Source organism: Coptis chinensis, chromosome 5 (genome assembly GCF_015680905.1).
Source record: "Coptis chinensis isolate HL-2020 chromosome 5, ASM1568090v1, whole genome shotgun sequence".
NCBI lineage: Eukaryota > Viridiplantae > Streptophyta > Magnoliopsida > Ranunculales > Ranunculaceae > Coptis > Coptis chinensis.
Window position 1 is genome coordinate 1,195,703 of NC_141460.1, and position 72,089 is coordinate 1,267,791.

At 36.8% G+C, this 72,089-nt stretch overlaps 1 protein-coding gene and 1 pseudogene across 1 annotated transcript; both read left to right on the plus strand.

The window, feature by feature from the left end:
- The first annotated feature begins 8,777 nt into the window (after positions 1-8,777).
- LOC147496196 (uncharacterized) lies at positions 8,778-9,731 on the plus strand. The gene has a single exon (XM_086561175.1). The coding sequence runs from the start codon at positions 8,778-8,780 to the stop codon at positions 9,729-9,731; it is 954 nt and encodes a 317-aa protein (XP_086417301.1).
- Positions 9,732-26,981: 17,250 nt separating this feature from the next.
- LOC147496197 (stromal 70 kDa heat shock-related protein, chloroplastic-like) lies at positions 26,982-50,829 on the plus strand (annotated as a pseudogene).
- The last annotated feature ends 21,260 nt before the right edge of the window (positions 50,830-72,089 follow it).

A 72,089-nucleotide genomic window follows, 5' to 3' on the forward strand; every position in this document is an offset into this window, starting at 1 on the left:
AAATTTTTGAATTTTTAGTGGTTTTCGGTTGTTTCAATTAGTGGAGGTGGTGGTAGGGGTAGGTAGGAGAAGATTTGGGGTGGGTTTGAACTTTGGGCGTGGGTGAATTTAGGTTTTCTCTTTATTTTTAGTTTTATGCTAGGGTTTAAAGCTTTGTTTTTGTTAATGGCGGTTTGAAGGTGAAGATCGCGAACTGATGGTTTGAAGGTAAGGCGCAGGTGCGCTTTGAGTGCACGCGAGTTTAGGCCCAAGCCCAATATGATTTTCCGATTTTTGTCGAGTTTTAGCGCAACTTCAAACTAAATTTGTCGCTTCGTTACCGGTCCGATTTTTGCGAATGAGATATGTAAATGATCAGGAGAGAATTTCCAATCCAATGATCCATAAAACACTCTATTCTGACCATGAGTGACATATAAGAAAATGGAAAATGCCTCGAAGTGCGTGTATGACGTAAGTTATGCGAACTAATGAAATCTAAATTCATAAATTATGTCAACCCAAATCGAAATACAATTAAACGGCCTAAGCAATATAAATGGAAAGTTAAACATTCTAGGATGGAAACACGAACACCCCACCCCTAAACAAATTTTTTATAACAGTTTTAGAAAATTTGTTTTACAGTGGGTCTTTTAACGTCAGATTCCCGAGACTTCCTAGATTATTATGTTTATGATTTAATATATTTTTTTCTCTTTTTATACATACGGATTAATATAAGGAAAACCAATAAGCAATAAAGACATAATTCACACCATAGAGAAACATGACTCAAAAACTAAGAAAACATGTGCGAGCGGAAACCGTGAATTATGTTAAACGTGGACTTAGGATCCAGTAGTTATAGCCACACACTCCATAGGGAGGGCTCGGTTACCTGAATGGTGCACTTACCAATATATGGAAGTGAAAGGAAGTACCCCAAACAATAAAATGAGTCGTTTATAGTCAGATTCTCGAGACTTTATCGAGAACATATGTATGAACATGCAGTTTATCATATATCAACAACCGAAATAGTTGTGGATCGTTCCATAAATAAATATCACAGAAAATATATCCAAACATAATGAAGCACCAAGATTTCCTACGACGCAACTTAGTGAAATGAAAGCGAAGTCGAATAGACCTATAACGTACTCGAGCATGCACCTTCTTCTTCATCTTTGAACGAGAGGTTGTCCTAGTGAATGAGTGTGAAAATTTGAATGGTTGTGGAAGATATGGTGGATATGAATAAGTTTTAGAAGGAAAGAGTGGAAAAAATGAGAATGTGGGTTTAGCACAAGACTCATTCGTGGTGTAGGTAGGAACTATCTCAATTCTGAAAATGAAAGTGTCAAGTGCCTTTCCATTGGGCATTATTTCCGTTTTAGGAGAATTTAGAAATTCATGAAGCACAGGAGAAACAAGAGGGTCTAGTGCAAACTCTCGGTTCCTTTGAAAAGGTGGAGAGTGGGGAATTTTGGTGATAGAAGGTGAATGATATGATGTGGGTGAATGGTTCTCGGCTAGAGCTCTCAAGTCCATATCATCAGAACTCTTGATATATGCAAGACATTCCTCAATAGGTGGGTCAAAAGGATCACTGGGGTAGAGATTAAAAAATTCATCTTCCGTCATAGCGTCAAGGGATGAATGGTTGTTGACAAGGGGGGACTCGCGAAGTGGTAAAGAAGAAGTGCAGAAGAGTTGAAGGAAATCTTCCTCTATTTCCTCTACTACCAGGGAGTCATTGTTAAAGTCGGAATTTCCGAAGGAAAGAATTTTGTGCATTGGGTTTTTGAAATAATCTTGAGCTAAGCTCTCGATCATGCTAATCTCTCCATCGACATTCGTATCTGGAAACTGCTCCGTCGGTTTAAAAACATTTACGTCACAGAAAGATGGCCAAAAGACATGGACATCGAGCCATCGCGGCAGTTTATGAGCACGTTGGCAGTAGCCAAGAAGGGACGCCCTAAAATGTTAGGTACAGAGTTGTTAGTGACTTCTGTGTCGAGGATAACGAAGTCGGCTGGGTAGTAAAAATTTTGGACTTTAACCAGCACATTTTCAACCACACCCTTAGGATACTTAATAGACCGATCAGCTAATTGCAACGTCATTTTAGTGGGTTGCATCTCTTGTAGACTTATTTGTTTGTATAGATAATATGGGAGTAAGTTAACACTCGCTCCCAGGTCTAATAATGCGGTCGTCGTGTTGGAATCTCCTAAGTTGCATTGTACAGTAGGACGACCAGGGTCCTTGTACTTAACAATTTCGTTATGTTCAGATAGAGTTGGGAATTGTTCAGTTAAGAAGACATCTTTTGGTATATTGGTTTTACGCCTAGTAGTACACAACTCCTTAAGAAACTTAGCATGGTGTGGTAGCTTTTTAATAGCTTCGAGAAAAGGAAGGTTTATCGCCAGATTTTTAAAAATATCCCTAATCTCTTCATAATTTGTATCCTTGGTCAACATAGCTAATCTCTGGGGAAACGGTGGTTTCTCTCTATATTTTGCATATGGATCAACAGGGTGGTTCACCTTGGCTTTCTATTTCTTTGGTTGTGGTTTAACTGGTACCTCTACCGGGGTAGGATCTTCAGTTACTACTTCGGTATTTAGTAAAATATCTTGTGTGGGGACTACTGGTGGGGTAACTACAGGCATAGTTACTTTGTTATCAACCACTCTACCTGAACGGAGAGTGGTGATGGCATTTAGCTCACCAACGTTTTCATTTTTATTACTAGTATTACCGTTTACCTCAAAGGTTGTGTTTGTTGTTTTAGGATTAGGTATCGCTTGACCTGGAATCACACTTTTGGGTTGGGTTTTATCTTGGGTTAATTGTTGGCTTAAATTAGTAATGGATTGTAAAAGCTGTTCGTTAGATTGAGCCATGGTTTGGAAAAGTTGTTGGCTTACTTGGATGAAGGTATCAAGACGATCCGGTTGTGTGGGTGTAGTGGTCACGGGTGGTGTGACTGGAACTATCGCACGTTCATTATTAACAGGTGGGTTGTGATAGTTATTATTTACCGGAACGATGCCTCTATTAACATTATAATTATTATTGTTATAATTATTATAATGACCTTGTCCTTGTCCTTGTCTCTGTCTCTGGGGAGCTTGGTTGTAATTAGGCGTTGGCCTAACATTTTGATTATTATACCTTGGAGGTGTGACTTGTTGATTATTTCTCCAACCGAACTTGGGATTTTGCCTCCAAGGGGTGTTAGGTTCGCTATTAATGGAACAAGCATGTTCATGGGCTAGAGGACAGTAGGAGTCGGGATGCTCAGGACTCAAACAGAAATTACATGGATTGGAATTAACATTCATGATGGGGGTAGGCTTTTGTTGAACAGAAATAGCCTCTACCTTTTTAGTGAGAGATTCGATTAAAGTTTTTAACTCAGGATCGGGTTTCATCTCAAACATACCGGCGGCTTTAACTGTGGAAGACGAACTAGCGGAGTGGGGGATATCATCACTACCCCCCCCCCCCCAGTTGTTGTTACGCTTAGTTTGGTCTTCTAAAAATTTATAAGCCTCCGAGGCTCCTTTACTTAGGAAACTACCCACATTCATTATGTCTAGGACTTCTTTATGGTGATGTAGAAGTCCTTTGAAAAAGGCATGAACTAACGTGTCTTTCACAAGATTGTGGTGTGGACACTCTATAAGCAGATCGGTGAAACGATTCCAAGCCTCAGAAAATGATTCATGAGGATCCTGTCGAAAGAAATGAATCTTGGAAAGCATTTCATCTGTCTTCAGGGGTAGGTAAAAATGTTCCATAAATAGTTGAACAAGTTTAGCCCACGAGTCCATTGCAATTAGGCGCCAAGCAGCTTAACCAAGACGCTGCCTTATCGGCTAAAGTGAAGGAAAATACCCTCAGTTTAATTTGTTCAGCACCCACCGTAGGATGGTGGAATGTTGTAAGGACTTGTTCAATCTTACGCATGTGCTGATAAGGTTTTTCATGGTCTAGACCATGAAAAACGGGCAACAAATTAAATATATTTGGGGGGATTCGGAAATCCCCCACTGGATCTGCTAGAACGATGCAAGATTTAGGGCTATCGCTCAAAGCTTTGTAAAAGTCAGAGAGAAGAGTCTCTCTTTCTTCAGCCATTATGTCAGGTCGAGTATGTGGTATACTAGCTAGAGGTGTAGTTATTGGTATACTAGATAGACGTGTTTGTTGATGTTGACGGTTAATTACGTTCGGTGTTTTTCTTCGACCAGACCTTAATCTCATACAAAGCTAAGTCTAAACACGACAACACTCCAAACAATCTTGATATATTAGTAGGTTTAAATACAGAAATATGCAACGTACTTAGGTCCTATTAACACTTGTATCAACATAGAATTTTTTTTCTCAAACGATATAATGTACTATGCCCGATTTCACAAAAATAGCAATCTGTTAGGTTCCGTCGGGTTAAGTGATGATGTGTCATTGTTTTTCATTTTCGTTTTATTTGTATTTTCCACTTGGCATGCCACATCAGCATTTTCTACCAACTCAGCACTGCCAACTCAACATTTTCGTTTTTTTTTTAAAGTGACTGAAAAATAAATTAATAATTTTTTTTGAATTAATAAATATATAAAAAGAATAAATTAATAATTATATAATAATAATAAAATCATTATATAAAAATAAAGAAATATATAAATAAAATAAATATTTTATTTATTATATATATTTGAAAATTATCAAAAACTATAAATAATAATAAAAAAAAAATATTATAATATAAAAAATATATAAATAAAGAAATATATATAAATAATATATTATTTTATTTATTATATATATTTGAAAATTATAAAAAAACTATAAATTATAAAAATATATTATAATATAAAAAATATATATAACCAAAGAAATATATAAATAATATATTTTTTATTATATATATACAAATATTTTTTTATATTATAATATTTTTTTATTATTTAAATTTTTTTGTAATTTTCAAATATATATAATAAATAAAATTATATATTTTTATATATTTTTTATTATTATTTATAGTTTTTGATAATTTTCAAATATATATAATAAATAAAATAATATATTATTTATATATTTCTTTATTATTTATATAATTATTTTATTATTATTATATAATTATTAATTTATTCTTTTTTATATATTTATTAATTCAAAAAAAATTATTAATTTATTTTTCAGTCACTTTAAAAAAAAACGAAAATGTTGAGTTGGCAATGCTGAGGTGGAAATGCTGAGTTGGTAGAAAATGCTGATGTGGCATGCCAAGTGAAAAATACAAATAAAACGAAAATGAAAAAACAATGATACATCATCACTTAACTGACGGAACCTAACATATTGCTATTTTTGTGAAATCGGGCATAGTACATTGTATCGTTTGTGAAAAAAAATTCTATGTTGATACAAGTGTTAATAGGACCTAAGTACATTGCATATTTCTGCATTTATACCTATATTAGTATAAACCTCTAACTGGAGATGCGAGGTGTGGAAGAAAAGAGTACCTGAATGCCTCCTTGCTTCGCTTACAAATAGTGTCTTGTTTACGCATGCTCAGTGTGTATAACAAATTAGAACACTGAAAATTTGAAGAAATGGAAAGTTTGAAACAACCCTGAGGAAATCAGGCAATTTCAGAGAGGGCCTTAAGTGTGCTTTCGGTTTGGTAGCAGCCGGGACAAACTTCGAGTTCCGGGCCTTTAGGCACGCGAGTGGCTTCGTTTTGGGCGCAGTGCTCTCGGGACTTGTCGGATGTCCAAGTTTTTGAAGGCGAGTGCCCGTGTATTTTCGTGAGGAAAATTTAAGTGCTGAAACGGACAACCACAGTATAAATCAAACAAGGGTGGGTGGGTTTAATGGGACTTAGAAAAGACTAATCATACTACGAAACAATGCTAAATGGGAACTAAGATGACAGATGGCAGCGGCGCCATTTGATATTTACTCTAAAACGCTAGTTTTATCAAAGAATAAAGCTCGCGAGAACTCTAAACGCTAGTAAAACTAAAATAATAACTGTTTGCTATTAAGCTTTATCAAAGATTCTACTCTCAATCCTATTGAGATATAGTGGAGTAGATGATTCGTTCCACTCCTAGTTCTTTAACATGAGATGTTTCATAACCTAATCAGTCTTATCGAAAGTCTATGAGAGTGAGAGATTTACGACTTATACTACGATGCAAATACGCATAACAAGATACTAACCATAATTGATTCAAACTACGGAAATACTAAGTTGATTCTATAATAAGGAATTAGGGAGGATTGATTCCACCTTAATTCAACTTAATTTACTAACGATGAATCGTCGTAACCCGAATTGAACTGCTTCGCAGAACAATTGGTTCATCCTAATCCCTAATTATACATGGCATTTCTACCAGTTCATAACTAGCATGTGAACGATCAAACCCATTCTCATGGTGAACTAATCGTTTCTAGAGTGGAAAGGAATTTACGACTACTCTACGCTAATCGAGAATCAAGCTTTCATCAAGGTTTCTCAACCCCCTCTAATGGAGGTTTAGCCGAGAATCATTACGCTATCCTTTCCGTATGAAATTGAATACGACATAATAGAAAGATTCTAACTTTATGCAATTTAACTAAACAATAATCCAACCCAAAATCAATAACTACGAAATGAATAACAAATAATAAATGAAATTAGATCTAACAAATTTAACTGACAAAATCGAATTTGATCAATAATAAACTATTTTATTTATCTAATCAAGAAATAACAATATTCAATACTCTAATTAAAACAAGAAGAACAACTAAGAGTAAATTTAACTTCGATATTGATGCTAAGGGTAAAACTTCGAAATGGCTACTCTTATTAAAACTAGATCTAGAAGCTATTCTAATGGCTACTTTTTATCCTAAGCTACTCTATATCTTCAGAGTTAAGTCTTCTTTATTGATATGGAGGAAATCAGATCCAAAATCGTGCATGGGCTTGGAGCCATGTTTTGGGCCGAAAAATCGGGCCCAAAACCCAATTTCTTCAGTCCAAAAAGGGCTCTTCAGCTGGATTCGGCTTCAAAAGACATTTAGTCCACTTATGCTCCTCTGATTGAGCCAAAGCTTGGACCATTGGAAATCTCTTTCTGAGCCGGTCATTTTGACATAAGGTAGGCCCAATTCCAAGGTCTGAGTCCAAAGATACGGTCTTCGGAAGTTCTACTGACTTTGTGCACTGTTTCTGCCCGCGTGGTCTTTGACTTTCAGCTTTTGACCGGGCTTTACAAAGGCTTTTTCTCCTTGAATCTCGACTTTTAATCATAGAACTTCTTAGCAACCAACCCTTGCTCCTTTATCTCGCCAAAGTGGCACGCGTTACTTATAATTGACTTTTATCGCTCAGAATACATAAAACATGTAATCAACATTAACTCTTATTTATTACTTGCATAATTGGTCTAAAAATATGATTGTTAAGGGGTTAAAACTACAGTTTTGGGATCTTATCACTGCTACTGACTCCTGTTTGATGTGTTGGAGAAATTGCATGCTGCAATTCTGTTGAACCATACAGTTGGCAAGGGAAGTTGACACTGTAACAAAATTTGAGACTTTTTATTGATTTTTATGTAGATGTTGGTTTTTAAGCTGATAATTGAAGATGTTACTCTAAGTTTTTTTTTTTATGAAAATAAGGTTGTTAGTGCTTTTTAAGTGTTTGATTCATGGATTGTTTTTCTACAAATTGAGCTTGTAAAAGTTGATGTGTAGTTTTGTGATTGCATTTTGGGAATTTTCTTTCATAGAAATCTAAGTTGCAAAAAAATTTGCTTAGCAGATTATTTTTTGTTAAGTTTGCTGGCTTTGGAGTCCGGTTATTGTCGAGCTATCATTTTAATGAGAGTAGCATGGTCCTGATTATTCAACCCTTCTTTTGTGTTTTTGTTGATTGCTTTTTTTAGGGACCAGGTACTGACGATATTATTATATGTTCTAACCTTCTCCATTTGAAATCTGTACATGATGCACTCTTTTATATATAATATTTACTTGTGGTCATTCCTATGTAATTTCAGCTATTTTCAAGTCTTTGATTAAATTCTAGAAATATGATTAAAACTTATCTTAGGCATGTGTTGCTGTTTGAAGTGAAATAATTGTGACATCAGTGATTTAATCATCAACCAGTATATTTTGTTTCTCTTTCATAGCCAGCATTACCCGTGTTTCCAAAATAGTTGATGTGCCATGGCCGTGTCTTGCGTCTCTATTTTGCATGTTTTCATTCGAGGTCCATCATTGGGTCTCATCTGTAGATCATGTTTTCAGATGATACTAAGGCGAAAACCATTTGTAGATTGTAGATTTTAATGGATGATACTAAGGTGAACCCCTATAGTGGGGGTGGTGGTAATGGTATTAGTGGCAGTGGCATAAAAGAGGAGGATGGACAGGAGGCCGAGGAGTCGAAATGGAGATGTTGGTCTCCCTAAAGCCATCCTGCTTTAGTTTGAAGTCTAAGATTTTTTATTTTGGATTTTTTGATAGGGAAAAGAAATGAAAGAGCAGTAGCCATTTTTTGGCTGCTAAAGAGAAGGTTTAGGGGAAAGGTTAAAGAATGGTTCATAAAAAGGGAAGGAGAGAGTGTGAGTAAGATTGTGAGCAATAGCCTTAGTACTTTGTATATATATTCAAGGTTTGATTGTGTATTATGTTAGATCAAATTGATAGATTACACAATGTGCTTGTTTAACCCCCCACATGTCTAATTTTGCAGAATGTCTCGGCCAATTCAGAAAGAGTGGATGAATGAATTGGATAGATTTGGAGATGTGTACAAACAAGGGGTGGCTGATTTCATTCAATTTGCGACTGTGAACAACCGCGACTCGACTACGTGTCCTTGTCCTTGTAGAGAATGTCGAAATGGAAAAAGCTTTGCGTTTGGTACAATCTTTAGACATTTGATTAGGTACGGGATGGATAAGAATTATCGTGTATGGGTTTTACATGGTGAGAACCCATATACGGATCCGGTGGTAGAGCCAGTGATTGAAGAAGAAAACACTGAGGTTGGAAGGCTTAGGATGAGGAATTTTGTTGATGCTTCTTATGGAGTGCATGAAGTAGTTGCAGGTGATTTGAATGAGGATGAAGAAAATCATATGGGGGATTTTGAACCACCACCTGTTCTTGAGCCTAATTTGGGGAAGAGGTACAACGAATACAAGAAAATGGCAGAACAAAAGCTATACCCTTCATGTGAGGCTCCCGTTACTACACTTTCAGCAGTTGTTGACCTTCATAACTCGAAGAAGAAATATGGTTGGTCGGGAACTAGTATGTCTGCACTTTTGTCCCTTTTGAGGATATGGTTCCCAGAAGGATTTACTTTGCCATCAAAGTACCCTGTAATGAAAGCAATGCTGAAAGATCTAGGAATGAAAGCCACAAGTATCGATGCATGTGAGAACAATTGTATGTTATATTGGAAAGATGATGCTAAGTTAACGGACTATCGTCAGTGTAAAGCACCCAGATACAAAGTGAAAGAAGGAAAGATGGGTAAGAAAGAAACAAAAGAGCTGAATAAAGTTTTGAGACATTTTCCCTTGATTCCAAGGCTCAAGAGGTTGTACATTATCCCATGGATAGCGAACAAAATGACATGGCACGACCGAGCTACACCTTCTTTTGATCATATGCGACATCCCATCGACTCAATCCAGTAGAAAACATGTAAAAAGAGTTGGCCTAATTTTGCTCAGGAAGGGCAAAATGTTTGGCTTGGAATTGCAACTGATGGTTTCAATCCCCGTGGAATACAATCCATTAGCTACAGTTGTTGGCCTATTTATTTGGTACCTTATAATCCCCCCCCCCCCCTTCTTTATGTATGAAACCAGAGTTCCAAATGATGTGTTTGCTGATACCTGGGTGGAAGGCACTGGGTCAAGATATCGACGTTTTTCTTCAACCATTGTAAGAGGAGTTGGAACAGTTGTGGAAGGAAGGGGTGCTGGCTTATGACATGCATAAAAAACAGCATTTTACTTTGAAAGCTATGCTAATGTGGGGTATTCATGATTTTCCTGCTTTTGGAAACTTAGTGGGATGTTTAACACATGGTTACAAAGCATGTCCGATTTGTTCAGATAACACTCAATCGATATATCTTGACCATGCAAAGAAGATTGTTTACACAAACTATCACCTTTTTCTTCCATTGGGTCACCCGTTTCGGTCAGGCAAATACTTGGGACTTAGGATTGAACAGTTGAACATTGCTCCATGATAAACGTAAAATTTGCTTAATGATACTCACGAATAAATGATAAAATTCAAACGCAAGTAAAACTAAACTTATACGAAGACAGTGTTTATCAAAGATTTCTACTCTCGAATATATCGAAATAGAGTGGAGTAAAAGATTCGTTCCACTCCTAGTTCTTAGTATTCGATGTTTTCTACGACTATCAATCCTACCAAAGTCAATGAGAGTTTTACGAAGGGAATTATACTACGATGTGAATTCAAATAACAAGATACTAACTATAATGATTCAACTACGAAGTGCTACGGAATACTAAGATTTGAATCTAGATAAAGAATTAGGGGGGATTGAATCCACCTTGAATCCAACTTAATAAACTAGCATAGATTGTTGTAATCTAATTCTTACATTCTTACAATAAGAGTTGGTCGTTATAATCCCTAATCAATATTGGAAATCTCTACCAAATAATGACTAGCATGTGAGGAAGTCCAACCCATTTTCATGGCGAATCAACAACCATCTAGAGTGGAATAGACTCTTACAACGATTCTACACTACACAATCAAGTTTTCATCAAGGCTTCATCAAACCCCTCTAATAGAGGTTTAGCCTTGATTCATCAAACTATCATTTCCATATGAAATTGAATAAGACATAATATAAAGATTATAACTTTACTATATTAAACAACTAAGAAATGAATAACAAACAAGAATCAAAATTAGATCTAAGCAATTTTAAATAACAAAATCGAAATTATCAAGAACTAACTATTTTTATTAATCTAATGAAAGAATAACAATGATTCAATAATCTAAATTAAAACAAGGCATGAAAACTAATTAATTAACTAATTAAAATTCTCAAAACTAGATCTAGAAACTATGCTCTAATGGCTACCTTCTATCCTAAGCTAATTGATACTTAAGAGCTAAGTCTTGTGTGTGCAAATGGAGGAGACCAGATCCACATTTTCGTGCATGGGCTGAGGATCCAGGTTTTGGGCTGGAAAATCGAGCCCAAAGCCCAATTTCTTCAGTCCACAGGGCCCTTTTCAGCTGGCTATGATTTCAATAGACTTTTCATCTACTTCTACTCCTCTGATTGGGTCAAGGTTTGAACCATTGGAAATCTCTTTCCGAGCCAGTCGTTTTGACATAAAGTACGCCCAATTTCGAGGCATGGGTTCAAAGATACGGTCTTTGGAAGTTCTGCTGACTTTTGTGTGCTGTTTCTGCCCGCTTTGACTTTGATTTTTTAGCTTTTGACCGGGCTTTACAAAGGCTTTTTCTCCTTGAATCTTGGCCTTTAATCATAGAACTTCTTAGAAACCAACTCTTGCTCCTTTATCTTGCCAAAGTGGCACATTTCTGCACATAATTGACTTCAATGTCTGAAATACATAAAAGCACGTAATCAACATTAACTCTTATTTATTACTCACATAATTGGTCTAAAAGTATTATTGTTAATGGGTTAAAACTACAGTTTTGGGCTCTTATCAAACTACCCCCAAACAGCATTTTGCTTGTCCTCAACCAAATATGAGAAATTAGCATAAGTGACCAAAAATGGAGTTCTAACTAATCTCATTTCGCCGAGTGCAATTGCATTGACCATATGCAACAAGGCCTTAAACCACTAGGAATTCCCTAGTGGACGAGTTATAGCCTCGTGAGAGTTTTCCAATGAAGGCACTCACAAACTTCATCTATACTACAATGACTAAGAAATAAAACTATTGTTTCCTTATTTATGCTCCCAATTATCTATATATCTCACTAGCAATGAATAAAGAATAATCAAGTCGAAACCTAAGCTAATATATGCATAATAATCAATCATCTACAAATAAACATATATATAATGCGTAATACTATGAAATGCACTAGCAGGTCCGTTTCTGAAAACTCATAATAACGTCCTTAAGTAGGTCCTCACATAAATGTCAAGACAAAAACCACTCTGATTTTTCCACTCAAGTTTCACTACTCCAGTGTATAGTGGGCACACTTTACCTTACAATCTCAATGACACACAAGGAAGTTGGAGTCAATCAAACACATCTGCCACTTACTATCACACTAACCTATTCTTAATTGAGCTAGAAGTCTTTATTAGGTGTTGTGGAGATTAGGAGATAGTTTGAGAAGGAAGGAAATGGATATTCAAAACGGACAAGTCTGAGATAATAGAGTCTTCATATTAAGTAACTAGAGAAAACCTTGTTCTTTACTTTTGCTTTTACACTTTGTTTCCATCCTTAGCCATATATATGTGTTTTTTTCTTTGGCTTTTGACTCATTTGATTCTATTTTTGGAGTTCTAACTCTTTATTTTCTTTTATTTATTTACTTTTTATTTGGATGGAAACTTTTTCTTTTTGAATTTTAACTAACAAATTCTTTATTTCAAAGGTCTTTCTCTTTTCTATTCTTCATCTCTATTCTCAGACTCATTCAAAGAATGGGTAGGTTGATTTTGTTGTTGTTGTTGTTGTTGTTTTTTTTTTTATTTATATATATATATTTTGTTTGTTTTGTAACAGGGTAAAGGATTTGTGGTTATGAAAGGCTAAAGAAAGGCTCAGAGGGGCAACTAGCGGAAAATAATTCATAGGTTTGAATTTCTGGCTATATCGATCCAAAGAGGGCCTAAATTCTCGCTTAGGATATGGTATAGTGATCAAGCAAGTGGACGTGTGATTTCTCTATTCGGATTTTACTTCTCCCTTGTGTCATTTCTCAAATGTTTTGCTCATATAAGGCTTTAGGCTATATTCTCACAGGATTTGTAGAATAAGTACTCTAGCCTAGATTTCAGAAACTTACTGCCAACAATCATAGATACTCATGTAACATATTTATAGATAGATGCAAGGATTATTACTTACATATTAACCTAAGTTTCTAAAAACTATTCTAATGCAAAAGTTACGTGAGATTTTGAGATTATCAAGGGCCTAGAGAAGGAAATCAAAACCAATATTCCTAAGTATACAGCATAAACTTTTTATTAATATTTTAAAAAATTTTGATTTTTTTTAACTAGAAAACAAGTGCATACTGTACATATATCTATATCCTAACAAATGCCTTAATTACACGTGTTTCTATCCCCCCCCCCCCCAAACAGGAAGCATGTTTTGTCCTCAAAGTATTTAAATAAATAGGGTAGAGAAATACCATGGAAACGCGTGAAATTCTGAAACATCTGCAAAACAAGGTTAAACATACTAATATAGAAAGTAAAAAGTGACGCAACTCTATAAGAGTTCCACCCGTTATGGGGTTAATGAGAAATAAATTGCTTGGGACATAAGCAGACACTAAACAATTTTTTGGCAACGAAATTTAGAAAATTTGTTTTAAAAGCGGGTCTTTTAAAGTCAGATTTCCGAGACTTCCTAAATTACTATTTTTATGATTTTAACAATTTTTATTTTTTATGAATAAGATTTAATATAAGAAAAAACAAGAAAGCAATAAAAGCATAATTCACACCATAGAGGAACATGACTCAAGATCCGAGAAAACATGCAAGAGTTGAAAACGTGAATTTTGTTTAACGTGGAGTTAGGATCCGGTACTTACAGCCACACACTCCATAGGGAGGGCCTGATTACCTGAATGGTGCACTTACCAATATATGAAAATGAAAGGAAGTACACTAATGAAAAGGTCCGTCCTCATAGATAGGGTCCTGTAAAAGGACTTCCTCTACATCAGGGGACAAAAGCTCGTGGAAATGTTTCAACCGTTGGCCATTGACTTGAAAAGTACTGTTGTCTTTGGGATTTACCAAGGTGATTGCCCCGTGAGGGGTGACTTCAGTAACCAGAAAAGTACCAGACCAACCGGTTTTTAATTTCCCTAGAAAAATATGTAGACGGGAGTTGTAAAGTAAGACCTTTTGACCTACCACAAACTCTTTACGCAAGATTTGCTTATGATGAACACGTTTCATGTTAGCTTTATAATCCTTCGCGAGATTATAAGAATCGCTACGGATTTCTTCAAGCTCATTCAATTGCAACTTGCGCTTGACACCCGCCTCATCAAAATTGAAGTTAAGGCTTTTTCTAGTCCACATAGCACGGTGCTCCAATTCAACGGGCAAATGACAAGGTTTTCCAAATACAAGTCTAAAGGGAGACATACCTATAGGAGTTTTGAAAGCAGTCCTATATGCCCATAAGGCATTAGATAGACTCTTTGACCAGTCTTTCCTATCAGGATTTATAGTTGTTTCTAAAATCTTTTTGATTTCTCTATTAGAAACATCTACCTGTCCGCTAGTTTGTGGATGATACGGAGTTGCTACCTTATGTGTAACTCCATACTTTTTCACGAGAGATGCAACAACTCTGTTGCAAAAATGTGTTCCACCATCACTAATGATGGCTTTGGGAATGCCAAAGCGACAGAAAATATACTTTTTAACAAAAAACACATATGTTTTATGGTCATTGCTACGACAAGCCATGGCCTCTATCCATTTAGACACGTAGTCCACGGTAACTAGAATATAAATGAAACCGTCGGAAACTGGAAAAGGACCCATGAAATCAATGCCCCATACTTCAAAAATTTCTACCACTATGATTGGATTTAATGGCATCATATTACGCTTCGTGATTTGCCCAAGTTGTTGTCAACGAACACACATCTTGCAATGCACTTGGGCATCTTTAAAGAGACTAGGCCAATAAAACCCACATTGAAGAATTTTAGCAGTTGTTTTTATACCACTAAAATGGCCACCACACTCTTTGTCATGGCAGAATGAGAGAACCTCATTGTATTCCCATTGGGGAATACAATGACGAATAATCTGATCTGCACAATACTGGAAAAGGTAGGGCTCATCCCAGTAGTATAGCTTAACTCTGGCCAAGAACTTCTTGCGTTCATTTCTTGACCAATTATAAGGAATAACATCATACGCTAAATAATTCACAATGTCAGCATACCATGGTGCTAAAAAAATAGCATACAGATGCTCATTAGGAAAAGAGTCTGGTATGGACTCAGAATCACTATCATCGTCGTCTGTAAGTCTAGATAAGTGGTCGGCAACTACGTTTTTTACCCCTCTTTTGTCCTTTATTTCTAATGTGAACTCTTGCAGGAGAAGAATCTATCGGATTAATCTCTGCTTAGCATCCTTCTTTGCGAGAAGGTACCTAAGGGATGCATGGTCCGTGTAAACTAGAGTCTTAGAACCAACCAAATAAGGGCGAAACTTATCTAAAGCATAAACGACAGCTAAGAAATTTTTTTCAGTAGTTGTATAATTCCTTTGAGCATCGTGTAGAGTTTTACTAGCATAATAAATAACAGTGGACTTATTATCTAGTTTTTGTCCCAAGACAACACCAACTGCATAATCATTAGCATCACACATAAGTTCGAAAGGTTTAGACCAATCGGGAGGCTGTATAATAGGTGCAGAAGTTAAGGCGGCTTTTAAAGTTTCAAAAGCCTGTTTACAGTTAAAATTAAAATAAAAATGGCATCCTTTAAAAGCAGATTAGTTAACGGCCTAGCTATTTTCGAAAAATCTTTGATAAAGCGCCTATAAAAATCTGCATGGCCTAGAAAGGCTCTAATATCATGGACAGTCCGTGGTATTGGTAGAGTCGCCATCTTATCTAGTTTGGCCTTATCTACTTCGATGCCATCACTAGATACAATGTGACCTAGTACTATGCCTTTTTTCACCATGAAATGACATTTTTCCCAATTTAAAACCAGACTCTTCTCTTCACATCGTGTCAAAAACTTTAGACAGGTTAGACAAGCTTTTTTCACCATGAAATGACATTTTTCCCAATTTAAAACCAGACTCTTCTCTTCACATCGTGTCAAAAACTTTAGACAGGTTAGACAAGCAGTCAGTTAAAGAATCTCCATAGATAGAAAAATTATCCATGAATACTTTCATGAACCGCTCTACCATGTCACTATATATATGAAGCATACGCCGCTGGAAGGTACCAGGAGCATTACAAAGGCCAAAAGGCATTCGTTTATAGGCGTATGTTCCAAAAGGACATGTGAAGGTAGTCTTTTCTTGGTCATCTATATCAATAATAATTTGGTAATAGCCAGAGTAGCCATCCAAAAAGCAATAAAAAGCATGACCAGCTAGTCGTTCAAGCATCTGATCTATAAAGGGTAAAGAAAAATGATCTTTTCGTGTCATGGCATTTAAACGTCTGTAATCAATACAGATCCTCCATTTCATAGGACCATGTGTGGCAACATATTCACCCTTGGCATTACGTACCATGGTAATCCCTGATTTCTTAGGAACTACATGAATGGGACTTACCCATTCGCTATCAGAGATTGGGTATATGATACCCGCGATCGAAAACCGTAAGACCTCTTCCCCGACCACCTCTTTCATGGCGGGGGTTCAAAGCGACGTGAGGGTTCACGAAAGTCTTTATGTTATCCTCCAAATGGATACGATGAGTGCATACATTAGAGTCAATTCCCTTAATGTTGGCTAGGGACCAACCAATCACAGAACGATGTTCCCTAATCACCCTGATCAAACGTGTCTCTTCCTCCTTAGATAACAGAGAAGATATTATTATCAGATGACTACCATCTGGATCAAGTTTAATATACTTTAACTCAGGAGGAAGAGCTTTAAGCACCGGGGTGGAAAGAATATTGATAAATGCTTCTGGGGGGTCCTCATCTTGAGTAATGAATACTTGCTTAGGCAGTAAGTCTTCAAACTCTGTAGATGGAGCAACAGAAGGGTCTACGATAGGTGTAGACTCGAAGATGGTGTTGACTTCCTCTAAGTAGGAGTCATCGGTGAAATCTGAACTTCCAAAAGACAAAAAGTTATGCATTTGGTTTTCTGGAAACGTGTTATTAAAATAATCTTGAGCTAAGCTCTCGATCATGCTAACCTCCCCATCTACAGACGAATTTGGTAACTATTTCATCATTTTAAAAACATTTACCTCAACAGAAAGATGGCCAAAAGACAAGGACATCGAACCATCGCGGCAGTTTATAAGCGTGTTGGCAGTTGCCAAGAAAGGACGCCCTAAAATGATTAGAACAGAATCGTTAGCGACTTCTGTATCGAGGATAACAAAATCAGCAGGATAGTAGAAATCCTGGACCTTAACAAACACATTTTCAACCACACCCTTAGGGTACTTAATAAATCGATCTGCTAATCGCAACGTCATTTTAGTAGGTTGCATCTCTTGTAGACCTATTTGTTTATATAGATAATACGGGAGTAAGTTAACACTCGCCCCTAGGTCTAGTAAAGCGGTCATCGTGTGGGAATCTCCTAAGGTGCGTTGTACAGTGGGACGACCAGGGTCCTTGTACTTAACGATTCCATTGTGTTCCGTTAAAGTTGAAAACTGTTCCATTAAAAAGGCGTCTTTAGGAATATTTACCTTACGCCTTTTAGTGCACAACTCTTTGAGAAACTTAGCATGGTGAGGTAATTTTTTAATTGCCTCCAGAAAAGGTAAGCTTATCGTTTAATTTTTAAAAACTTCCCTAATCTCGTCAAAGTTTGTATCCCTGTTTAACATAGCTAATTTCTGGGGAAATGGTGATTTCTCTCAATATTTAGCGTATGTATCAACTGGATGTCTAACCTTTGCTTTCTGTTTCTTAGGTTATGGTTTAACTGGTACCTCTACAGGGGTAGGCTCATCAGTTTCTATTTCGGTATCTAGTTCAATATCCGGTGTAGGGACTACTTGTGGGGAACTATAGCCATAGTTACATTGTTATCAACCACTCTCCCAGAATGGAGAGTGGTGATGGCATTCAGCACACCTACGTTTGCATTTTCCGTACTAGTATTACCGTTCATCTCAAAGGCTGTGTTTGTTGTTTTAGGATTAGGTAATGCTTGTCCTGAAAACACACCTTTGGATTGTAATTTCTCTTGTGCTAACTGCTATAAGGAAAGTTGGATGGCTTGTAAAATCTGTTGTTGAGATTGCATAAATGTATCGAAACGATTCGGTTGTGGAGGAGTGTTAGCTATAGGTTGTGTGACAGGAACTATGTCACGTTGATTATTAATTGGTGGATTTTGATAGTTATTATTATTATTAAACGGAATGATACCTCTATTAGCATTATAATTATTATTGTTGTAATTATTATAATTACCCTGACCTTGTCGTGGTCAGCCTTGGTTATAATTATTTGATGGCCTAACATTTTGATTATTAAATCCTGGAGGTGTTACTTGTTGATTATTTCTCCAACTGAAGTTGGGATGTTGTCTCTAAGGGGTGTTAGGAATAGGATAACTATTAATTGAGCGAGATGTTATCTTGGGATGTTATCTTGTTTTAATGTTTGTTGTTCGAAAGCGAGAGGACATTAGGAGTCGGGATGCTCTGGACTCAAACAGATTTTACATGGATTGGTGTTGACATTCATGACGGGAATAGGCTTTTGTTGAACATAAATAGCCTCTACCTTTTTAGTGAGAGATTCGATTAAATTTTTAAGTTCAGGGTCGGGTTTCATCTCAAGCATACCGGCGGCCTTTATTGTTGTAGAAGAACTAGCGTTGCGAGAGATATCATCACTACCCCCAAGTTATTATTACGCTTAGTTTGATCTTCTAAAAATTTATAAGCCTCTGAGGCTCCCTTACTTAGGAAACTACCCCCATTTATTATGTCAAGGACTTCTTTATGGTGGTGTAGAAGTCCTTTGAAAAAGGCACGAACTAACGTGTCTTTCGCTAGGTTATGGTGTGGACACTCTATAAGAAAATCGGTGAAACGATTCCAAGCCTCCGAAAATGATTCATGAGGATTGTTGAAAGAAATGAATCTTGGAAAGCATTTCATCGGTCTTCAATGGTGGGTAAAAATGTTCCTTAAATAGTTGAACAAGTTTAGACCACGAGTCCACAGAATTAGGCACTTGGGCAGTTAACCAAGACACCGCTTTATCGGCTAAAGTGAAAGCAAATACCCTTAGTTTAATTTGTTCAGCACCAACCGTAGGATGGTGAAATGTAGTAAGGACTTGGTCAATCCTACGCATGTGCTGATAAGGCTTTTCATGGTCTAACCCATGAAAAACGGGTAACAAATTAAATATATTTGGGGGGATTCGGAAATCCCCTACTGGGTCTGATAGAACGATGCAAGATTTAGGGCTATCGTTCAAGGCTTTGTAAAAGTTAGAGAGAGGAAACTCTCTTTCTTCAGCCATTATTTCAGGTGGTGTGTGTGGTATATTAGCTAGAAGTGTAGTGAGTGGTATACTAGAAAGGTGTGTTTATTGACGTTACCGGTTGATTACGTTAGGTATTTTTCTTCGGCCTGACCTTAATCTCATGCAAAGTAAAGACCAATCTTAACGAAACACAACAACACTCCAAACAATCCTGATATGCTAGTATGAACCTCTAACAGGAGATGCGAGGTGTTTGAAGAAAGAAGTACCTGAATGCCTGATAAGTGCTCAAAAGTAATGATTTATAACCCCAATTATGTGTATGTTAGTCTCCATTTTATATTAAATATTCTAATATGATGCAATTTGAGTTTTTGCAGGTCAAAGAACCTAAATGTGAAATATGGAGGGAAAAGAAGTCAAACAAGTCAAAATGGAGTCACTGGGAATTACAGCTAAAGGCCTAAGGCAAAAATATCATATTTGTCTCCATAAGTGCCAAGCCTAATGGGACTCTAAAAGAGGATACTAATTGAGTTAGAAGAGTCTTCAATCTGATCTCAAAGCCTTAATTTCGACTTCATAGGAAGATGAGATCAACATGGAAAAGAAGTCAGAGTTTCACAAGAATTAGGAAACTAAAAGCTGTAAGAAGCTGCAGCTTGGGAAATAGCCTGCAGGGCAAAGTGGGCCATGTCTAACTTTGGTCCAACCAAATTTAACTTTTCCAGGATTGCTTCTGAAAAGATTACAGAAAGTTTGACACCAAATAAACATAGGATTCGGATCTCTATCCAGACGAGCATGTAAGCCAATATATAAGGCACAAAAACCTTAGTTTACATCATCTAGGAAATTTAGTGTTTGCATCTTAGATCTAGAATTAAGAGAGAAGAAAGTTCAAACCTTTTCACCATTAATAGCTATAAAGATTATTCCTTTTCATATTGTGTTCATAGCATAGTATGAGGGGCTAATCTCCCTTCTCTTAGGAGGGGAGATGAAGCATTTTTTATATGTTTTAGTTTAGTTCTTCTTCTATCATGTTTTAGTTTAAATCTCTCATTGAGTTTCTTCTTATTTGTCTATTGATCTAACGCTCCTGTGGAGGTTAGGAGGTCTTAGGGTAATTCATGATTGTGTAGAGCCAAATACCACAAACCCTAGATTTTTTCTTCTAGTTTTTAGTGTTCTAGTGTGATGATTGGATTCTTTATGGCACCTCAATTAGTTGTATGGTTAATGCCACATGTGGATTTTCCATGGCACCTAGAGTTGTATATTTAATGCCACTTAAAGCACAATTTGGTTAGATAGAAGATATCATTGGAGATTGAAGAAGTATTTGATGGAAAGATAGAAAGCACGTTGAAAGCCACATATTATCATCATGGTTATGAGCATAAGGTTTGTAGGTATGGTAAGTTTCTATTAGTGATTTATATTAAGCAGATAGGTAGATCTATTAGACTAATTCTATGATTTTGGTGGATTCATCTCTCCCAAGATATTCTCTCTCTTGATTCATATTCATATATTTAAATTAGTTTATTTTATATATAGTTTAAATCTCAAATCAAATCAACCATATATTAATTATTACTTAGCCACATCACATCTTTTACTTGCATCCATTAGAGTAATTTAGATTAGAAATTTCTATTATAATCAACTAGTTATTTAGAGTAGGATTGATACCTTGCTAGCCACTATACTAATCAATATTTAATAGGCTAAGTAAGATTTGCAAAAGATACGTAACACAAACAACGACATAAATAATAACGTGTTGCGTGCTTTTTCAATGCCTCCTTGCTTCGCTTATGAATAACGTCTTGTATACGCGTGTTCAGTGTATATAACAAGTTAGAACACTGAAAACCTTGAAGAAATGGAAGTTTGAAACAAACCTGTGGAAATCGCAGCGGTTTAAGAGGGCAATGTGTCGCTCGCGAGAATAAGCCTAGGTAGGGCGCAAGTCACGCTCAGGTCAAGCTGGAGTTCCAGGCGTTTGGGCACGGGTCGCGCTCGAACTTAGCCTTGGTAGGGCGCGGGTCTCGCTCAGGGAAAAACTCAAGGTCCAGGCGCTTCAGCGCGGAGGGCGCTCGAGTTTTGCCTTCGCAAGGCGTGGGTAGCGCTCAGCTAAAAACTGGAGTTCCAGCGTTTGGGCACGGGTGGCGCTCCAATTTAGGCTGCCTAGGGCGCGGGTGGCGCTCTGTGTAATTCTGCGAGCAAAAATTTCACTGCTGAAACGGACAACCACAGTTAGAATCAAACAAGGGTGGGTGGGTTTTGGGACTTTGGAATACTAACAATTCTAAAGAAAACAATACTAAAGGGAACTAAGATGGCAGCGGCGCCATTTGATAAACGTAAAATTTGCTTAACGATACTCACGAATAAATGATAAAATTCAAACGCAAGTAAAACTAAACTTATACGAAGACAGTGTTTATCAAAGATTTCTACTCTCGAATCTATCGAAATAGAGTGGAGTAAAAGATTCGTTCCACTCCTAGTTCTTTAGTATTCGATGTTTTCTATGACTATCAATCCTACCAAAGTCAATAAGAGTTTTACGAAGGGAATTATACTACGATGTGAATTCAAATAACAAGGTACTAACTATAATGATTCAACTACGAAGTGCTATGGAATACTAAGGTTTGAATCTAGATAAAAAATTAGGGGTGATTGAATCCACCTTGAATCCAACTTAATAAACTAGCATAGATTGTTGTAATCCAATTCTTACATTCTTACGGTAAGAATTGGTCGTTCTAATCCCTAATCAATCATGGCAATCTCTACCAAATAATGACTAGCATGTGAGGAAGTCCAGCCCATTCTCATGGCGAATCAACAACCTTCTAGAGTGGAATAGACTCTTACAACGATTATACACTACACAATCAAGTTTTCATCAAGGCTTCATCAAACCCCTCTAATGGAGGTTTAGCCTTGATTCATCAAACTATCATTTCCATATGAAATTGAATAAGACATAGTATAAAGATTATAACTTTATTATATCAATCTACTCAAGAATTCAATTCGAAATTAAACAACTAAGAAATGAATAACAAACAAGAATCGAAATTAGATCTAAGCAATTTTAAATAACAAAATCGAAATTATCAAGAACTAACTATTTTTATTAATCTAATGAAAGAATAACAATAATTCAATAATCTAAATTAAAACAAGGCATGAAAACTAATTAATTAACTAATTAAAATTCTCAAAACTAGATCTAGAAACTATGCTCTAATGGCTAGTTTCTATTCTAAGTTAATTGATACTTAAGAGCTACGTCTTGTGTGTGGAAATGGAGGAGACCAGATCCACATTTTCGTGTATGGGCTGAGGATCCATATTTTGGGCTGGAAAATCGAGCCCAAAGCCCAATTTCTTCAGTCTACAAGGCCCTTTTCAGCTAGCTTTGACCTAAATAGACTTTTTGTCCACTTTTTCTTCTCTTATTGGGTTAAGGTTTAGACCATTGGAAAGCTCTTTCCGAGCCGGTCTTTTTGACATAAAGTACGCCCAATTCTAAGGCCTGAGTCCAAAGATACAGTCTTCAGAAGTTCTGCTGACTTTTGTGTGCTGTTTCTGCCCGCGTTGACTTTGACTTTTCAGCTTTTGTCCGGGATTTACAAAGGTTTTTTCTCCTTGAATCTTGGCTTTTAATCACAGAACTTCTTAGTAACCAACCCTTGCTGCTTTATCTCGCCAAAGTGACACATTTCTGCACATAATTGACTTCAATGCCTGAAATACATAAAAACACGTAATCAGTATTAACTCTTATTTATTACTCACATAATTGGTCTAAAAGTATTATTGTTAAAGGGTTAAAACTACAGTTTTGGGCTCTTATCACTCCACTAAGGTTAAATGGAGAAAAGGTTATGCAGCAGGTGAGTCATATCAAGTATAAGCCGGGTAAAATCCCAACAGGTAGCAAAAGAAGCACATCTGATGTGAATTTAGATGATAGTGTAAATGATGAAGATGTTCAAGTTACAGAGGTTTGGTATAAAAGGTCTATTTTTTGGGATATGCCATATTGGCCCACTCATAAATCCCGACATGTTGTTGATGTGATGTATACTGAGAAAAATGTTGCGTAACATCTACTAAATTACATCCTAGACAAGAAAGACAAGTCAAAGGATACAATAGGTGTGCGAGAAGATATGAGGAAGATGCAAATTCATAGTGGTCAATGGATGCAATCAGACCCAGTCATAGGGAAACCAATAAAACTAAAGGCTCCATTTGTCTTAACTAAAGACGAGAAGTTAAATTTCTACAAAATTTTGTAGGACTTGAAGCTTCCTTCTGGTTTCTCATCATATCTGAGCAACATTGTCACTTTAAATCCACCTGGTTTGCTCGTAATGAAATCACATAACTATCATGTCATTATGTGTTATTTGCTACCTGTATTGCTTCAACATTCTTTTCCTAAACATCGTGACCTGTGAAGAGCTATTCAACAGATAAGCTTATTCTTTAACTTGTTGTTCTCTAAAGTCTTAGTCCGGCAACATATCCAAGAGGCCAAGTACATGGTTGCGAAGCATTGTGCGGCGTGAAAAAAATTTTTCCACCATCGTTTTTGATATCAGCATCCACCTCATGGTGTATTTGGCTAATGAAGCGCTACTTTGTGGAACTGTGCATCAAAGGTGGATGTTTCCATTTGAACGGTATGTAAATTACTTTTACCCTAATACCTTCTCTAGCTTTTTCTATAATTGGATTTTAAAAATTGAAAGTGTATACTTAAATTTCTTATTCTAATAGGGCGATGAAAAAGTGTAAAAATATTCCCAGCAATAAACGATATGTTGAAGGGTCCATTGCAAAGTCGTATATTGTTTATGAGTCAGTTAGGTATGTTATGGAGTATATGACCAATTCACGGGATGGAAATCATAAATTGAAGCGTGTGGCCTTTCTGGATGAAGATGGTGAGTACAGTGATGAAAGGCATTTGCTCGATGGTAAGACTGTGACCCTAAGTGTTAAACAATGGATTCAAATACGTAGATAGGTCCTATTTTGACTAGACGTCGAAAAGCTTGATGATTACTACAGGTGTGTTTTTTTTTTCACACATTTGGTTTCTAAACCTATTCTAGTACTTTACATGAAAATACTCATGCGTAATTGCATGAACGATTTGTAGTGAATACCGCTCCTTATAATCTCGTGGTAGAGGAAAAGGGGTTACAAAGTCAGAAGTGCAGATACAAACATATTTCATTGTCTGGTTATATAACAAGGTATTGTTTAATTCATCCATTAGTTAAATAGGAAATCTAAAGTTAGTAATATTAGCTTTCTAACTATCATCGTTTTACAGTTATTGGCTGCAAACGACACCAAGAGTGACTTATGGCGATTAGTTGAAGGACCATTGCACCAAGCTAAAATGTATAGAAAGTACTGCATCAATGGTTTTGTCTTTTCTACTAGGTCGCATGACGAAACAGTTGCCACACAAGATAGTGGTGTTTGAATGGAGGCAATCACTTCGTTTATGTCAAGTAGGAAAGACAATAATCCAGTAGATGCATTGACGAAGTGGTATGGGGTTATTGAACAAATATTAGAGCTGGACTATACAGACTTTCAACAAGTAGTTTTTTATTACAATTGGGTGAGGGTGGAGGACAAGACCAATGGCTACAAGCTCTGTCCAGACTCTAATTTGGTGTTGGTCAATCTTAATAAGATGAAAAGTGTTGATCAGTACTTTGATGAGCCGGTCATTCTCGCTTCCGAAGCTAGTCAAGTGTTTTACTCGAAGGACTTGAAAAATCCTAATTGGTCGGTAGTCATCCATTCACCGAAGCGATTGATGTGTGGAGTTGACTCACTAGATGTACCAACTGTTTTCCAATCTACCCTTGAGGACCAACCTAATTTGAAGCCTTTGATGAAGTGCTTAACCTGATTGTAATTGTTGTAGTTTCCAAACTATAATACAATTTTTTGCTTTAAAGTTTCTAGTCTTAATATGTATGCTATTGTGTATATTATTATTATTATTATTATTCATTTTGTTTGTTGTGTATCTCTCTGGGGTTTATTAAATTGGTGGTATGTGTGATAAGGTAATGAAATACTTTTTTTTTTATTGAATTGTGTATATACTTTTATTTATTCTTCTTTCTCACCTTTCATGACTATATTTTTCAGTACCAGACTACTAATAGACTATTTTGCAATATATGTTAGGATTTCATTTGAAATGGTATTAGGTCAACCACAGCCTAGTGCATCTACACCTTCTGGTTCTGCCTCACATCCATGACAACCTTCTACTTCAGTTTCACATGCATCTCAGCCTTTAGGCGACATGCAAGAATTAGAAAATGTTAAGAAGTTACGTGTATTGATTGATATTGATGGTGTTATCGTTGGTGATAATGCCTCCAGATGGAATACTCGTGCTGGTAGTCTCATTCGAGCTCGTACCCCAGTTAGTTACACTGATTGGAGGCTTGTACATCTTGACTTCAAGGATAAGGTTTGGAATGCCTTAATGGTAAGGTTTACCTCTGATATTTTTTTAATGCATACTAGACATTTTGAGTTCTAGCTTCATTCACATTACTATATAACTTGTGTTTTACAGCGTGAATTTGAAGTTACAAATGTCAACCAAGCATTACCTCGTTCACATGCAGAAAAAAACTTTTGTACTAAGTTTAGATATGGAAAATGGGTCTTGAGAAAATATATATTGAGTAAGTTTGAGACGTTGGAAGAACAAATCACCGAATGCCCAGATGGCACTGATCCAAATCATTGGGAACAGTTTGTACTATATTAGAACACTCCTGAAGTGATGGCAAGAAATGCGAAGAATGGTGAGAATATAAAACTAAATGATTCTCGACATACACTTGGGTGGGATACGTATGCCAACATGTTGCATAAAATGGTAGGTGTCTTTCCATAAACTTTTAAATTTTGATTACGATATGCTAACAATTATTTACCAATGTACATGTAGAATAAACAAAATCCTGACAAGATACACGGATGGGTAGACAGCTGGAAAGCAGGACATGAACGTCGTAATATAACTATTTTGGAGAGCGCTCGAGCCCGTTATGTGAGTTTGCATTTCACTTGAGTTCCAACTATAATTTTGTTAAGTCTTTGGCATAGTATTTTCCTTTGTAAATGATGCACGAACTAGTGTGTAGGTTGTTAGTTCGTTACTTTGTTATTATAGACAATTTTTTCTCAACTGATTTACCTTAAGTTTGTACTAACTTGTTAGTTTTGAACTAATTTTCATGGAAAACACTATAGGAATTGGTGGAGGCTGCTCAAAAGAAAAGAAAAATTGCAACTCATCTTGATTTTGATAATGACGAATTGAATGAAGTCTTAGGAGCGGACAAAAGGAATAAGACTCAAGAATAAGCTCTAACCTCTCTAAGAAGCAATTAAAACGTACAAGTATTGCGAATGTGATGTTAGCACAAGCAAGGTCTTCATCAAATTCTGAATTTAAAGGTGAAATGAGTGAGATGAAGTCCTCCATAGCTAGAGTTGAGGGTGCGTTGATGGTGAGTTTGCCTTAAATATAAAACTTATTGCTTTCATCATATATATAAATCTTAGTTTTGTCATTCATTTTGTCAGGATATGCTTAAGCTTGTAACCAATAATGGAATGTCGAATAGTTAACCGCCGCGTGGGGATACAACACCCGAAACTAATGTTGGTTCCAACTCAGTTCGCCATTCATCTCAAATGCATTTAATGAATATGTTTAAATCTGCGAACCCTCCAGTGAACCCTCCTATGAACCCTCCTGCGAACCCTCCTGCTGAAACGTTGAGTCCACCTCTTAAGGTTACCTTATTATGTAGAGATGGTGTTCCGGTTGCTAGGGGATATGTTATGACAACCACCGCTAATATTTGCATGGTAGAGTCGTCCTTGGAGGGGAGAAAAAGATCTACATCCAGGAAGTCTTGGTTCCCAATGCTCCTATTTATGATGGGCCTCAATTTGGCTGCTCGGACCTTAGTGATTTTGTTGAAGGGGGGCCTTTGATTTGCCTTGAATCAAGGTTGCAGTATGAGTAATCTATTGTGTGGGATATGCAAACTTCATCTATTTTGGTTTTTTGAGTATGTTTTTTGTAAGTAATGGTACGAGCCTTTTGCAAGATGTAAGAATGACATAACAAACTTGTGCACTATAGCTTGTTATGATGGTATGATGGCTAGATGGTTTATAAGAATGTTATATTATGAAAGTTTTTGTGTTTTTTGCAGGTTGAAGAGATAACAACCCCGTTTTTAACTCCGCCAGTGCAAAGTAATGAAATTCTTTGCACTGCCGGTCCCATGCCCGGATAAACCAGGTACAGTTGCCTTGTCCCTTGAATTTAAGTATCAGAATCTCAATTTAGAATATATTTTGTTTTCCCTTTTTAGGTCATTTGGATAGCTAAAAACAGTCTCGTTTCGTGATAAGAGCCCAAAACTGTAGTTTTAACCCTGTAACAGTCATACTTTTAGACCAATTATGTGAGTAATAATTAAGAGTTAACACTGATTACGTGTTTTTATGCATTTCAGGCTTCAAAGTCCACTATGTGCAGAAATGTGCCACTTTAGTGAGATAAAGGAGCAAAGGTCGGTTACTAAGGAGTTCCGTGACTAAAGGCCAAGATTCAAGAAGACAAAGCCTTTCTAAAGCCCGATCAAAAGCTGAAAAGTCGAATCGGGCAGAAACAACACACAAGTCAGCAGAATTTCCGAAGGTCGTATCTTTGGACTCAGACCTCGGAATGGGGCCTACCTTATGTCAAAACGACCGGCTCGGAAAGAGCTTTCCAATGGTCCAAGCCTTGACCCAATCAGAGGAGAAGAAGTGGACGAAAAGTCTATTGAAGCCAACTATAGCTGAAGAGGCCTTTTTGGACTAAAAGAATTGGGTTTTGGGCCTGATTATCTGGCCCAAAACATGGCTCCAAGCCCATGCACGATTTTTGGATCTGAAAGTATAAAAAGAAAAGCTTAGCTCTTTGTTAATGGTAGATAGGGTAGATAGTTAAGGTAGCTAGTTAGACCTAAAACTATATAGAATTCTAGATCTAGTTTTCAGTAGAGTAATTAAGTTTAAGTTCCATTTTCAATTCTTGTTTTAGATTAAGTCTTTGAATCATTGTTCTTGATTGATTAGATAAATAAGAATAGTTATTTTTGTCAATTTCGATTCTTGTCAGTTACATTTGTGTTAGATCTGATTTCATTTATTACTGTTATTCAATTCTTAGTTATTAATTAGATTTTAATTATTGTTTAAATTAGATTAGTAAATTTCAATTCTTTATATTATGTTTAGTTTTAATTTAATCGAAATGATTAGTAATGATTCTCGCTAAACCTCCATTAGAGGGGTTGAGAAGCCTTGATGAAAGCTTGATTCCGATTATCGTAGAGTCGTCGTAAATTCCTTTCCACTCTAGAAACGATTAGTTCACCATGAGAATGGGTTTAATCGTTCACATGCTAGTTATGAATTGGTAGGAATGCCCTGTGTTGATAACCAAGATCATGCTGAAGTTGAGAGCAGCTCAGGTGTCTGATAGGTCTTACATCACCCTACACCGAAATCCTCGCATCTATAAGGAGTGTATCCAACGAGTTTGGAGGTTGCCTGAGGATAGGGTAGAGGACGAGGAGGATGGTGGAAACGAGAATGCAGAGGAGGATGGAGGAAATCAGAATGCCTCGGAGGATGAGGAGGACTTGACTTGTTTTGATGCGGATGCCCTGGAGAGGTGTTGGTTAGATGCAGAACGCATGGCCGTAATTCATTGTGGCATCGCGTTAAACTTCAACACTATCTGCGAACCTCCGGACTCGACAGGCAACTATCCATCATAACTTCGAGATCTGTACCCAGAGAGAGGATGAGAGGTGGGAACAGATGAGGGCCTAGCTAGAAGCTCAGCGCCAGTTCCGGACCGACATGCTTGCACGATTCCCACCTCACGGGGATTCTCCTTCTGAGGACACACCATCGAGGCACGAGCGTCGTCGCCGAAAGACGAATGGTGCTGGCCCATCGGGAGCTCAGGAGCCATCTCCGGACCATGTGCCCTCCGCTACCAGTACAGGAGTGGTTAGGGATAGTATCGTTTGATATTTCTATTTCTATTTGTAGTTTGATTATTGCCATTTATTTTAATGTAAGTTTTATTTCCGTAATTTGAATTTTGTAGTGAAATGTACTTCGAATGAAAATTTTAATATAATACGGTTATTTTCATTATGCGTGGTTGTTTACTATTGATCCCACCTTCCCAAATTGTTTGGGGGTGGTTTTATCTATTCCAGCATTATTTTTATATGACCCTCGTCTTAGAATTTATTGCGGAGTCAAGATGAAAATATAGCCATTTAGGCATATCTATGAATAAGTATCATTGTAGGATGAAATCTCGATTAAATAGGTAGATTCTATCATAAATTCAACCTAAAAGATACTAGGTTTGTTTTAGAATCAAGAAAATGAGTTGTTTCCGTTTTCGGGTTTGGAAATTTTGGTATTTCCGAAAACTGCCGTAAAAACCTTTTGGCAACTTCCCGATCCGTTTTAGCAACTTAAAACCTATATAAACTTCCTACATTCTACACTCACAACTCACACTACACCTAACCTCCATCACTCACCTTTCACTCCCACGATTCCCACGTTTCGTCTCATTTTCCGAAGTTTCAAAGAACTCCGAAGCACTTCACTGCGCTTCTAGAGGAGCGACTTCGCTCTGCAATTTTTTTCAGATTTTTGTCGAGCGCGTCACGCCAAGGTGAGCGCGACCAGCCAAACACTGAATTCCAAATCTTCGAGGCGCGACTCGCGACTTTCGCGTGGACCAGAAAAATTCTAGTTTTCTGCGGGTAGTTTCCGGATCATTCGCAGCTATTCCAGAGCGTAATTTTGAGATGACATCTCCAACATTGATACCGGAACAGTCTTTCGAGGATTTGTTCCAAAGCACTACTTATGGTGCTTGGTTTTGCGAAGCGATCACATACGTTGGCTAGGAGCCGCTTATGGTAAGACCTGATGCACTTTATTCTCCAACACTAGCATCTTATTTTTACGATAACTACATTTTCTTTGAAAGACCAGATGGAGAACAAGTGTTCTCCATCAACATTGATAATGAACCAATGGAAATTACCAGGTTCTTGCTAGCATTTGTTCTTGGACTTGCTATGCCCGCTGAAATACAAGACCCATGGTGTTATTGGGTAGATAATATGTATGTTTATACTTATGAGTTTTTGCATGAGCCCTATGGGGCAGGCATTTTCCGTGTCGAGGACCAAGGGGAATATAACGTCGCCTTTGGTAGCCTGTCCATGAACATAGGAACTGTTATGTTTTGGATCATGCTAAACATTTTAGGGGAATGGCGTTTTTCTTCTGTGAATGATGCCACTTGCAGCGTCTTCCTTGCTTTAGCCACGGGACGTATGTGTCATGACCTTCCCCGAACCTTGATGTCTAGTTTAGCTTGATCCCATAGCATGAGCATAAGTTCCTTCTTATGCCTGTTCTAGTTTCCCGTATTATGCTATGTTTCTTTCCTGTTTTTTGTACACGCTTCACGGATTGGATTACGATCGACACTGTACGACCCACCAATAGTATTATTCGATCTTTCCGTGCAATGACTTGGAAAGGGTGGAGGATACAACCTCATCAGGTTGCACCCTACACCCCGTCAGACCAAGTAGCACTTAATAGGTTAGCAATAATAGATGATAAATGGCGGGAAGCCTGGCAAATTATCATGGCATGGCAGGACGCAAAGGAACCTCACTTCTTTATGGAAGAAGAGGATGAGGAAGATGATGAGTAATGCGGGAGATAAGGTAAGTTTTCATTCTAGTTAGTGTCTGCTTATCTCCCAAGCAATTTCATTCTTGTTAACCCCATAATGGGTAGAACTCGTATAGAGTTGAGTCAGTTTTTATTTCCTATTTTAGCACGCGTTCTAACTTTTATTTTGCGGATGTTCCCCGATTTCACACGCTTCAATGGTATTTTTCCTACCCTCTTTATTTACAATACTTTGAGGACAAAGCATGCTTCTTGTTTGGGGGGGGGGGCATAGAAACACGTGTAGTTAAGGCATCTGTTAGGATATAGATAGAGATAATATGCATTTGTTTTCTAGTTAAAAATTCAAAAATATAAATAAATAAGTTCATGCTATACACTTAGGAATATTAGTATTGTTTTCCTTCTCTATGCTCTTAATAATCTAGAAGTCTCACGTAGATTTTGCATTAGAATAATTTTTAGAAACTTAGGTTAATATATAGTTAATAATCTTTGTATCTATCTATAAATATATTACATGAGTATCGATGATTGTTAGCAAGAAAGTTTCTCAAATCTAGGCCGAGAGTACTTATTCTACAAATCTCGTGAGAATATAGCCTAAAGCCTTATATGAGCTTAAACATTTGAGAAATGACACAAGGGAGAAGTAAAATCCGGATAGAGAAATCACACGCCCACTTGCTTGATCACTATGACATATCCTAAGCGAGAATTTAGGCCCTCTTTGGATCGATATAGCCGAAATTCAAACCTATGAATTATTTTCCGCTAGTCGCCCCTCGAGCCTTTTTTTTAGCCTTTCATAAACCACAAATCCTTTACCCCTGTTACAAAACAAAACAAAATAAAAAATTCAACCTACCCAATTTAGATAAGTCTGAGAATAGAATGAGGAAGAAAGATGAAGAGAAAAACCTGTGTAAACAAAAGTTAGTTAATTGCTTCAGAAAATAAAGAAAAGAAGTTTCCATCCAAAGAAAAGAAAAAGAAAAATAGAAATAAAATAAAAACTCCAAAAATAGATTAAAAGGGAGTCAAAAGCCAAAGAAAAGAAAAAGAAAAAAGAATATATATATATATATATATGGCTAAGGATGGAAACAAAGTATAGAAGCAAAAGAAAATAACAAGGTTTTCTCTAAGTCACATAATATGAAGACTCTATTATCTCAGACTTGTCCTTTTGAATATCCATTTCCTTCCTTCTTAAACCATCTCCTAATCCCCGCAACACCTAATAAAGACCTCTAGCTCAATTAGGAATAGGTTAATGTGATAGTAAGTGGCAGATGTGTTTGATCGACTCCGGCTTCCTTGTTGTCATTGAGATTGTAAGGTAAAGTGTGCCCAATCGCACAATCGGAGTAAATTTAACTCGAGTGGAAAAATTAGAGTGTTGTATCTTAACTATTATTGTGAGAACCTACTTAAGGACGCTATCCCGAGTTTCATAAACGAACCTGCTAGACATTTCATAGTATTACTCATTGTATATATGTTTATTGTAGATGATTGATTATTATGCATATATTAGCTTAGGTTTCGACTTGATTACTCTATATGCATTGCTAGTGAGAGGAATAGTTAATTTAGAGCATGGATAAGGAAACAATAGTTTTATTTCTTAGTCGTTGTAGTATAGATGAAGTTTGTGAGTACCTTCACTGGAAAACTCTCACGAGGCTATAACTCGTCAACTAGGGAATTCCTAGTGGTTTAAGGCCTTGTTGCATATGGTCAATGCAATCGCACTCAACGAAACGAGAGTAGTTAGAACTCCATTTTTGGTCACTTATTCTAATTTCTCATCTTTGCTTGAGGACAAGCAAAATGCTGTTTGGGGGTGGTTTGATAAGAGCCCAAAACTGTAGTTTTAACCCCAGTAATACCATACTTTTAGACCAATTATGTGAGTAATAATTAAGAGTTAACACCGATTACGTGTTTTTATGTATTTGTGCTTCAAAGTCCATTATGTGCAGAAATGTGCCACTTTAGCGAGATAAAGGGGCAAAGGTCGGTTACTAAGGAGTTCCGTGACTAAAGGCCAAGATTCAAGAAGACAAAGCCTTTCTAAAGCCCGATCAAAAGCTAAAAAGTCGACGCGGGCAGAAACAGCACACAAGTCAGCAGAATTTCCAAAGGTCGTATCTTTGGACTCAGACCTCGGAATGGGGCCTACCTTATGTCAAAACGACCGGCTCGGAAAGAGCTTTCCAATGGTCCAAGCCTTAGACGAAAAGTCTGTTGAAGCCAACTACAGCTGAAGAGGCCTTTTTGGACTGAAAGAATTGGGTTTTGGGCCTGATTCTCTGGCCCAAAACATGGCTCCAAGCCCATGCACGATTTTTGGATCTGAAAGTATAAAAATAAAAGCTTAGCTCTTTGTTAATGGTAGATAGGGTAGATAGTTAAGGTAGCTAGTTAGACCTAAAACTATATAGAATTCTAGATCTAGTTTTCAGTAGAGTAATTAAGTTTAAGTTCCATTTTCAATTCTTGTTTTAGATTAAGTCTTTGAATCATTTTTCTTGATTGATTAGATAAATAAGAATAGTTATTTTTGTCAATTTCGATTATTGTCAGTTACATTTGTGTTAGATCTGATATCATTTATTACTTGTTATTCAATTCTTAGTTATTAATTAGATTTTAATTATTGTTTAAATTAGATTAGTAAATTTCAATTCTTTATATTATGTTTAGTTTTAATTTTATCAGAAATGATTGCGTAATGATTCTCGGCTAAACATCCATTAGAGGGGGTTGAGAAGCCTTGATGAAAGCTTGATTCCGATTATCGTAGAGTCGTCGTAAATTCCTTTCCACTCTAGAAACTATTAGTTCACCATGAGAATGGGTTTAATCGTTCACATGCTAGTTATGAATTGGTAGGAATGCCATGTGTAATTAGGGATTAGGAGTAACCATATTGTTCTAAGGGCGGTTCATTTCGGATTCTGACGATTAAATGGATTAGTAGGATTAAGTCGAAGTTAAGGTGGAATCAATCCCCTCTAACTCCTTATCATAGAATCAACGTAGCATTCCCATAGTTGTTTTGATAATCGACTAGTTGCATCTTGTGGGTAGTTGCATCGTAGTCTAGTTGCCACTTCGTAAATCTCTCATTAGACTTTAGAGTTAAGAGTACTTATACGTAGAGAACATTAACATGCGGAAGGACTAGGAGTGGAACGAATCACTCTACTCCACTATATCTCATAGGATTGAGAGTAGAAACTTTGATAAACAAATAGGCATATAAGATAGTTTTAGTTTACTTACGTTTTGAGTTCATCGTTCATTTCATAGGTAAACTATCATTTTATGTTTTATCATTTCGGTTGTACATTTCTTGGATAATTAGATCACACGCCCCCGCCCGTTTTTTATTTCCTTTTAATTTTCTAATTGGTTTGCCTGTCTTTCATTGGTTTTGATGAAATGTGAAAAATGAAAGAAATGGGAAAGTGGATTATTAATTACACAAACTGAATGTACCGTAATGTGTTTGATGAAATATTGGAACTTGTTTTTTGTTTGCATTTTCTTGATTGTTTGAATCCTGCTAGATGATAACATTGTTACCATTGCTTATGGTAACTACTAATTATCATTAAAACCAGTGGTGTTCTACGCTCATTACTATACCCTTACTATGTATAGATGACTTTTGTATACATGACATATGATTGCATTTCTTATCTTGGTGATTTTCACCTCTAACTAACTTTTCAACTTTACAAGCAGGTGCTAGGTTCTCATTTAAGACGAGTGTCACAATGTGTTCCTCAGAATCTGCGGTGTCTTTGCCAGTCTATATTGGTGTTGTATTGTGCCAGCCTCTGACTACTCTATAATTATAGGCTTTGTACTGTGCAACTGATCCATTGAAGCACAGTTAAGTTTCTAAATATCCTGATTTTGAAGCTTATAAAGTCGATTTACTACCATGGTCAGCACTTCCAAAAGAGAGAGATGGAGAGAATTTGTTGCAAAAATCCGAAGTTAAGTTTTTGAACCAAGTGCAAGGGCCAGAAAGCATTGCTTTCGATTCGCTTGGTCATGGACCATATACTGGAATAGCTGATGGTTGTGTCATTTTTTGGAATGGTGAGTAAGGATGTATCAATTTTAATGAATTAATTACGACTAGCAGAGATTGCACTTAGAACAATCATTATTCTGTGTCACGTCAAGTGATTCTGTAGGTCATTGAGTAGTTGCTAGTTCCCATTGAAGTGAAACTTCCCAATAGATTTCTATGTGGAGTTGCTCTTAATTTTGTGACCATTTTCGTTTCCATGGTGTACATGATGACTTATATCTGGAGAGCTACATTAGCACTATTGGAGTTGATTTTGTAAGCAGTTGTTACTTATGCAAATATTATTATTTTTTCATTTTTTATTGTAGTAATTGATTGATGCAGAATTGATTAAACATGTTTCTTATAGAGTTGTTAGAGATGATAATGGGAATTTTAAACTTGATTGCCTTGCTATTGGGAAACAATTTGCTGCTAAAGAGATTTCAGCTCAGGTATAACAAGTTTCATATATGTTTTGTACTATAATTTTAGTATAATTTGTGCCTAGAATGTTTTAGTATAGGGATAGGAATGTATGCCCAAGTGGTGATTGGCTAAGATTGGTTATTTTGGGGTATTTTTAGATTATGCCCACTTTCAAGTCTGTGAATCAATTATCTGTAGTTTAGGATGAAGTCATGCTTATGTGGTATGGTATTATTAGGTCTTGAGAAAGCTCGTTGACGGTGCGTTGAAATTTTTTAATGATAAAGTGACTAAAGTTGTAGTTACAGTACCAACATACTTAATGATTCTCAGAGGACGGCAACAAAGGATGCAGGTCATATTGCAGGGCTTGAAGTTCTGCGTATTATCAATGAGCCTACTACTGCTTCTTTGGCTTATGGATGGCTTTGAGAAGAAAAACAATGAAACCATTCTTATATTCAACCTTGGAGGTGGTACCTTTGATGTTTCAGGTATTGTCAAGTGTTAACTGAAAATTTATTTTATGTTCCATAATGTCTCTGAAAAACTGATCCTTGTGATTGTTCCTTGTGAAGTCCATTAGCATATATTGGGTATAACTGTGAAATGCTGTCACAAGGCAAAAAAATAGATAGTAAAGTTGTGCTACTGATTTCTAAAAAAGTTAACTTATCATGTTATGGATTTCAACCAATAAGCTTCTTCCTGATTGGGCCAGAGTAATTTTGGACTTAGTGTTATACATAGAGAAAGAATCTTTCTCTCAACAAGTTGTTAAAACTAAGCATTTTGGTTTCGTTGCACAGTGCCCAATTAAAGTGGGTCTGAAAAACCGGTGTAGGCCAGCCTGGTGGTGGCATGATTGTTGGGTTTCCATTTTGAAATTCTTACTTAAATACTTGCCTACTTTTATTGCAGTCCTTGAGGTTGGTGATGTAGTATTTGAGGTGTTATCTACATCTGGAGATACACATCTTGGTGGAGATGACTTTGACAAGGTTTGTTCGCATCTGTTTACTCTTTTAGGTCTTAATTTTAATAATGTAACTTGTGATCCTCTAGTAAGTAATATCAATGTCTTTAATATGAACAGAGAGTTGTTGATTGGCTTGTTTTGAGCTTCGAAAGGGATGAAGGTATTGATCTTTTGAAGGACAAGCAAGCTTCTCTTCTCACCTCACCAGACATTTGAGAAAGCCAAGATGGAGTTGTCATCTTTGATGCAAGCTAATATCGGGTTTGTTTATTGTCCTTTTGTTTTATGTTGTTTCTGTGTGTTTCTTGTTCGTTATTGCATTTGTTTAATTTGCTATTTATTTTCTTTTTCTTGTGGTGATCTTTGCTAGTTTACCTTTCATCACGGCAACTGAATGCCGATGGACCTAAACACATTGAGACCACCCTTACTAGGGCCAAATTTGAAGAACTGTGTTCGAACCTCATTGACAGGTATATGACTTTCTATTTGTTAGAGTGTGATACACCATATTGTGTATGTGTGTGAGCGTGACTATGAATACTGGTACACAGTAATATCTGTTTATTGTAGGTTTAGCTGGTCTCGCTACAAAATATGAGAAATTATTTTTTTTTATCAGCAACCCATCAGCAACAGTTTATAACCGTTACAAACGACTTTTAAATTATTTATTTTTAAATTAACTAACAACTTTGCAACAGTTAAACACCATTAGTAATATTTTTAACAAATTACTAACGCGTAAAAAGCATTTGTGAAATCAAAAAACCGTTGCAAAGGTTTTAAATTTGTGTACAAAATAGTTTTAAAAAATGTTACAAATCATTATTGCAACGATTAATAAGCGTTGGAAATTTTTGTTTACAATGGTTAATAACCGTTGGAAATTTCTGTTTGCAACGCTTATTAACCGTTGCAAAAATTTCCAACACTTTACCCACGCCATATTTGCAACGCTTAAAAAGCGTTGCGAAAATTATTAGCAACGGTTTTTTGCCGTTGCAAATAGCCTGTTATGGTGTAGTGAACGTTCTCCTGGTTCTTACAATCGAGTTCAAGAGAAATAGGATGATGCAAAAATCTTCCCTTTTAGTTTGTAGTACCCAAAGTAGATGAAGGAGGGGTTTAGAGATTTCAGATGTTTTTGAAGTTCTAACCACATTGTGGGCTAACCAATGGTGTACAACTTGTTGATTTTGCTACAATGATCGCTGGAGAACAACATGGTTTCGGGGGCTAAGTTTGCCATAAAAGACAATGGCAAGCATTAACTGCTTAACGGTGTCGAATATCGTTATCTGATGATGCAGCTCAGGGTACGTCATTAGTATTTGAAGGATCTCGGAGATAATTTCCAGAATCAATTCAAACTGCCGTCCATTGGCTCGGAAGAAGAATTTACTGTTTTTGAAATTGATATGTCTATAGAACTTCATTCATAACCAAATCTTTGGAATAAAACGCTTCCGAATGATGTAAAAGCGGCATCCATCCTCTTCGTACAATTTCCATGTCAAAGTATGGATGAAACATGCCTTCATGAAATTTTTTAAAAAAAAAAATCTCGGCCACTATACCTCTTGGTGGATTCATTGTAATATGAATTGAGGGAAGAATGGAGAAGTTTGAGTGAAATGTATATGGCGAAAGATTTCAATCTTATAATAATTTACGGATCAGGATGGAACGAATGGTTAGATCCGGAATTAATATGTGGACAAGACACAAGTGAAACATGTGTTGTTGCCACACATAATTATGTAACAGTACGTAGCAAGTATAGGTATCCATAATAGGTCTTTTCATGTCAGATTCCCAAAACAATTAATGAGGTATTCATAATATTAGAAAATATGGAGGAAGGTTTCACATGGCAATTAGACCAACACATATTTTCTATCTTGAGTTGTCAAATAGGGTATTTAAAGTCACGTCCCTAAGACTGTTACTGAGGTATGCAAAGAGATAGAACGTACGGAGGGGAAGGGGCCACAATATAGTTAGACGTACACGTAAATTCTGAATTGATGTAGCAAACCTTAATTATGGAAGATGGATAGAATTTATAGAGTTGCGTGCGTGGCATTTGTTAGGCCTATCGAAATAGCGTGCGTGACTTGCTATGAACACAATGAGTCGAGATTGATTTATTTTTGCGAGTTATTGATTTTGTTTATTTGTTATGGGTTTTATGATTTTTTTATGTTTATGATAATGTCAAAATACAACTAATACACACAAATATTAAATAGGGAACTTCTCCATTTAATACGTAAACTGTACAAATGTTTGAGAATTATTTAACACACCATACTAATATACAAAGCGACAAAGGAAAATAGAGATGTAGGTTACATAGATCTAGATATTCTGGAGGATGTTATGCATGATTAACAGTATTACAATGATAAATACTATTATCAGGAAGACCTTGAATGTATTCTCACGTTGCTACTTTTCGAATTTCTTGATCAGATCCATTATGTTGAAGAAGATGAGAGTTGGTGAAGATAAATTTGTGGAGAGTGAGGGGATGGGATGAGTAAAGGATGGTGAGGCGGGTCGAAATTTATAGCCAAAAATCTGACCGTTTGTGGATTAGAGTACATAATCAAGTCATTGGGCCTAGTGGGGTATCAGACCATTGAGAATACTTTGGATTAGTCTGATGGACTTACTATTTGAATTAATCCGTTGGACTTAAACATTAGGCCCAATGCATAAAGCAATAGATTAAGATATATTTATAGAAAGAAAACAATAATCTTATAACGTAAATAATTTCTCATTTGATTCGTCTCCATATACAAAATTTTAAGAAATTAAGCAACACACCATTTTACATTAATATAAAAAAATAAAATAAAATGCAATTACGTAATGACATAAATCATTATTAAAATAAAAGGAATAAGGCTGCTACTGGGAATCTTTAGGGTTAGCTGAAGATGAACTAGGATTACGATGACGACGTTCCTGACGAGCTCCCAAGGTGGCCAGCTGATCCTAAATATGCTCTAGAGAGTGCAACACCTATCCCTAAAATTGGTGCTAGTTGGCCATGATGATGCGCTGAAACCGGCTTTGACGAGTACGCATCTCCTGCTGAAAGTCACCCATGGAAGTTTGCATATGTTGCTGGAAATCACTCATGGAAGTTTCCATACTCTCCTGGCGAGTAAACATTTCGCGCATGCCAGTGTTTATCATGCGTAAAGCTTCCATAGGGTGACGCATTTCTTGCATGTCATCCTCATTAAAGCATTGTGATGGGGATTAAGGAGGGGTAGGCACGTTAGGGAGCTCTGCTGCTATGCGCTCTGTCGGGTTCCAGTGATTCAGGACATAAGTCTAAAAAATGCCAAAATTTTCAAACGGCTTTGTGTCAATAAAAGGAGTAGCATACTGGAAACCCCAATGTAGCACAATTTGAGTGACAAGTATGGCAAGAGGTGCCATCCTGGGTTTGGCATGTGTAATGATAGTGCAGAGGAGTTCCACCGTACATAAATTTACCTTGCATTCCTGTAGAATCGACAATAAGTGAAGAAACGTCTTGTTGATGTCAGACGTCTTGGAAGTGCTAATCAGGTTGTAGGCCAACCACTGAGTCACTACTAGCTGGTTGCGACACAGAGAGTGTTGGAACGCAAATCTCGAGGTCTCATTGTATTCCCCCTCGATTAGCGTGTCAACCATTAGGTCATAAAACCTTGGGTACTCGGATTGCTTTAGCGTTGGTTCATTGAACGGGATTAGAATGCCCGTGATTTCTGAGACTAATTCCAATGTGAGTTCACATTCTTCTCCATCGACCGCTATCCAAAACTCATTCCCCCAGAAACTGCCATTGTTGTAAGACTTGAAAACCAAATATTGGGAGTAACACTCCTCATTTTGATGTAGGAGATACTCCCATCCTCTATCCTCAATTTCCTCATAAAAAAATGGGTGGAACATTCCCCATTGTAAAGATTGGAAAATTTTCGCTCAACTGTTATTCGCCTGTTCTGAGCCATAGAGAGATGTGTTTGACTCGCGTGAGGTGGATGTGAGGTGAGCAATGTAGGGGAAGGTGCTGTAGGAACACAATTGGATTTGGGTTAGTTTAGGTCGCGTGCACGAGTCGAATTGTAGGGATGGGTATTGCGTGTGCAAGATGGTAGAGCTCGAGACCAGATCCGGTTTTTAAGGAAGGAGAAAAGCCAAACAGTGACGCGTGGGAGGGAATCGCGTGGGCTAAAAATCTTGCGCACGTGAGTTGGGTCGGGTTGAAATTTTTTATCCAAGCCCAAATGAAATATGGAAATGACCAAAAGGTCCAGGAATATGCGAAACGCGTAAAATGGAGATTCCCGATTCGTTTGAACTCCAAATTTGACAAATGAACTACCAAAATGATCAGAATTAAAAATGCCATCTAATAGTATATGACAAGTTCACATTCAAAATTGTTTTTGAAAAAGGTGGAAGAAGAATTAACAAAATGTGAAAGGGTTGAGTCCTATGGGAACAGAACTCAACCTATATTTTTTCCCTAAATGTACAAGGGAAGAGTAACATGTTTGCAACACTAGACGGCCAGAAGACTCTCCATGTAAAATTTAGGCAACTATCATGCCGGCACTAGAGCGAACCCAATCCAGCTAGACTGTTGCTTAACTTTTATGTTTTGAGGGCCTAGGGTGTAGGACGGTACCATCCTTGACTGTGTGAGGGGGGCAACAGTCTAATAATATTACCCTTATTACATATGGTATAGCCTCAAACTGCCCCGAAATGAACTCAAGTAGCCAACATCTAGGGGTTGGTCTAGTGGAATCCATTGCCCATATCCAGAGTAGGCAACATCCGATGTTGAACACAAATCTCGTTGGGCACAATGATAGTACTAAAGAGAAATGGAAAAAAAAAACAGAATATATACATGTTGAGTCTTTTAACGTCAAATCCTCAAGATGATTGTGAGTCTTTTAACGTCAAATCCTCAAGATGATTGTGAGTCTTTTAACGTCAGATCCTCAAGACGATTCCCAACCTGTGGGAGCAATGACACGGTGGGAAAGTTTATCTTGCTCAGCTAGTGTTAGGCAAAAATATACCTTATATCAGCAAGTATCAGATAGTAATTGAAGACCTATACTGAAAGGAGTTTGACAACGCATACACCACCCCATCCTTCATGCACGTTGTTTACGAGCAAAAGTACTACGACTATTACCTATTTGTGATGAGTGATACTTACACCAAATTATTAACTGAAGTTCACGAGGAAGAGAATAGAAAAGGGAAGAAGGAAGGAGGGAAAATTTTTGGTACCCATTGTTTACCAAAAAACACGTTTGCTCGATTATCAGAAGATATTTATACTCAGTTATGAAATAAAGTTGTTATGGACTATGGTTCCGGTGCTTGCAACCACACACTCTAAGAGATTTGAGAGAAGAAAAGAAAAGAGGGCCTAGCTACCAAAATGGTGTACTTCCATTTTTTTTTAACACATGGAATTAAGGAAGTACACCAGCGAATTTAGTAGTCTCTGTAGATTGGATCTTGGAGAAGAGTCTTTTTGACATCTGGAGAGCGTAACTCATGATAATGTTTAAGGCGTTGGCCATTTACTTTAAATTTGTTATTATCGTTTAAATTCTTTAAAGAGATTGCCCCATAAGGGGTGACAGCAAAGACAATGAAAGGACCAAACCATCGTGTTCTCAATTTTATTGGAAAAATGTGTAATCTTGAGTTGTACAACAAAACTTTTTGAACAATTTTTAAATCTTTTCTTAATATGTGCTTGTCGTGCACTCTTTTTATATTGGCTTTATAGGACTTCGATAGATCATATGCATCACTCCGAATTTCCTCAAGCTCATTTAATTGCAATGTTCGCTTCTCGCCTGCCGCATTTATATTATAATTGAGGCTTTTGATGACCCATAGAACACAATGCTCAAGTTCAACCGACAGATGAGAAGGTTTCCCGAAAACAAGGCGGTAAGGAGACATCCCTATGGGTGTCTTAAATGCCGTTCTATATGCCCACAAGTCATCAGATAATCAGAGAGACCAGTCTTTCCTAGATGGATTAACTATTTTTTCTAAAATTGACTTAATCTTTCTATTAGAGACTTCCACTTGGCCACTGGTATGAGGATGATACGGAGTTGCCACCTTATTGGTGACTCCTTATTTCTTTACTAACAACTCAAAAAATTTATTACAAAAAAGTTTTCCCCCATCACTAATGATAGCTTTGGGAATACTAAAACGAGAGAAAATATTCTCTTTTACAAACAAAAAGACAGTCTTATGATCATTAGCACGACATATCATTCCCTCAATCCATTTTGACACTTAGTCAATAGCTACTAGGATGTAGAGAAAGGCATGAGAATTTGGAAAGAGACCCATGAAGTTGATGCCCCACACATAAAAAATTTCGACAATTAGAATAGGATTTAAGAGCATCATATTACGTTGAGTAATGCGTCCGAGCTGCTAGCAGCAGGTGCATGTTTTGCAATGCTCATGTGCATCCCTAAACAATGTTGGCCAATAAAAACCACATTGTAGAACCTTGGCCGGAGTTTTCTTACCACTGAAATGACCACCACAAGATTGTTCATGGCAGAAGGATAACACGTCATTGTGTTCCCAGTCGGGAATGCAACGGCGTATTAGTTAGTCTGAACAATACTTGAAGAGGTTGGGATCATCCCAGAAATAAAATTTCACAGTGGAAAAGAACTTCTTTCGGTCAGCACGAGGCCAAGATGAAGGGACTTCCTTAGTAAGTAGGTAATTTACTATATCAACGTACCAAGGAGACAAAAAGACTGAGTACAAGTGTTCATCAGGAAAGGAATCACAGATGGATTCTGGATCATTATCGACATCACTGACGAGTCGTGATAAATGGTGGGCCACATCATTATTGAAAGAATTACCATATATGGAGAAATTGTCCATGAATACTTCCATAAAATGTTCAACCATATCACTGAAAATGTGAAGCATACAGCGTTGGAATGTACCAGGGGCATTGCAAAGGCCAAAAGGCATTCATTTATATGCAAAGGTGCTAAAGGGACAAGTGAAAGTTATTTTTTCTTGATAAGCAGGATCGATTACAATTTGAAAATAGCCTGAATAACCATCACGAAAATAGTAATATGCATGACCCGCTAAACGTTCAAGCATCTACTCGATAAAGGGAAGTGGGAAGTGATCCTTACGAGTTACCGCATTAAGTTTGTGATAGTCATAAATATTCTCTATTTCACTGGGATACGAGTGAAGATGTATTCATATTTATCATTTAACACAACTGTATTGTCAGACTTCTTGGGAACAACGTGGACTGGACTTACCCAAACACTATAAGAGATAGGGTATATAATACCCGCATCGAGTAACCTTAAAACTTCCTCCCTTACCACATCCTTCATAGTGGGGTTTAGACGACGCTGCAGTTCAGGCGACATCTTTGCATTTTCTTCAAGATGTATGCGATGGGTGCACACACTAGGGTCAATGTCCTTAATGTCATCGAGAGACCATCCAATAACAGAACGGTGTTGTTGAATGACATTAGTTAAATAGGATTCTTGATTGTCATTCAATTGGGATGATATGATAATTGGGTGACTACCATCTAGATTAAGATGTACGTATTTTAAATCCAAAGGAAGAGGCTTTAAGTCAGGGGTGGGAGAGGTGGGGATTAAAGATTCTTGAGGAAAGTCATCTTCAATAAAAAAAAAACGGATTGAGGTTCTTCAAAATCGCTCGTCGTCACGGTAGTAGGGTCAAATAGTGGTATTAACTCTAATAACGCGTTAACTTCCTGAGTGTAAGAGTCAACATCAAATTTGGAAACACTAAAAGAAAGAAATTAGTGTACTTCAGCATCTGGAAAAGTGTTTGTTAAATACTCTTGGACAAGGCTGTCAACCATGCTAACCTCACCATCAATGTCCACCTCTGGGTTTTGTTTCAATAACTTGAACACATTTACCTCGACTGAAAGACTTCCGAAGTACATGGTCATGGAACCATCCCTACAGTTTATGAGGGCATTAGTAGTTGCTAGGAAAGGATGCCCTAAGATGATTGGAATGGAGTCACAGGCAACTTCTGTATCCAAAATGACAAAATCGATGGGATAGTAAAAGTCTTGGACTTTTACGAGGAAGTTTTCCACAATGCCTTTTGGATATTTAATGGAATGATCGGCTAACTGCAGAGTCATGTTGGTAGGTTTAAGCTCATGAAGACCTAGCTATTTGAACAAGTAATATGGAAGTAAGTTCACATTACCTCCTAGGTCTAGTAGTGCAATAGCAGTATATTTGTCTCCCAATGTGTATGGAATGGTTGGTCTACCAGGGTCCTTGTATTTGACAATACCATTAGATTCAGTGATGGAAGAGAACTGTTCAGTGAGAAATGCTTGTTGATGAACATTTGTTCTCCTTTTTGTGGTGTATATATCTTCCAAAAACTTTGCATGTTTTGGAAATTCCTTGAGGGAATCGAGAAAAGTTAAGTTGATTGTCAAATTCTTAAAAGTTTCTCATATTTAATCAAAAAAATTGTCAGGTTTATTCTTTGCCAAACGGGTAGGAAATGGTACTTTAGGTCGGAATTTAGCAAAAGGATCCGCTTGTTCGTTTCTCAATTTTTGAGTTGGTGACTTGGTTGGAATTGGTGCTTCCAGCATAGGTTCATTATCAGAAACAGATTCATTGGAAGTTCAAGTTACCTTTGGTTGATCATCTGGCATACGTATTTGATTGTCTATGGTTTTGCCAGATAGAAGAGTAGTGATTGCATTCACCTCACCCTGGTTTGGAGTATTTGTACCAGGTACGTGGCTTAGGGTTTGGAACTGCTTGTCTAGGAAACACGCTTTTCTGACTCTTTTCCTGCACTAATTGTTGAAGCGATTGTTGGATAGATGTCAGTATTTGAGATTGTTGGTTCATGTAAGCCAAGAAAGTCTCACTCATCTTATCAGTAGCGAGTTGCGTAGGTGGTGCAATAGGGACTATTTCACGATTATTGCTGAGAAGTTAAGGATTATAGCTATAATTGGGATTGGCTGGAACAAGACTACGGTTGTTTTGATAGTTAGAATTGGAATTACTTGGAAACTGATTTTGATTTTGTTGGTACTGCTAATTATTTCCTTGACGGTATGGAATATAGTTGGTAGATGGTCGAACAGGTGGATTGGCGAAACCTGGAGGAACCATCTGTTGAGTATTTGGGCGCCAAGCAAAATTCGAATTCTGTTTCCAAGGTGCATTAGGAATGTTGAATGCACAAGCCTCTTCTGACGGTTGGGAAGAGGAGGCATATAACAAGGGACAATAAGCATCAGGATAGTAAGGACTTAGACAAATAATACATGAGGAGGTGGTAACGTTCATGACCTATTTTAAGAGTTGATCGTTCACTTGAATTGCGAGGGCATCTACTTTTTTAGCCAGGGATTCTATCAGATTTTTTAATTCGGGATTGATTTTGACCTCAAAGATAAATGTAGCTTTTGTAACATTGTCCTTAAATGATCTAGAAGAATCAGTGTTACCCCGATGTGTACCTCTTGTTGTTTGTTTTTCAAGAAAATTGTACGCCTCATTAGCTCCTTTGTCCATGAAGTAACCGTCGTTCATTATATCAAGTGTTTCTTTTTGATGATCGGAAATTCCATTAAAGAATGAACGAACAACGACAGTGGTGTCGAGCTGATGATGAGGATATTCTAAAAGAAGATTAGTAAATCGACTTCATGCTTCCGTAAAGGATTCATGAGGATTTTGGGGAAAGAATTGGATTTTCTGAAGCATTTCAGTAGTTTTCTTCTGAGTGTAAAATTATACCATGAAAGCTTGCACAAGTTTATTCCTTGTTTCTATAGATTGCGGATGTTGTCTTGCTAGCCAAACTAACGCCTTATCAGCTAGAGTGAAAGGAAACAACCTTAACAAGATTTGTTCGTTAGAGATGGATGGATGATGAAATGTGGTGGCTACTTGCTGAATCCTACGAAGGTGATTGTACGGTTTCTCATGGTCTAAACCATGATAAACAGGTAACAATCCAAAAATGTTGGGCGAGATTTGAAAATCACCAGCAATATCCTCGAGTTTGATGCAGGAAGAAGGTCATTCCTGTAAGGCAGTATAGAAGTCTGAAAGGGGCATCTCAACTGGTGGAGTAACGTCGGCCATAGCTAATGGAGTTAATGGCGAAAAAGGATTTTGATTATTTTTATTAACAGATGAAGAACTTTTCTGAGGTGAAAACTTATGCAATTGCCTATCGTATTTTCTCCATAAGTATGTTCAAATTCCTTACTATGACCAGACCTTAATCTTATGTAAGCACAAAGTTGAAATTTGAGGCACAAAAGGAACTTATCTGTATATGAATTTTATCATTTAGATAAGCATTAGAAGTGATCAACGTAGGCCTACGCTGCTGCTAATGTAGCAGTGAAGCGAGGAATATGTGTGCATAAACCAACATCCAGGTCACATGAGAGATATGAGGGAGGTTTTCCGTGCAAGTACGTTCCTTAATTAGATAACCCCAATCTTTCAAGTTTCCTAGACACCAATGGAATATGCTTATTATTATTATTTTTTAAGTGAAAATTTTATTGGTAATGATAACGAGGTTTACAAATGATTAGGACAAGCGTGCAACAAGTTGCGTTGCAAGTCCTTTCTGAATGATAAATCCTATCCTCCTAAATACATACTAGTTACACCTAGTTGTTATTATTATGTTATTGTCCATAACGAATGAAGTTAATGGCGACAAGGGATTTTGATAATTTTTATTAACAAATGAAGAACTTTGTTGAGGCGAGAACTTACGCAATTGCCTATCGTATTTTCTCCTACGATAAGTATGTTCAAATTCTTTATTATTACCAGACTTTAATCTCATGCAAACATAAAATTAGATCTGAAGCACAAAAGGAACTTATTATTACTTGAATTTTATTAGTTTCTTAAGCATTAGAAGTGAACAACATATGCCTAAACTGCTGCTAACGTAACAGTGAAGCTAAGAATACGTGTGTATAAACCAATAGCCAGGTCATAGGAAAGATATGAGGGAGGTATTCTGTGCAAGTACAGTCCTAATTAAGGAACCTCAATCTTTCAAGTTTCCTAGACACCGTTGGAATATGTTTAAGATTTATGTGATTTTTTTTTTTTTTTTTAGTTATTGAAAATTTATTCATAGGATAAAGGCACAAAATATATATTATTATTATTAATTATTTATGTTTTATGTTTTATGTTTTTTTTTAAGTTAAGTAAATTGACTAAATAGGCATATAAAATCTAATCGTGCAAAGATAATATACTCAGATGTAGCTAGAGACTGTAGCATGTGAAGATATTCTACTCAGACGTATATAAATACTAATAGGAAAAAAGATGTATCATCTATAAATATTTCTATACGAATAGGAAAATACACATCAGTAATACGTATATGAAGGCTAATAGGCAAATATATATTACATATACGTATATCTACGCTAACAAGAAAATTAAAACTACTCATAGGTATCTAGATATGGTAGCAGGCGAAGATATTCTACGTATGCATAAATATACTGATAGGCAAAGACGTAATACGAAAAAACTAAACAGGCAACGTATTACATATAGACTAATATACTACTCGTGTTTTGCATAATAATTTGATTTTGTCAATACTTAGTGAGATTGCGAATGTCATATAGAGAGCAGCTTCACCCCGAAGGGTTTATAAACAACTTACCTAACTCAGATTTTAACCCTCATTGGAATGTTCTCCTTTTTCATGACAAAATCAATTTATTAAACAAGAGAATTTACCTATAAGTAGATAGATACTAAACATGCAACAACGTCTACTTATACGTATATATAAATATAACCATGCAAAATATAATCACGGGCATGTATATATATATTAACATGCAATTCAATATCACTTAAATATATATATATATATATATATATATATATATATATATATATATATATATATATATATATATATATATATATATATAAAAGGCATACACACATGATTCATATATATTTATAACCTAATACGGAAATAATAGTCCATTACCTATGACATAACATATAAACACATGTGAATCCTGCAAAATAATATTTTAATAAATAGAACTTGTAAGCTTCCCGCAAGTCCGCCAAAGAAATGAAGCCGTCGTTTCAACCTCGTGAACGTCTTGAACTCCTGAAGTTACTGGACTAATTCAAAACAGATATCCTGGACTTTGGTAGTGAGCTTAGGTAGCTTTGTAGATGCTATTCCAGGCCCGAGTCAAAGGTAGGTATGCGAAACAAAATAACAGTACGGGATTAGTAGCGAAACGTGAAGAAAATAAACACGAAAATCAACTCAAAAATGAAAATTGATAGGTATGGAAGGGTATGAGTAGGGGGGGCGGGGAGGTTCCCTTTGGAGATATTTCCAGCTTGTAATGTATGGTCCTTGCATCTTTAGGATGGCAGCGACGCCATTTGATGTTAGCACTTTGATGTCTCTTATGAATATGAAAGTTTCACAATCTTCTACGTAATAAAACTCAATGATTTACCTTACTCACATGTTTCCGTTGGTATTGTTAAAGTAAGGGTGTTCGTTCCAACCTTAAGACGAGAATGATGTCACAACTGGAATCCTAGCACCTTAGAGAACTAGGTGAGAAGGGTTTTGAACTTTTTACTTTTTACTTCCTACTATAGCTTAGCATGCAAGATAAAAGGAAAAAAAAACTAACTTTAGTTGTTTAAACAAGAAACTAGAGAGAGAGAAAAGTAAAGGTTTAATCCTACTCATGCAAGGTCCAACTACATATTTTTAGAAACAGATCACTACCATCTCAAATCCATTTTGGGTTCATAGACAAACCTAAAAACGGACTTAAGATCGATCCTTAGCAAGATTTACTCATCTCTGAGTCCATCTTACTAGCAAGAGGAGTTGAATTGATATTTCATCTCTGAAATATCATTTCAACTCCTGGATTCATTCAACTCCAGCCGGTCAATTTTAAAATGATGATTCCACCAGAAGCTCGCGCACGTGAGTCATCCCATCATCACATGGGTAGCACGCGCGACCTGATCTGGAGCTCCAGACTCCAAACTTGGTCGGTCTCTATCATTTTTGTGATAGGTTACAAAATGACTTTTAAGTAACTAAGTAGTGATTTGGAAATCTAAAACGTAGCCTGATCTTCACATGAGAATCATTAACCCTCCACCTTAGAGGGTTTTAGCTCATGATCATTGGATTCATATGATATGTTAATTATGCTATGATAATTTAAGAAAAGAAGAAGAAGAAGAATATCAAGTGCTGATTTTACCTAAGGTAAATGCTGATTTTTATTTAGAACACAAGTTTCCACCATTAAAGATATTACAAAACTTAACTTAAGCAAAGAAATGAAAACATGCATGTATGAATGAGAGTGAATCCAAAAATAGCCCATGTCAAGGGCTTTCTCTCATTCTCCCACATGATTCACCTCCCACCATTACTCACATTTAATTCTATCTTATCTCCAAATCAAACAAAGCCAAAATTAAACACTATTTGGCACAAAAAAGTCTAACCAAGGTAATAAATACATGTAAGGTGTCAATTTGTGCCAATAATTTGGCACTTTTGTCTTGACTTGTTCCATGATTGATGACTCATCCCCTCTTGTAGGCCTGCAACGTGGGTCCATGTGTTGCGTCTAGTGCTGGGTCTGCAAGTCGATTTATACAAAATTTGGCATGAGGTAGAGCTTGTCGCATTGATTGTCTTGGAAGCTTACTTGCCAGAATCGGAGTCTAGGTTCAAGAGGTATGAGCTTCGGAAGGTTGATGCTTTTTTGTAGGTAATCCTGTTCTGACTTGAAATCATCCAATTGGAGTTCATGGGCTTTACGCTGGCTTCATTTAGCTTTGCATGAGCTAAATCGGAAAGCTTCATGTAGACACAATATTCCGTGCTTAAATACTAGCTTTGTCCTCATTTTTACGTTGATTGCTCAAACTTGCAAAAGCACGAAAATACAATTATTTTATGATTATTAAACACATAATCAGCCAAAATGTTATGTCTCTACGGGGTTTTATATTACAGTTTTGGGTGCTTATCAACACATTTAACTCTGTTTTACACAAACTAGCTTATGCCTTATAAAGTGAGCAACTTTTCTTTCCTCTGGCTACCACAAAGGAACCATTGCTTAGTTTCCATACCCTATTGCCAAACGAGCTCTAGAAACCATCATCATCTAACTTCCCAGTGGAAATTAGGCTTCGTCGGACGTCAGAGACATGTCTTACATCTTTAAGTGTTAAGGTGTAGCCGACATTGGTTTCTACATGAACATCACCAATGCCTATAATCTTAGAGACTCCATTGTTACCCATCTTCACTTCACAAAATTCACCACATTTGTAGGTAGTAAAGAAACTCCTGTGCGGTGTGACTTGATAGGACGCTCCTTTATCTATCACCCACTCTGTATCCTAGCCTGAGGTACTAACACAACATTCACCATAATCTGACATAATTCCCACTAGACCATCGTTTACTAGTGTGGTAGTATCTTGGCCTGTGCTTCCATTCTTCTTTACCATGTCTTCATGTACGCAATTATTCTTCTCATCCATCTTCAGTGTTCTACACTCATACCTGAAGTGACCCCTGGTGGCACAATAGTAACATTGTCCTTCTACCTTAGGAGTTCTAGCTTCACCCCTAGATTTGCTTCTATCATCACCTCTTGAATGAGATGGTTTTATGCTATTAGCTCTCCCCCGCTTCTCTATGACAAGGATCTCTGAGTGAGAGGAGCTGCTTCCTGAACCCCTTCTTATCTCCTCATTTAACAATGCCCCGGTAGTCCATGGAAATGACTCCATCCTTAGTGGCTCTGCCAAGAGAAACTGCTAAAGTCTCCCAACTGTCGGGTAGAGAATTCAATAGTAACAAAGCCTCAACTTCGTCACCCATATCAATCTTCATCAAATGCAACTGATTGATAGTATTATGTACTTCATTAAGATGCTCAGACATTGAAGAACCTTCTTTGTACCTCGTGTTAGCAAACTTCTGAATGAGTAGTACCTTGTTTCCAGCCGACTTCCTCTCATAAAGGTATTCAAGTTTCTTCCACAAGCCAAAAACGGTAGTCTCTTGGGATACATGGTAGAAGACATTGTCGTCAATCCACTGTCGAATATACCCAATAGTTTTTCTGTCAAACTTGCTCTAATGAGCCACGGCAATTGCTTCTAGTTTTAGTCTTCCATTCTCTATCGGTTGTGTCAAGTCCTTGCAATAGAGGAAGTTTTCCATCTTAGCTTTCCAAATAGTGTAGTTACCTCTATTTAGACTAGTCATGCGAGTGTTTATAGAATGACCCATCTCAACAAGCTATTTCAACTCAAATCTCCTCTCATGAATTTTATCAAAAACCTTCCGAGCAAGATTTGCATAACCTCCTTTGTGATTAATCTAACCACTACTCTGATACCACTTATTGGGAAAAATGATACCAATCGATCCCCACTAAGATAGCTTGCACTTAGACAATCTACTACTCTAATTACAAATCTAATCTTCCACTACAACCAATAACCAACCCAACCTTCCTAAGCAATCAACAACTATCACAAGCAAGTAATAATAAAGCAAAGAAAGTAAAGCATACCATAACACAAGATTTGGCCAATGATGCCTACTTCCACAAGAGCTAATCCTTTTATAAGTGTGGGAAGGAAGATTACAATCACTCCTCTCAAGTCTCTCCAAACTTACTAGATCTCTCTTCTCTCCTTATAAGCTTTTTCTCTTTGCAAGGGTTTTCTCTCAATTTTGGTTACTTACAAAATTGGGTTCAAGACTTCATTTTCCAAAACCCAAAAGCCTTCTATTTATATTGGAGTTAAATATCAGTGTAAAAATAGGATCTCGATATTCTGGTAAAATATCGAAACCTAATATGAATAGTCATGAGCGCGGGTGTGCTCTAGGCAAGGCCAACTCGAGCACGTGCGCGCCCTCTTCTATTTCCAGTTTTCCCAACTTCCAGTAGACATGTTTTGTGAGAGGCTAAAGTCGTAGTATTGTTGGTGATCTTCAAAAGAGTGGAAGTGAGGTTCACCATAGATTGTTTAGAGTTTGAATGGTGATCAGCTCCCAAATGTGCATTTTATTACCCGTAGTTTGCTGCATTAGAGTCCCTCTTACACTTAATGAAATGACAACTCATAGCTTTTACTACCTTTTTCAGGTTAATGAGTATTTCATACCACTTATCATAAAAGCTACGTCTTAACACCAAAAAGAGCCTTAATCGCGCTTATTATAAAGACCAATAGCTACTATGGAAAAGTGCTGTAAAAGTCAAAGTCAATGGTCAAAGTCAACAATCAAAGTCCTCAATTCATAAGACCAAAGATGGAGGCCCTTATTTCAAATTATGAAGACTATCTTGGTCAAGAAGGCACCAAAAAGCAAAAGTGAAAGGGGTGAGGTGTCTAGTTTGTAATGGAGAAGGGCGAGTCTATAATTGGCAAAAGTTGGAGTATATAAACAAAAAGCAAGGGAAATAACTCATCCATGTCTTAGGATCCAAACTAATTGGTTTGTTTATTTTCTTGTCTTGTTTTTAATTCATGTTTTTAATTTCTTGTTTGTTTTAAATTATTTCAATCAACTTGTTATTTCCTTTTCTTTATTTCAATCAACTTATTATTTGTTCATGTTTTAAATCTTCAATCTTGTTGTTGCTTTTATTTCAATGTTCCACTACATCTCGGAGGAAAAATGAAACGACATCTTATTAAAAATAAATGCTAACATCAATCACGAGCAACACACCACCTTCTCGAACATCAGCTAACCCTGTCCAAGCTGATCGACTATGTTCATATAAGAACACACCCGATTAGCAAACATGCAAATCAGGTCAGCATTATAAATAATGCTGGTATGAGTAGCCGTAGTAAAACTATTTAGATATACATAATATTTCGTTCTTTACATGGCAGGTAGTTCCTCCACCGAGGCGCCTTAGCTTAAGGTAGTTAGTTCCTTCATAAAGGCACCTTAGCTTCTAACTAAGAGTAAATAACTTATGGCAGCCTAGTACTTACCTTTATGCATGCTCTATCGCAGAGTGGGTCCTCTCTGCAAAAATAATTAGTTTAACCCACTCTCCTGCAAGCAATTTGTAATAATCATAACAAAAATGAAACTTAACATGAAAGTCTTAAATCAATAACCACACCTGAGGAAAATATCATGGCAGTAACATTTATCAAGTGTCCCTAGTAACCCGTCGTCTCTATGTTTTACCTAGTTTTCCTGGCTACCACAATCGCTACCCAACGCCGAACATGTACATCCATATGCCTCCCCTTACATAATGTACCACTCCGTGTGTAACTACCCCCGAGCGGGATGCCGCGACACCGTAACCCTCACACGAAAGCCATTATGTAAGTAATGCCACTATTCGGCATAAAAGTAACGCGCATCTCGTTCTAAAGTTTTGCGAACGAGATAATCAAGTCACTATTCGGCTACGATTGCCCAACACATGGGTCAATCAACATCTCATATATTTACCCCCTATACAGGGACCAATCATAACACAAACGCCCACACAGGGCAAATCACATGAGTTGTGGTAGCTAGGTTCTAGGATTTTCGTTACGTAATTTATTCAAATGTATATATCTATGCATCTTAAAATTTCTCTATCTTCACGTGTCAAAATTTACACCAGATCGACGTCAAATCTATATTAGATACTGACAAACAAGTTTATACAAGTGTCACCCACATCCTATCATCGAATTGGTCCATAAAATCAATCTATAACATTTTTGGAAAAAGTCAGCAGTCAATGGGTCAACAGTCAACCCAACAGTTGACGGTCCTAACCGGTGGTCATTCCACCCGGTCCTCACCCAAACCCATATTTAAAAAGAGTTCAAACCCTGGTCCTAAGCGACTAGCTAAACTGACCCGGTTTAACCCGGCCCTTAAACTGATTTGGCCCAACTTGAAAATTTCGAAACTAAACTAGATCCCATGCGATCCAATTCAAAATTTAGGAACCAGCCCACATAAACCTTTTAAACTAGCCCAAACCAGAACTGATAGGGTCCGGCCCAACTAATTAGTCCCAAGTCACAAAACTAAAAATGTAAATGACACGAGCACTAGATCGCCTCTCACGGTCATCCCCTTCAGCGGAATGTACCGCTAGCTTCCACCCACACCCAAAAATCCTTCACACCCCCACCATAACTAACTAAGAAAATTATGTGGGTGAAAAACCCCACAACTTTACTTCACCAAGCAACCCTCGATTTCCAGTTAGAAAAATCACCTCAAAAATCTTAGATCCGACCGCCATTAATGTTTTTGAAGCTTTCAAACCCCCACAAACTCCCCACTACCACCATACATCAAACCACCAACCCACAATACAACAAAACAGTTCAAACACGAAAATAAATACAAAAAAAAAAATCAAATTCCTCTGTATCATAGTAATGGCAGTAATGGCGTTTTTGTAGAGGAGGAGGTTAGGGGCTCGCGCCTCCCTTTACCACCACCTAACGGTGTTAACAGTACTAACAATCTACTAAGTTTTAACATACACAATAAGAATACTCTTTGAAGAGAAAAAATGGCAGAAAATGAAAGATGAACAGAACATGGTTTTTGGACGTACAGTCAACTGTGTCTATATACGGGAAAAACAGAAAAATAAACTACTCACCTCCTGTGTTATCGGCAACAGAAAATATCGAAGAAAAAAAGAGAGAACCAATCCCAGCTAGCTCGCGAAATCCGCGTTCTTCTCCATTTTCGGCTTGTGTGTGTTGTTTGTGGTTTTTCAGAAAAAACTAGTTTCTTCGGAGACACCCTATATTCTCCTTAACTTCCAAATTACTAAATATTCTTATATCCTAACTATGGAAATATTATTTCTATTAAAAGTATTATATATATTATGTTACTTAGGTTAATATCTTGTTTCCTTTTTATTTAAAGCTTTCCAAAAAAATTAAAGATAATCTACCCACATTCAAAATTCAAATACTAGTTTCCTATATTAACATTATTCGAAATTACTATTTGGTATTCCACATGCTAGCACGTTGACCAGAAAAATACAGTCAAATACAGAAAATATTAAATATTGTTACGCAGATAATGTAAATATAAAATAGGGGTCTTACAATAGTGGTAGCTAGGGGCTAGGATTTTTGCGTTCTAAAATTTCTAAGTTCCACTTTAACTTGTCAACGGAAAGTCCAACTAAGTATTCACATCTAAACATGTCTCAAATTTATCCAAAAACATTGCCATATTATTTCATAGCAACGCCATCATAAATATAAAGCCAACCTTATTTACGTAACCTGTCACACCCCAAATTTCCTGAAAATTTAAAATAGGGAATCATCCAAGATATAATTATCTCAATCGTCACCCTATTCAATCATCTGAAAACCCAAGATGAAACGAAACCCTAATAACATGTTATCAACCACGATATTAAAATCTGAGATCAAATTTAAAACCAAAAGGGACAATCCTTCAATCACATTATTAAACTACAAAGAAACTAACCAACTCTATTACATCTGTCTCAAAACAAAACTGTACACTTCAGAAAAACTTAAACTAGATGACTCCAAGAGCAAATCCAAATCACGTGTCCTCATCCACTGCACTCCACCATCTATGTTTCCAAGAACACACCCACGTTGCAAAACAAAGCAAACATGGGTCAGCAAATTAAATTTGCTAGTATGAGTAAGACTAAAATTATAAAATAGTATACATCCCTTGTGAGTATCAACTCACACAAACCACGTATATATTTCTCATAAGAAATCATGTACATCATAATACATAAATATTCATATGCAATAACTCAGTCACACGTAAAATCAATATTTTACTTTGCTTATTAATTATCTCGTTGACTAATTTATTAAAAGACACAGCCCAACCTTTAGTTCCTACTCCACGATTTGCACTTCACACATTTGCCAAATCACACATATCTGTGTGCCTCACTCACACCGAGTACCACTACAAGACATATGTCCTAAGCAAGGATATCGCCTCCAGGAAACATATTTTCATCTTGTAACAGCCATCTCTGGGCTCTCCATACACATACACAAAGTCTCTTTTGGGCATAACAAAATATCAGGTCATTCATAGGACATTCAATGAATACCTTGAGTCATTCCAGCCACATTCAAGGAATACCCATCATAACACTAACAAGTCATTCATGGCACATTCAATTAATAACTTAGGTCATTCCCGCCACATTCAAGGAATTCATACCTAGATTCCCGAACACTCAAGGAATACAGCCCACCCACAAGGCGAATGCCTTAGTTCTTATCTAAGGCGGCTTTTCACATGACATCATTAGTCATAAACATTTCCTTTCATTTCTTTTCATCAAAAAGGCGTGGAGAGATCTAAAGATGTGGGCGACACATTAAGTTTTCACTGGACACTTTTACACCGAATTTTAACACTCAAGAGTTCTCATTTATTATAATATTTTCATTACAAAACAAACATCGTCTCAAACAATAGAATCATTACTAAAGATTTCAAACACAATAACTAATCAACTCACCTCATTATCAATTATATAAATCATAGATATCAAAAAATTCAATCAGGAATAACGCATTAGTTAAATGTCTCGTTAATACATTTTAAACAACCACAATCACGTACACAATTAAGTACTAACATTGTACACATATAGTTATTACAATAACTAATAACTAATATATAATATAATGGCTGCACTTTTGCTCAAAGTTGCCTACGTATCCAAATCTTTCAGGATTGGAATCAAGCCTTCGTAGTTCTTATCAACCACATAGTCAAAGTCAAAGAACAATAAGAATTCATACTTTAAGGTTGCACACTTTATTTCCCTTTCATTCCTCAATTATATATATATATATATATATATATATAACACAAACTTTAATGTAACATGTCACGTGATATAACATAAATCTATACTAACATTTAGTGTATATGCAACAATTGTACTTGGAATATAATACAATTATGAAATTAAGCAATCAAGATTCAAGACACTCAATCGTATTTCTAAGTAAAATCATTTATCTCATTACAATAAGAAAAGTTAACTAGAGCTCCCCTAAAAAGAAAACACGGTAGGTTATCTAGGTAACTTGCCAAAACAATAACGTTTTCTATAGCCATCCAAATAATACACCACTTGATTATTTGAAAACTAGGATAGGTTTACTTACTTTTTTTGTGTAGAACTCAAAGTCCCAATGTCATTCTATCTCGGAGTAAAAATAGTTCAAACTTCGTAAAAATCCTAATTTTCAGCAAATTAGATTTCTGATGGACTATCTTCTAAATCACACAACACTTTCCATAGGTGTTCAAATGCATCGAGGCTTTTTGCGTTGAAAAGCTAACACACAGAACTTACTTTCTTATGTTTTACAAAAAACTCAATCTCATTCTAAATATTCGAAAACTTGGCTCGAACACAGTGCGCAGAAACTAATTTCTAACGCACTGTTCTCTGCCAGTCAAACTTCCAGACACAATAATTAATTCCATAGGCCTCGGAATGCAACGAGGCCAATTGAATTGGAAAGAAAACTCAAAAAACTCACTTTTTCATGTTTTGGCAAAAGTTTTAATCTGACCCTAACTATGTAAAAACTCAATTCCAAATCAGGCACAGATTCGGCCCAAAAACAAACTATCACCCAAAGCCCATCTTAAACAAAACTTAAGCCCACATGTTTATGTTTTGGCCCAAGCCCAACTCAAACAAAACTTAAGCCCAAAAGTCTTATAACTTAAAAAATAGGCCCAAGCCCAAAAGGTTATATCTTAAAAACAAAGTCAAACCCACAAGTTCTATTTCGGCCCAAGCCGAACAAAAAAAAGTAACATAATCACCACCATCTCCTTCTTCTTCCTCAACAGCTCACCCTCCACCGATCATCCACCATCAACCACCAACTTTTGTCCCCTCTAAACCCATCGGTTTTAACCTTCACTAAAAACACAATCTTTTGATACAATCAAAATTCGATTCCCCCACTCCTCACAAATTGTGTTCGATGCCATTAACAACCTTGGGCTTCAACAACACCCATACAACCCACCGAAACAGTTAGGTTTTGATCACCAACAAAACCCAACACTATGTTATAATAAAAACTCAATTTCTTCACCTCCATCGAATTCGATCTTGACTCCATTACTACCTTTCAAAGCTTCAACAGTACCTAATCAAACATCAATTCAACATACCCAACACTTTACAACAACAACCAAGAAATTTAAACAACCAAACACTTGATTAAAACACAACAACCCATATATTCACTCGACAGTATACCACAACCCTTACAACCAATCTTCACCGGCAGTATAAAAGTATTCAAACACATTACTTTAACTTTAAAGAGAACAATCTTGACAGAGCACACAGAATAATCTACAACGGCACAGAATGAATAACATTTAACTAACACAGTTATAGTTATATTAAATCAGTTTTGTATAAGCACAGTTATATGAAATCAATTTGTTTAGAGAGAAAACACTCAATGAAGTTCAGTGAAAGATTTAAAAATCTACTCACTCGTGATATGCTCCTGCTATCAGCTATCAGTAGATTTCCAGCAAGAAGCCTTCCTTCTTCTCTATGTGTAAAACTCTTTTTTTTTCTCTCTGTGTAAAACTCCCTCTGTATTAAAAAAAAAAAAAAAAAAACTCTTCGTGTGAACTCCTGTGTAAACTCCTCTATGTGTCATTTTTTTTTTTTTTTGAAAACTCCCCAAAAATAGGGATGAAGGTTTATCTCTTTACCTTTCCTATCTTCACTAATCTTTATCCTTTTTTATGTTATCTATTCTTATTATTTTTATTATTATTATTATTTATTGTACTAGGAGAATATAATAAAAAAAAATTGGGTGTTATATAACCATTCCTAAAAAATGTTGCAAAGAGTACACACACTTTAAAATTACAATGATATTATATCACAATGCAATATTACACACAATGGCATTGGTAATTAATTAATATAGCATCTTTTAAATATACTGAGTAATTATAAAAAGTGTTGCAGATCACTATATAGCATTTATTACCACAACTTTAATATTTACAGCAATGCCATCAAGGTTTAGAAGAGCTATAGTACCCTCATTAATGATTACAATGCTACGGTAACAGTGCACATTATTAAAAATGCTACAGTACGCGCTATAATGCATAGTATATTTACCATTGCTACAATGTGCGCTACAGTACAATGCTACAATACACAGTATATTTACTACTGCTACAGTATGCGCTACAGTGCATGCAAAGTCAAAAATAGCTATAGGACATATTCAATTACATTTTCATAAAAACAATAATGGTTACTCACTAGTACAATTTGAATCATATTATTTTATCCCTTTTATATTATTCAACGTTAATATCTACTACGCAATATTTAATAGATTCATATAAATAAATGTGAACCCATACATAAAGCAACCGTTTCATGACTATGATACAAACACTAATTTTTTTAACGTTCCAAGTACCAATATAAAATTCAATCGTGCATCTTTGTTTCCCAATTTAATTCAATTGAGAATCAACAACCAAATAAATACATAAATAACTAATTAGTGAGGTCTACTCACTAATACAATTTAATCATTTTTTTTTTATCTATTTTATATTATTCAATGTTAATAAGTACTTTATAATATTAAATTTGATTCATGCAAATAAAATGTGAATGCTTATAATTAAAACAACCATTTCAAGACTATTAATCATACACTGATATTTAACATTTCAAGATACGCAACATATATATATATATATATATATATATATATATATATATATATATATATATATATATTCTAATTAATTGAATGTAATGTATAGGAATCAACAACCAAATAATTGAAAATGACTAATTAGTGAGGTCTACTCACCTTTTCTTCTAGCGAAAGAACAATAAGATAAAGAACGCCACTCCACGTAAGATTCAAGCAATAAAAAAGATTCAAGCAATATAAGTACCTTATGTAGATCTAAGAAAACCCCAAAAAAGACTAAGCAACGAAAAACTTCAAGAAAACACCAAGCATAGAAATACTCCCTTTCTTCATTCTTTCTTCTTCTTCTTTTTCTCTTATTCTTTTTAATCTTCTTTTGTTTTTCTTTCTCTCTTTTATTTTATTCTTCTTTCTTTTAGATCTAAAACAAACTCAACACATTTCCATATTTACAAATTCTCTACACATTCTTTTCAAATAAAAACCTTCATCTCTCCACAAATTATAGACGTTTTCTTTCAAATCAAAGTCTTTCCATATTTTCTCCCGTAAATTATGAAATTATTCTCTCCATATTTTCTTATTAATAAAATCTCTACACATTATTTTAAAACTTAAAATAAAATCCTATTAAACCATTTTCAAACCAAACAAACTATTTTCCCTTTTTTTTTCAAAAAGTCAAACACACATATTCACTTCAATTTAATAGTCAACTTAAGACATAGTCAATAATATATTAAATTTGGTGAAATAATTAATTTTGGGCATTAATGAAAATAGAGGTGTTATAGATCTTGTATGAACGGATTTAATTCGATTTTGGGTTTCAGATTTGGTTTATTGAATTTTTAGTTAAGGCGTCATTTAGTATTTTTTTTATGTGCTTTTGTTGCTATTGCAAATTGGAAAATGGTACAAAATGATAAGTGCAAATTTGAGTATATAATGCAATGATATGATTTACAACACAAACGTACACTTACGTCAACACCTTACTCTCAAAACACGTTGGAGTTAAAATTTGAGTACAGATTCATTCCCATACCTAGACCTTGGGCACACGTTCAAGTTACTGGACTACAAACTAGAGAATCTTAGTGAGAGAGAAAAAATTTGATGGTTGATTTATACTAAAACTACTTAGCTTGATTTTAGATTACTTAAATTACAAGTTACGTAAACATACACGAATTTATAACTAAAAAGAAAAATTGAGAGATAGAGATGTGTGGAGAGTTAAATCCACTCATGTAAAAGAAAACCTCTATTGATGGAATTCAGTTTATTGCATCTCTAATCTTTCTTAGGATTCATAGACAAATCCTAAGAAAGAATCAAGTTTTGATCCCTAACAATATAATCTCATCTCTAAGATCATACTGCTAGTATGAGAAATTTAAGTGATAACTCATCTCTGAGAAATCACTTCAATACCTTACTAGAATCTACACCAATTACCATTTTGTGGTCAGATATAAACTCTAGCCTATTTGTCCTAAACAATGAACTAAAAAACCATTAACAAAATTTGTTCCTCACATGAGCTTCATTAACCCTCCACAAGGATGGTTTTAGCTCATGATCCTGGGATTTATAAATCACAAAACAAAGTATGTAACAAAAAGAAGTTGAAGAAGAGAAATACTAAAATTAAACTAGAAGAAAAGATTTTATTAGAAGATAGAAGTTTATTTCATGAAGGTCTATTATAAGTTCTAAACTTACAACTATCAAACTTGGAAAAATGAAACTTGGAGCAAAAAAAATGTGAAAGTAAGTTATGACTAAAACTTCCAACTTGGCATATCAAGAGAATTGTTCTCCACTCCCATGTGAATCATTCCTCTCAATTTAATTTCATCCTATCCATATTCCTAATCAAGTAAAAAAATTAAATTTATTATGTGCACAAAAGTTTTTATTACTTATATCGCCATTTATGATGTGCATGATCCATGTTTTATGGCATGTGTTTTGTGTCAATAATTTGCTTGACTTGCTCAATAATGGAGAAAATCAATTGTGTGGGCCCGCATGGTAGGCACCACGTGCTCTAATCGGTAGTGGGTCTAGATGTTGACTTTTTACAAAGTTCTGTCTTTGCGTAGAGCTTGTTGCACTAATCTTAATGATGGTTCACTTGTCGAAATTGGAGTTCAGGTTCAGAAGATATGAGCATCGGAAGTTTGATGTTTTTTCTACACGTTAATCCTATTCTGACTTGGAAATGTCCTGTTTGAGTCACCGGGATTTAGCCAGGGTTTGTTGAGCTTCACATGGGCTAAATCAGAATACTTCAGGTATAAATATTATCCCGTGCTTAAATATTGGCTTTATTATCATTTTTACATTAACTGTGAAAACCTACTGTAAAAGCACGAAAATATAATTATTTTATGATTATTAAACACATAATTAACCAAAGTATTATGTCTCTATGGAGTTTTATATTATAGTTTTTTATGTTTATCATAAACAAGCAAACATTATACGTAAAAAATAAAATCAGCACAATGACATTGATTTAGTGCACTGTTCTCCGCATTTTAATGTTGATTTCATTTTTAGTTCTTACTAGTTAAAATAACCCAATGTTAATGGAACAGAGGAGAACTAAGACAAATAAGAGATGGTGGTGGAGAAAGGGAAAAATCGGTAAAATCTATTTGATTATGGTGAGCTTAGCAATGTATGTGGTGAATATATTAACACGGTTTAATTAGACTAAACCCCCTAAGGTATGTGTATGAACTCAATTCATACCCTCTAATCTTTGATGTTCCCCCATTGTCTGTAGTTCGTCCTCTACTTTCATGTCGCCCTCTTTCTTTCCTCCTCCTTCTCTCTTTCTTCTCACCCCTCCTATTAGGTCAAAGTCCTTGGACCCTATGATCTTGGGCCCAACACCATACAAGGCCCACTATTCTCTCCTTTCCTTTTTTTCTCTAAGTCAAAGTCATTGGGCCTCTCTTCTCTTTGGGCCCATCCCTTTGGCCCAATACCACATGAGACCCACTCGTCTCTCTCTCGCTCCTCTTACCTGTGATGTTCGTGGTCATGAATATGGCTCACACAGATGCCCCCTATCGAGTCCGTTAATGAAGACGGCGGACCCAAGAATACCTTGACCTGTAGCGTTTCAAAACCCAAACAAATATGCCTAAGAAATGACCTTTCTGGAAAAATTTCGGCGAAGTTTCCTCTATATTTTCCACATTCCATAAACATAATAACCTGTCATAACCTGAAAACTTAATAAGGATACAGCCAAACCACATATAAAGCCTCATATCTCAGTTGTAAACTCAACTACGAAAGATATACTGATTCGTAGAACTGGCTACTTAACCATCTCAGCCAATGCCAAAAATGACTAGAAATAACGACACCCATAGCAACACATATTTAACTTATAGCGCCACTCACTCTCTCCTTGCAATTCCTGCATCTGCCTATTTGTAACCCAATGACATACGTAATAGTCCAATATTAAACATATCCCCCAGATCACACCCAGCACGCTCTAGTATATGCATGTGGTTGGGAAATAAAACAACAATTCACATAATAACATAAAACTCTACACGGTGAGTATCTACGTAGGGAAGCTACCCGGCACCGCTGCTTCCCTTTCAGGAATCAAGCCATAGGTAGTTCTTTCATCTCATACTAATACCCCATGCTACCAAACTCCCAATATACTAGGTCCCATTCGTATTCAATGTCACGAATAAAATTTACCAATAGCCATGCACAACCTAACGCCCTAGCTATAAAAGCCATAAACAACGAGCTATAAACTCCTGTCCATACCACACCATTAGAATATAAAACAGGATGATTAATAACCCGAAAAAAACAACCCACCATCTATGCTTGCTCCGTCCTTTGGGCGGCGGCAGCAGGTATAGAGGGTCATGGTACCTGCCGATGTTTTTGAGTGAAGGATCACGGAGGAGCAAATTTACCTTGTTAGGATCCATGCCAAGAAAGTCACACTGACTGCTCCCTAGATTGCGACGCTTGTTAAAGGTCTCGGAGGAAACACCGGCGTATGCTCGGGACCGTGAATCTAGAATTCCACCTGACATAAAGAGTCGCTGCCTTGGATACGTTGGGGGCAGCTCAGTTTGCCCCCAAGTTGAATTCGGACCTCATCGTCCGCGGTGGAGATGTCAAGGGTAGCTTAGTTTGCCCGGGCAACTCAGCTTGCCCCCGAGTTGACCATGGAGGTGTTGGAGGCCACTGAGTATGCCCGGGCCACTCAGCTTGCCCCCAAGTTGACCGTGGAGATGTTGGAGGCCGTTGACTTTGCCCTAGCCACTCAACGTGCCCCAAGTTGACCGTGGAGATGTTGGAGGCCGCTAAGTATGCCCAGGCCACTCAGCATGCCCCCAAGTTGACCGTGGAGATATTGGAGGCCGTTGAGTTTGCCCGGGCCACTCAGCCTACCCCCAAGTTGACCGTGGAGATGTTGGAGGTCGCAGAGTTTGCCCGGGCCACTCAGCCTCCCCCCAAGTTGACCATGGAGATGTTGGGGACCACTGAGTATGCCCGGGCCACTCAACTTGCCCCCAAGTTGACCATGGAGATGTTGGAGGCTGCTGAGTTTTCCCGGGCCACTTAGCCTACCCCCAAGTTGACCGTGGCGATGTTGGAGGCCGCTGAGTATGCTCGGGCCACTCAGCCTACCCCCAAGTTGACCGTGGAGATGTTGGAGGCCGCTGAGTATGCCCAGGCCACTCAGCTTGCCCCCAAGTTTACCGTGGAGATGTTGGAGACCGCTGAGTTTTCCCGGGCCACTCAGCTTGCCTCCAAGTTGACCGTGGAGATGTTGGAGGCCGCTGAGTTTGCCCGGGCCACTTAGCTTACCCCCAAGTTGACTATGGAGATGTTGGAGGCCGCTGAGTTTGCCCGAGCCACTCAGCTTGCCCCCAAGTTGACTATGGAGATGTAATTCAGCTCGTACTTGTCTGATCTTGAAGGTTATGTAACTGCACACTAAACAAAAGGCATAAAAATACCATAGTATATGAAGCTAAGTAATTCTCAAACCATTCCCCCACTGTTTGTCATGAAAGGCAAAGACAAAAATAAGCAAAGTCAAAAACACATCATAAAAATAAATCGAGGAACATCGAGAGGACGCGATGTTGCGTGTTGCTTAAGCTAGGAGGCGACCAAGGCCTGAATGGCTGCAAGCTGATAGGAGACATATGAAAGTACCATAGTTTGGCTTCGGACCCTCATTCTGCAAATCCTGGAATAACAAGAGTGCCTCTTTACCGAAACCATGAATTCCATACCCAGCTACCATAGCATTCCACGAGATGATATCCACTTTGGCATCCTGTTAAAAACCTCCCTTGCAAAATCTATCCTACCACACTTTGAGGTCATATCATAAGTTGTCCATGTAATGTATAAGTTGTATTCAAGATCGCCCTTCCATGGGAAGCCATTAAAAAAATTCATTGCTTATTTTGCAGGGCACCACTTACCCACATGTAGATCTAAAAAATCCATTGGTTCATCAAGCAGTGAAAAGTAAGCTCCTAATCGAAAAAGGATATCGAACCGGGGCGGTACTGTTTACGTCGGATAAATCAAAGCTACGTTGTCCAAAACCTGACGCTTAACCATAAGTATAGGAATTCTCCACAAATCAGACACAGCAACCTACTTCAACATGTAAGATCTTATTTCCTGGCACACTTTGAGACGTGAAACAACCACGGCCATCTATGATAAATTCTGAAGCATTATCCATTACCACAGTTAAGAAATTCTTGCTTAGATTCTATTCTTCCTCTTTCATCTGCAAGAAACAAGTTGACGAATTTCCACAAATGAAATATACACCTTCTACTTTCTCTAACAAAGTAGCAATTATATACACAAGGTTGTCTTTTTAGCAGACCTTGGTCCCTTTCGTCCTATCATAAACTACATAAATGTTACACATCTTTGATGCAGGAGCTTGCTACCAACCATATAATCTTTTTGAAAACTCCACTCCTACAGTGCTTCCTTGCAAATGTAAACAAAGGGGCAGCAAAATGAGAATTAGTTGTTCATCCAAATCCTTAAGCTAGACCAATCAACAATGGAGACATAACCGAAGCTCAAAAGTAGGCGGGATGCCTCTCTCTATCCCTGTCGCTCACGGAACTATTAGCCCGAAAATACCCATCTTCTTCGACAAGATTTTAAGAGCATCATGCTTGTTGGCAAGTTCCATTAGTACCTTGATTCTCCTAAATGAGACATTACTTGGCTTATGCCCCTTCTCAACCATCTCAGAAGAAACAGCGGTTCTCGGCTTCTTCCAACTTCCCCGATCACAAAGCGAATCAACCAACATATCGAGACCAAAATATACGACCCAAACCCCTTCTCCACCATGTCCTTCCACAAAGCACGAGCCATCCGCAGACCTTCTCTTGCTTCTTAAACAATCTAATAAGAAACATACAAGACTGTATTCGCGCACATCCAAAGATCCATTATTCTTTTACACAAATTCCAGGAGCTACCCAAGTCATTCGACCAATAGAAAATCCTAAAGAATAAGTTATAAGTTGTAGCATTTGTACTCAAACCCTTACGTACCATCTCATACATCAAGTTATAAGCATCCATGACCTTCTTCACTATGCAGAAATTCCTTATCATAGCATTATATGCAGCAGCATCATGGTAACATCCCTACTTCATCATCTCCTTCAACACGCCTCTCGCTTTATCCGGCTGACCAACCAACCCTAATCTACCGATAATGCTCATGTATGTATAAACATCAGGAGTCATTCCTCCATCTCTCATCTTCTCAACCACCTTTAATGCCTTATCAATTTCCCTACTATATTCTTGCAATACACATCAACCAAACAATTATACGAACCAACGTCAAGCTTAACCCTTGATAAAAGCCCAAAACTGTAGTTTTAACCCCTTAACAATAATACTTTTAGACCAATTATGCGAGTAATAAATAAAAGTTAATGCTGATTACGTGTTTTTATGTATTTCAGGCATTGGAGTCAATTATGTGTAGAAATGTGTCACTTTGGCGAAATAAAGGAGCAAGGGTTGGTTCACTACACCAGAAAAGGCCAAAAACGACGGTAATTGCCGTCCTAAATCGAGATTTACGACGGGAAATGGTGTCCCAGAGTTCGTCGTGAAAAGCTCTGTCGTTAATATTAACAACGGGAAAGCGCGTGGTAACTTTAATTAGAAATGCGACGGGTGTGAGACATTTATTGCCATCGTTAATTATACGACATTCAAAGCCGTCGCAAATCTCCTTTCTACGACAACTTCATATTTTCAAATCTAGAACGTACCAACCCGTCGTAAATTTGCGTCCTAAATTTAGGACACACATTTTCGTGATACATTGTTGTTGGGAAGGCAATTAACGACACTATGCCCCGTCGTATTTGTTTAAATTAATGTTTTTTTTAATAATTTTTTTTTTTGGTAGAACCTATTTTTCCCCGACATCGCTACTAAATACTACCTAATTCTCATTCTCAAATCATAAAATCAATTACACAAACATACTAAAACAACACATTTCAAAAATTGATATATTATACATTGGTTTTTCAAAATTTACAATGTTTTCGAGTTGTTGATTGCCCATAAATAACTAGGCTTTCAAAGTACACAAGGCATCATAAGAACATAATGGAAAAAACAATTTGTGCTTTGAAATTCCTATCTTCATCACCTTTACGCAATTTGTTCTTCCATTGAGTCGCACAACCTTTCATGAGGGTAAAGAGCCTCGAGAATTTATTTTCTAGAGATGGGACAAACAGCTAGCCAAAGCAGAGGCAAATGTACAACACGGTAGGAGCATTATCAATGCAGCGCCACTCCAGCAAGAGTAGATTACGGTTCGTCCGAATGAACCTGGAAGTTAATGTACAAGACTACTAATTATGGCCAGATACTTAATAATAACATTCATATATTAAACACTAAAATCAAATAATTAACACAAAGGGCACTACTAAAAACATCAAGGTTTAAGTATCTAGTAGACTATTTATCATTAAAACTATCATGTAAGATAAGAGTTGTCGTGAAAGCGAGTTTAACACTATCATATGACGGACTCAAGAAAAAAAAAAATGTACAGATTCAAGATGATATAATTCTCATGTTAAGTAGAGAAACTTACCCGCTCAAACTTGGGAGTCTGCAAAAGATATGAAACCTCTAAACTCGTGCATGGGCTAGTTGTTTGTTCCTACTTGAATGGGTTTAAGGTGCACCCCTTCCGGAAGGAAGTGGTAGTATCCTCAAACTGAATAACTTAAAACCAAACATATATAGGGGCCAAGGAAGCACAAAAAGCATATAAATGAATTTATATTCTAAAAGGAACCAAAGCAAAGATATGTGATGTTATAAGCAAATTCCTAACTATAAATCAAGAATTGTTCAAGTCATTCAACTTTAAGTACCTGAGAAATACTTCCAAACATATCATTCCTCTTGTATGTTGAGCTAGTTTCTCTTTAAAATGAAGAATGCAGTAAAAGCACAAGACCCATCCATACTTGTATAAGCAGCCACAAATAGCTACGACGTTCTTGTGACCTTACCATCAGAACTTTCCTTAATCTAAAATAAATACACAAACCCAATAAGCGTAAAATATTACTGTAGTGAATCTAGAAGATATACTAGCAAAGAATAGACAAAACCAAATTATCTTGAAGTTAGACAATACGAAAAATGGGAACTGAAATCTTGAAGTTAGGCAAAGACAAGATGCATTGAGTATCACAAAAAACTGCAGCAACTCGGGAATATAATATATCCTATTCTACTTTTCGACTGCCTTTATGCAAAAAGGGTGTTGTCAACTGTGAAGACAAATGTGGAACTTCCTTCAAAGAAAAGACTCACTTTATTCCTAAACCTGGATCGGCTTTTCTCAGTGTACCCTCTGCTCATCTTTCTTTATAGTATATAAAGAAAGCATAGCTTACCGAAAGTAGCTGATCTTTCTAAGCATAGTATATAAAGAAAGTAGCTGACCGAAAGCATAGCTTACAGGAGTTACCTTCAGAACTAACAACTGGATTTCTCTTTGGCTACAGCTTTGCTAGTAAAGGATTCTATCCGAAACTTAATTTCTATGTGCAGAATCACATGTTTAACCATGCCCGGGGTAGGTTTAACTTAGAAAGAGTCCTATACAGGCGTTCTCGTCTACAAGAAACAACTAATCTTGTAGATTCCTTTGTATCGGATAGGCAATTGCTTAGAAAAGTCAGCTTTGTCTTCTGCCCGGAAAGTAGGCTTCTTACGCGATCTTTCCGAAGTAAGCGAAACCTCATATAGTTGAGTTTCGAACTTAATTCTAGTCTGACTTATCGAAAACAGGATGCGAACTAATTTTGATCTGAAAAGACCGAGGAAAGAAAGTAAGATTTTCTATTCCGGGATCGGCTTAGCTTTAGACCCGTCCGATTAGACCCTAGCTTAGCTAACTTACTACAGAGTAGCGCACTTATGTTCTTATCTTAGCTGACTTCTAGAAAGCTGAAAGCAGAGACTAGTAGTTTGTAAATGGTATTTTCTTTTTACTTAGCAACAAAAAGTTCAATGATTAATATATGGATAGCCTAGCAGAGCAAAGATGTGCCAAAATATAAGCACAGTGAATGTATCTTATATATTCGAGAACGCATACATATTGCAATGTTGAGAGTAGAGCCCGCAAAATTCCCTTGTTTCCCTACGCACCACGCTTTATCTCAAGATCCGATTAATCTTAATCCTCCTCAGTAACAAACAAAGAAAGTAAGATTTGAGAAGTGATGTTTATTTCAAGTGCTCAATAGAAGGCGTACATGAGAAACACAACTCCTTTATAAGTGCTAAGCATCTAAAAAAACTAATTGGATGGAAGTGTTAATATCTACAGCAGAGGCATTTTTAGATATAAACTCATAACAGCGAGGAGCAAACTATAATGTGTTGATCCGCAAAACTTACATGTCTCTCTCATGCGATCTCTCTGAGTTTGACGGTCACGCTCATTCTTTTCTGCCAATGCTTTTGCCTGAGGACAGAGACTCCATAAAAAACTTGACAACAATTTTCATAAAAAAGAGAAATAATATTGATGAATAATTTAGTATGAAACTAGTTAATGCACTTGAATAGGTTTTCTACATTTATAAGATGACAAGTAAAGATAATCATAAACACAAAAAAATAGAGAAAAGCTAATCTCCACAGACCGCGCGCTCCTGTGTACGTTGGTGGCGATCCAGTCTCACTCTTCGTCTTTCTTCAATTTCCCCCTCAACGTCCTGGAATTCTCCAGATGACGAAGCACCTTTAACAAAGTAGAATTTAAGCAATTAGCATACTTTCTGGGAGCTCTCTTGATTACTATTGCCGGAAGGCTTCTTCGCAGCACAAGAGAAAGTGTAAAATCAACAAGATTACCTCCAAAGATTGAAGTGAGATCATCAACAATATTTGTAGTTGAGGATGCCTTCCGCGATGGTCGACGAGGTTCCGAAGAGATGTCCGAAGGGCTGTTTCAGTCTTTGGTTTTTTTAAAATTGGGACTCAAAAGTAGACTCGATGCAGAAAGCAAAGACGAAAATAATAGTCCGCTAATATTTCAGAAAAAAACAACAATATCTTGCTTCTAATCTTATTCCCCTAAAGCGTGCACCGTTGTGGTTCTCGTTAGGCCTTGGTGCACCGCTAGCTCTACCGAAGAAGAAAGACTCCGGATCATTCTCATTCTTTTGTTGACTCTCTCGCAGCAGCCCTCTCACGAGCCTCTCAGCAGCCCTCTCACGAGCCTCTGCGGTTGCCCTCTCGCCAGGCTTGATATGCTCTTGTCGTATGGCGTCTTCGACTCTTTGCAACAAAGCTCTCTCTTTTGCTTCGCAGCTACCTTCTCTGCTCTTTCCTTAGCGTCGGCTGCTGCCCCTTCACGTGCCTCGAGCTTGTATTCTTTGCCGCAAGAAGACGTTAGCACACACTCACGTGCCTCGGCATTGACCTTATCAACAGCAGCCTTTTTACACCCTTTAGGCGAGCATCATCGGTTTTGCTCTCTCCGTGCCTCCCTTTGTAGCCTCCAAATTCTCCTTCGCTCTCTCTCTTTCTCCTCCCTTTCTCTCTCTGCTCCGTTCACGATCTAATCTCTCCTGTTTTTGTCTTATTT

What these genes read in the sequence shown, in the direction of transcription:
- LOC147496196 (XM_086561175.1), top strand. Translation starts at nt 8,778, where the DNA reads ATGTCTCGGCCAATTCAGAAAGAGTGGATGAATGAATTGGATAGATTT.